The 71,076-nt window shown below is 50.5% G+C and overlaps 1 protein-coding gene and 1 pseudogene across 1 annotated transcript; one reads left to right on the plus strand and one right to left on the minus strand.

The window, feature by feature from the left end:
- The first annotated feature begins 1,442 nt into the window (after positions 1-1,442).
- On the plus strand, positions 1,443-36,311 carry LOC123346685 (annotated as a pseudogene).
- A 12,852-nt stretch (positions 36,312-49,163) lies between these two features.
- On the minus strand, positions 49,164-57,771 carry LOC123346498 (E3 ubiquitin-protein ligase TRIM39-like). Its single transcript, XM_044983934.1, has 6 exons — positions 57,363-57,771; positions 55,323-55,418; positions 54,018-54,248; positions 53,472-53,494; positions 53,270-53,373; positions 49,164-49,784 (listed from the first exon to the last, which is right to left on the minus strand). Exons 1-6 carry the CDS (start codon positions 57,765-57,767, stop codon positions 49,225-49,227), a joined length of 1,419 nt encoding a protein of 472 aa, XP_044839869.1. The 5' UTR covers positions 57,768-57,771; the 3' UTR covers positions 49,164-49,224.
- Positions 57,772-71,076: the final 13,305 nt, after the last annotated feature.

Below are 71,076 nucleotides of genomic sequence, written 5' to 3' on the forward strand. Positions count from 1 at the left end.
TAAAACTTAACAGGTTACACACCTTTTCTAAGGCAGTTTTCTCACCTAAATCCTCTTCTCAGTGTCACAGGCCCATCTGTCCCCACCACCTCCAGACCAGGATCCAGCTTTCATGGATTTCAAAGAAGCACCAATCTCATTGTTCCCTCAGTGAAGGATAACCCCACAGTTTCCCCCCTTCTTACAGTCCAGTAAGACTTTGAACTGTATCCTTAGAAGGGTTTCCCCGGACAAAGGTCTCCTCTCCTGCTGGTGAGTAAATGACAGACTATCTCATTCTTCTGCTCTTCCTGTTCAGTGAGTGTGCAAATATAACTCTCATTGTCTTTGGCTCACCCTGCTCCATTTACATTTGAGACCCAGGCAGACAGGCCACTCACCATGCCTTAGTCTGGGACCAACTTGTTTACCAACCCTGCCTGTCTTCATGATTAGAGTATATTTTCAGTATACAGAAGTAACCATTTAATTGTGATCCATGCATACATAATAAGAACATAAGAATGGCCATACTGAGTCAGACCAAAGGTCCACCTAGCCCAGTATCCTGTCTTCCGACAGTGGCCAATGCCAGGTGTCCCAGAGGGAATGAACAGAACAGGGAATCATCAAGTGATCCATCCCCTGTCGTCCAGTCCCAGCTTCTTGCAAACAGATGCTAGGGACACCATCCCTGTCTATCTTGGCTAATAGCCATCTATGGACCTATCCTCCATGAATTTATCTAGTTCTTTTTGAACCCTGTTATAATCTTGGTCTTCACAAGACTTTAAAACAAGACATTCATCACACAATGAATCTGATAACCATTTCAATATGTTTTCATTTGATACCTTACTCAACATATAATGACAGTGATGTCTTAGGTGTAATGAATTTGACAGGCCTGGGTGGCTCTTGATCTGCAAGGAGGCTACACCCCTTTGGGATTTGTCACATTGATGATGAGATGAATGGGGCAGCTCAGTCCTCTCGCAGCTCTTGTTTCAAGTTTTTTACAAATACAGGCAGGAATTGCTGCATCATTCTACACTTGTCTCGTGTTTTGAAGGTTTTATTTACAACTATAAGGGCTAGAGAGTGACTTTAAAAGGAAGCTGATATTCTAGAGAAGATGGGAGCCTAAAAAGAGTGTGAGGTCTCTGACTTAGCATGAACTGGTCCAATTCAAGCCCTGCACATTGCAACAGATTAACGCTTCACACTACAAGTTCCCATTCAATATGTCTTGTTTGGTTTTTAAATCACAAATGTTCATTAAAGTTTTACTAATGAATAAGTTTAAATAAGTGGGTTCACTGGTAACATCTATCTACACTGGGGTTTATATAATATGTTCTGTTTTAGAATATTCTAGTCTTTAAAGTCCAGGATGATATTTGACTTGTCTCTGCAATATGTTAATTTTTCTCTTTTAATTCTGTCATTCAGAACAAGTTACAATGAAGATGAGGTTTTTCACATGCCTCCAGGTCTCCATTGTGAGCTCTTCTCTGGCTGGTTACATCATCTTCTTCATTTTGCTACCTGCTCACACACTGGAATCAGGTAGTAATTTTCCCACTCTTTCAATGTATTTTGTGTTCCTTGTGCAAATTATTGGCTCAGCTAAGTGTGTCGATTCCACCATTCAAGTGTAAAACCAAATGATTTTACATGAAAACTGACACTCTCCCTGTACCTGGAAAAATCCATATATCCCAGGGTTGCCGGGTAGAGAGAGGTACTGAAGGCCAGCGCCCGAGCAGAGGGATCGTGAAGAGCATTTGAGGAGTGGGGCTGGTGGCAGGACTCACCACCCAGCTTCTTTCTCAGCCAACTGGTGTCCCGCCCCTAGGATGCTGCCCCCATCCTTCCCCAGTCACCCTCCACCCCTTGAGCATGACTCTCCCTCCGCCATCCTGCCCCAGTCACTCCACCATCCCTGGAGCTCGGTTCTCCCCCCACATCCTGCCCCAGTCACCTCCACCTCTGGAGCTTGGTTCATCTTCCCCCATCCTGCCCCAGTCACCCTTCCACCCCTGGAGCTCAGCTCTCTCTTCCCCTACTGCCCCAGTCACCCCCATCCCTGGAAACTGGAAAGTCCAGTTGAAAAGGGGACCTGACAGTGTCCAGTCAGCACTACTCACCAGACACCAGACACCGCTGGGAAGGCAGGAAGAGCAGCTCCTGCTAGAGCTGGAGGAGCTCCCAGCAACTGCCTGGCTCTAGCAGAGAGAGGTACTGAAGGCCAGCGCCCGAGCAGAGGGATCGTGAAGAGCATTTGAGGAGTGGGGCTGGTGGCAGGACTCACCACCCAGCTTCTTTCTCAGCCAACTGGTGTCCCGCCCCTAGGATGCTGCCCCCATCCTTCCCCAGTCACCCTCCACCCCTTGAGCATGACTCTCCCTCCGCCATCCTGCCCCAGTCACTCCACCATCCCTGGAGCTCGGTTCTCCCCCCACATCCTGCCCCAGTCACCTCCACCTCTGGAGCTTGGTTCATCTTCCCCCATCCTGCCCCAGTCACCCTTCCACCCCTGGAGCTCAGCTCTCTCTTCCCCTACTGCCCCAGTCACCCCCATCCCTGGAGCTCAACTCTCCCCGCAATCCTGCCTCAGTCATCCCCACCCCTGGAGCTCGGCTCTCCCTCACCCATCCTTCCCATGTGTGACAGGACAGGGAGTTGTGAGTATTGACCTGGAAATGTTGCATGGGAGTTTTACTGGTATTGTCTGCATTGGTGCTGGCTGGTAGTGGGATATCAGAGTGTGACTTCACCTGAGGGGTGATATGTGAGCAGGTAACCTGAGCCCAGGAGCGGGTTGGTGCCAGATGACACCTTCTGCCCGGGAAACTGGACAAAGGCTGGAGGAGCGGCCAGGGGGTGTGACTGGGTGAGACTGCTGGATGGGGCTTTTCAGTTTGGAGCTAGCTGGGGAAACAGAGGGAGGCCCAGAACTGGGGTCTGGGCTCCCTACCCCCGAAGATGGACCTGACTGAGGGGCTCTGTTTTCTGTACCTACAAGCTCTGTTTTGGACCGTGTTCCTGTCATCTAATAAACCTTCTGTTTTACTGGCTGGCTGAGAGTCAGGTGAATCGCAGGAAGTCGGGGGTGCAGGGCCCTGACTTTTGTATGTTCCGTGACATCACGTCACCCGTACCCCTCGAGCACAGGTCTCTCTCACCCATCCTCCCCTAATCACTCCTCCACCCCTCGTGCTCGGCTCTCCCTCCCACCTCCTGCCCCAGTCACCCCTATATCCCTGGAGCTCGGCTCTGCCTCCTCCATCCTACACTAGTCACTGCTTCACCCCTGGAACATGGCTTTTCCTTCCCCATCCTGCCCCAGTCATTACCATGCCTGGATTGTGACTCTCCCTCCCCCGTCCTGCCCCAGTCACTCTTCCACCCCTGGAGACTGACTCTTCCTTCCCCATCCTGCCCCAGCCACCCCCACACCCATAGAGCTCGCCTCTCCCTTCCCCATCCTGCCCCAGTCACTCCCCCCCACCCCTGGAGCTCGGCTCTCCCTCCCCTGTCCTGCCCTAGTCGCCCCCACCCCTGGAGCTCGGCTCTCCCTCCCCTGTCCTGCCCCAGTCACTCCCACCCCTGGAGTTCAGCTCTTCCTCCCCCACCCTGCTCCAGTCACTTCTCCCCCGTAGAGCCCTGCTTTGCCCTCGGGGAAAGGAGGTGGAGACAGGGCTGGCTCTAACATTTCTGCCGCCCCAAGCAAAAAAAAAAGAGTGCAGCCCAACCCCTCCCTGAGCACTACGTCGCGCCGCCCAAGTCCCCGCCCCCCCAGCGCTACATTGCGCCGCGCCGCCCAAGTCCCCGCCCCCCCCCAGCGCTACATCGCGCCGCGCCGCTCAAGTCCCCGACTCCCATGCGCTACATCGCGCCGCGTCGCAGCGCCCAAGTCCCCACCCCTCCAAGCGCCGCGTCACAGCGCCCAAGTCCCCGCCCCCGAGCGTCGCATCGCGCCACCCAAGTCCCCGCCCCGCCCCAGCGCCACCTGTCCAAACCAAAAACAACAAAACCAAAACCTGATCGCCACCCCCTCCCAAGGTGCCACCCCAAGCACGTGCTTGGTAGGCTGGTGCCTAGAGCCGGCCCTGGGTGGAGAGAGCAGTAAGTGGCGGGCAGGGAAAGAGGAAAAGGGGTGGCAGCAATTCCAACTCTCAGTTCTTGTTTTTCACAAATTGGAAAGTGGGCTATCCTACCACCTACACCATCCTCACTTCACCCTGTTCTCAAAGCCTAGGAGAAGATATAGGCCTGACTGTGTGTCCTGAAGGTCAACAGACTTAATCTCCATCAGACACAGAGGGAAATGAGTTCCCAAGACTGGACTCTTCACTGAAAATGACCTGTAATTATATCTTCTACCCCGCACTCCCCAATGAGTAACCAGCAGAGCCTGGTCTGAGATGAATTGGAGCTCAGTTCAATCCGCCTGATGTGAAACTAGCTGAGCTGTGTCATTACTAGTGTACTTTGCCTGGGGACCTGTTCACTGCCTCCCACTTGTAAGTGAAGTGGAGGAATTAGGAAGAAGGAATCTGTGACCATCTTGCTTCTGAGCTGGAGACGAACCAGCACTGGGTCCCCAGTTTCATTTCAGAAAACAAAAGGTTTTTTCAGCTGCCACCTCTTTCAGACAGGGCACCATTTTCAGAAGTCTGTTCTCCCACAAAGTCGGAGCTTTATGAAAAGATGTCCAGTTTCCCCAGGGGAGCTGCAGTTGGCGCATTGCCTGGTTTGGAATCTGGGGGAGCAACCTGGTGTTCATGATTCCCCGTTATCAGCCCTGACTCTTCTGATTGCCAGGTTCCTGGACCCCCTTCACAGGGGAAGCTAGGGTTGGAGTATCTGGAGGCTCATCAGTACCTCCCCAAAGTACTCCCATTCTCAGCCCAGAATGACTGGATGAGGGAAGGTTGAGGCCAATCCCACTGGTAGGGACCCAGACATTCCCCTGTAGCCAGATGGATCTGGGCACTTGGGTCAGGCTTCACATTGCCATGGATGCACCGTCAGTAAATGGTCTCCTCAGTGAGCCCAGTAACCTGTACCAAGTCGTCCCAGATTAGGGTTTGACCATGACCTGAATCAACCCATTTTACCACCTCAGCCCTATTTATCTGGATGAAAATGATCAGCTTGGCTAGGTTCAGTGTGTGTGGCCAGCTTTCTACTCTCCAGACCTGCCTGTAGTTTCACTCTTTATGAGGCCAGTCATGGCACAGGTTACTGGGCCACCCATATGAAAAGCCAGTCACCAGTCTCTGGTGGGTGAGGTTAGAATTTGGCCCAACCCTTCAGACAGATCCTTCCCCACAACCTGGATTCTACTGGAACCAGCTAGGGCCTCCCAGATTCCTGGAGCCTGATGAGGGCAGCAACTTTGTACCAGGGATCCTGCCCCTGAGATGCTAGTCTCCCTACCCAATTTTCCCTTCTTCTTGAGCTATCTTCTGGCCTCCACAGGGCTCTTCCTACTTGTCTCTGAAGCAGCCTTGGCAGCCATATGATTTTACATTAGTCTGACAGGTTCAGCTGCCACATGCTTTAGCACTCAATCTCTCCCCCCACACACACACCCTACACACACACTCTGGGAATATTTTTGCAGAGTGATCCATCAGGATGAGTTCCACAACTTCAGCACTGGATAATATCTCTGACTTCAGCCACCACCAGTACAGGTGCCAAAGCTTCTGGGCCACCACACAGGCTGGGCTCCTCAGGGATACTCTTGTTCCCAAAAGTGTTGGTGCTTGGTGCTGTCAGTGACGTCCAGGCATCCAAAATGGCCATTTTGACCTGGGCATAGTCCATGACCACAACCATATCAAGGCCTCATTATGTGTCCTGTGCTGCCCTGGTTAAATATTGAGCCAACCATGGCCCATTGCTCGGGCAGCCACTGTGCCACCATGGCAACCCACTCAAAAGTCACGAGAGAGGCCTCAGTGTCATCCTCTGGGCCTATCTGAGTAAGTTTTGCTGGCACAACTGGAGTCAGTGGGATGGGGCCTGCAGCCCAGTCACTCTGGAGGTGGTAAGAAAGTCAGAACTTGCTGAACCAGGCACTGCCACTGTTACTGTTTCTGGGCCACCAGCTCCCAGATCCGTTGCTATTGTTGTTGCTCAGCAATGGCTGTTGTGGCTGGGACACCAGCTGTTACAGCAGCAGCTGCTGCTGTTGTTGCTCCTGGTTGGCCTGCTGCTGGTGGTTCTCCACCATCTACTTTAACTCCAAGTCCAGATCCATGTGGCACCAAACCACCCCATCAGGCCTTGAGGGGGTCACTGATATGGGCCAGCTGGGCTTCTTGCCTCCACAAGCCTTAGATCAATGCCCACATTTTTCACCACGTGTGACCAGGTCACTACTGAATTGGTGACAAACCACCACTGGCTCCTTATTCAGGTGAAAGGACATGAAAGGGCTTTATTTAGCTGCTGCCCCCTTCAGGCACAGCACCACCAGCCGCAGGTTTACTCAGTGCCAGCAGGTCAGTCACCAGTGACAAATCAAACCATTGTCTAGTGACAGACCCAGCTTCCCTTAGGGAAGCTCTGGCCAGCGGCAGTGTCTAGTGAGTTCCTGGCCCAGCCAGGCCTCTCTGAGTGAAAGCTGGAGATCTGCTCTCTCTCCGGGGCAGCCATAAACTGAGCTGGGCTCTGCCCTTTTAACCCCTTCCCTGGCACCAACTGCAGGTGCAGTGGGGAGAGGTGGGGCTGATTGGGCCCACAATAAGCCATACCTGGCGAGTGTGGGGTTTGTGTGCCCCACCACAGAGTCCCACAAACGTGGGTGTCAGGAGAGCAGCTGTTTCTGTCCCTACAATGGGCTGCTCCTCCTCCCCCAGAAATTATTGTTGACTTTTCATTGACTTACTAGATACAATTCTCAATCTCGCTCTCAATCTCTCTGTTTGTTTGTTTATTGGTACATTCCACAGCTCACTTTCAAGTGATTGGACCTGACCACCCCATAATAGCCACTGCAGGTGAGGAGATTGTGTTACCCTGTCACCTGTCCCCTAAGATGAGTGCAGAGAACATGGAGGTGAGATGGTTCAGATACCAGTTCTCCTCAGTCGTGCACCTGTATCGGCATGGGAAGGAACTGAATGTTTTGCAGATGTCAGAATATCAGGGAAGGACAGAATTTCTGAGAGACAGCATCAAAGATGGAAATGTTTCCTTGAGGATACACAATATCAGACCCTCTGACGAAGGACAATATACATGTTTTTTTCAATCAAGTTCTTTTTATGGAGAAGCTGTATTGGAACTGAAGGTAGCAGGTCAGTAAACTGTATTGATATTTTATCCTGAGACTGCACTCCCCCCCCCCGCCATTTGAATATCACTTCCCAGAATTCCTTATTTGCTGTCAGTTATTTCCTAGTAGCAGACGCAGCCTTAGTGTATAACTTTAGCAAATAAGCTGGAAGCTTCCAACCTATATGTTTCTGTATTAGAGGTATTTTTTTATACTCTTCATTGTCCAAGTTGGACAATAAGGACTGCAGGATAGGCATGTCACCATATTAGAGAGAAGTTATACAACCATATGGTTGTATGAAAACCCTGAACTAGCAAAGGATCCAGTAAGAGTTTGAGGCTCTCATCCATCATGGAAATGATAGATTGACACTGACTACTCCTCTAAAGGTTTCTCCTGACCACCAACATTTCAATCTTTCTCTTTTTTATTCTAACCCAGCTTACTGCTAAAGTCCCAACCATTGTTAGACAGTGAGAAAACAGAGACAGACAAACTATTATTAAATGAAGAGGAGATACATAGGCTCATAGAAATGTCAGCCTGGAAGGGACCTCAACAAGTCATCTAGTCCATCTTCCCATGCTGAGGCAGGGTTAAGTATACCTAGGACATTCCTGACAGGTATTTGCCCAACCTGTTCCTAAAAACCTCCTGTGATGAGAATTCCACAGCATCCCTTGATGTGTATCAAAGTAAAATGAGTAGTGCAGCAATCCATGATGACTTTCAGTCACTCTCAGTTATAACAGAAGCAGTGACAAACTAAGACTGAACCATACAGAACATTGCAGGAAGGGAAAAAAATCACTTAGAACTACACTGTGGGGTCTCAGAGAGGAAAGAGCAAAATCATGTACAGACAATTTGTTCGCCCCTATGAGACACTAGAAATTAAACATGGTGTGTGACATAAACAGGCTGCTGATAGATATAATAATGAAATCAGCACTGGCCACCTTTCCTGAATCCATCACTAGAAGATATTAACTACTGATATCAGCACTTACCAGTCGTAATTCCATTCCAAAACCTGACAGAAAAGGATTTAGGGGAAAAAAGTGAAGTAAAAAGTTGTGGCTGAAACTGCATTATTATGACCATTTTACCAGCCATCTTCCCCAAAGAAGTGAGGTTGAAACTGAGTGCTAATTGGTGATATTATTAATATCCAAGGCTTCTCTATACACAGGTGATGCAACAAAATAAGTTATGTAGGTTTAGTTAAAACAGTACAGTTATTTTAGTTGAATGCTCTTGCATTATTGGACTAAATCAGGGGTAGGCAAACTATGGCATGCATGCCGAAGGTGGCACATGAGCTGATTTTCAGTAGCACTCACGCTGCCCGGGTCCTGGCCACCAGTCTGGGGGACTCTGCATTTTAATTTCATTTTAAATGAAGCTTCTTAAACATTTTTAAAACCTTATTTACTTTACATATAACAATAGTTTAGTTATATATTAAAGACTTATAGAAAGAGACCTTCTAAAAACGTTGAAATGTATTATTGGCACATTAAGCCTTAAAATAGAGTGAATAAATGAAGACTCGGCACACCACTTCTGAACGGTTGCCGACCCCTGGACTAAATCAAGGTGTGCTAGGTAAGATGAATGTCTGGATGTGTGGTGATTGTTAGAATTAAATACTTAACTAGTTATTTCCTTTTAAGTTCTGTATTGTTTGAATATGATCTTTAGCACTTAACATCTCTTCAAAGAATTTTTTCTCCGGGAACTGTTTTGGATTTTAAGACACTTAAAAGTGATTATGTAGAGTCGGAATCGATTATATAACAGAGATGGGGATCAGTTTTAAAAATTATGCCCCCCCCTTCTTTGACCAGCTCTATCTTTAGCCATGTTTTGATTGGTTGGTTGGGTGTGGTTTTGGTGGCGGGGGTTGTTTCTTTTTAAAGTATTAATATAGTTTCCTGCATTCAAGGCTATTTTGAATTTGGAAATAAATTATTGTATTTCCTTCTAATGAAGGTATAAAAACTAGGACTGTCAAGCGATTAAAAAAATTAATCTCAATTAATCATGTGGTTAATCACACTGTTAAACAATAAGAGAATACCATTTATTTAAATATTTTGGATGTTTTCTACATTTTCAAATATACTGATTTCAATTACAACACAGACTACAAAGTGTACAGTGCTCACTTTATTTTTATTACAAATATTTGCACTGTAAAAAACAAAAAATAATATTTTTCAGTTCACCTAATACAAGTATTGTAATGCTCTTTTTCATGAAAGGTGAACTTACAAATGTAGAATTATGTACAAAAAATAACTGCATTAAAAAATAAAACAGTAGAAAACTTTGGAGCCTATGAGTCTACTCAGTCCTACTTCTTGTTCAGACCAATCACTCAGACAAACAAGTTTGTTTACATTTGCAAGAGATAACGCTGCCCGCTTCTTGTTTACAATATCACCTGAGAGTGAGAACAGGTGTTCGCATGGCATCACTGAAGCCGGCATCACAGATGCTAGATGCACTAAAGATTCACATGTCCCTTCATGCTTCAACCACCATTCCAGAGAATATGCGTCCATGCTGATGATGGACTTTTTCGATAACAATCCAAAGCAGTGTGGACCGATGCATGTTCATTTTCATCATCTGAGTCAGATGTCACCAGGAGAAGGCTGATTTCCCTTTTTGATGGTTTGGGTTCAGTTGTTTCCGCATCAGAGTGTTGCTCTTTTAAAACTTCTGAAAGCATGTTCCACACCTCATCCCCCTCAGATTTTGGAAGGCACTTCAGATTCTTAAACCTTGGGTCAAGTGCTGTAGCTATCTTTAGAAATCTCACATTGGTATCTTCTTTGTGTTCTGTCAGATCTGCAGTGAAAGTGTTCTTAAAGCAAACAACATGTGCTGGGTCATCCTCTGAGACTGCTATGACATGAAATACATGGCAGAATGCAGGTAAAACAAGGAGCAGGAGACATACAATTCTCCCCCAAGGAGTTCAGTCACAAATTTAATTAACACAAATTTTTTACCGAGTGTCATCAGCATGGAAGCATGTGCCTCTGGCACATAAATACCTTGTGTTGGGATTTTGTGGTTCCCAAATGAGTCCGATGCCAGGCAGAATCAAGGGTCTTTGATTCAATTCAATTCGATCCAATTCAATTCAACAAGACTTTATTCAACGTGCACAAAGGGAGAGACCCTGGTACAAAAATCAGCCAAAGTTCTTCCAGCAAGGAGCACCCCCCCACACACCCCATTGCTATTTTATAGCACATGGCAGTTACATAACAAGTTACATATCTCAAACCTCTAACCAATCATATTTAACCTTTCCATATATGGATTTGTTCATCACATGCTTATACTTCTCCATTCCACATGTTGGGCTCACCCTCCTCCCCTTGGCCTTTTCTAGAATGTTCCTAGGGTGGTGAGCTGCAGCATGCTTCCTTATGCATAAGTACCTTCTAAATTACATTTTGTTTAAAATGAACACAAGCATACCCTTCACTTGCAATGCTGTATACAAAAGTGCCATGCAAACACCTGTTCTCACTTTCTGGTGACTTTGTAAATAAGAAGAGGGCAGCATTATCTCCTGTAAATGTAAATAAACTTGTTTGTCTTAGCAATTGGCTGAATAAGAAGTAGGACTGAGTGGACTTGTAGGCTCTAAAGTTTTTGTTGTGTATTTGGTTGTCATGGTTTTGTTGCTATGGCAACTGAGTTAGATTATTATGGGTTAGCTCAACCGGTTTCAACCGGCTGAGGAGCTCTCTGTATATATGTAAATAAAATGGAGGTTTTGTTAGCTGCCTGCTCTCTGGCCTCAAGTGATTGTTTCCTACACCGGCTGCCCCAAGGATATAACAGTTTTACATTGTTTTGGATTGCAATTATGTAACAAAGAAAATCTATATTTGTAAATTGCACTTTCACAATAAAGATATTGCACTTGTATGAGGTAAATTGAAAAATACCATTTATTTTGTTTATCACTTTTACAGTGCAAATATTTGTAATACAAAATAATATAAAATGAGCACTGTACACTCTGTATTCTGTGTTGTAACTGAAATCAATATATTTGAAAATGTAGAAAAACATTCAAAATATTTAATAAATTTCAATTGGCATTCTATTTTTAAAAGTGTGATTAAAATTGCGATTAATCATGATTACTCTTTTTTAATCACGATTAATTTTTTGAGTTAATCACATGAGTTAACTGCCCTAATAAAAACTTAGCCTTTGTGCTGAATGTTTATATTTTAAATACCAAGTAAAAAGAATGTTATTTAGGGTGCACTGTGAAGCACTCGAATGTTAGGAAAGGGTTGATTTACAGTTGCACCTCCCCCTGCTCTTTAGTCTTCCTAAATGAGGCAGGGGTCCTGTGGAAATAATAGTGTATGCTGATGTAATTAAAGACTGTATCAGAATGCCTACACGCAAAGCATGAGAATTAAGGTTGTACAGGCCACCTTCACTCTGGAATGTCCTAACTATTGAGGGCCTGACTTTCCAATCTAAATACAATTTTGTTAATAGAGTTTTTGGTACATAATCTCCTAGTGGTTTATGAAAAATGTGAAACTGTATTTTATAATGTGCATCTGTAAGAACACCATCATCACACATAATCAGTACGTTGTGAGCTCTCAACCTTCACCATTGCAACATAGTCAACTACCATTTGAGCTCCAGGTCTCACAGCAGTAGCAGCCATAGACTGACCTACTGAAGTGTGGAGCAGAGTATAGGCCACTGAGTCGAGGTATTGGATGCGGGGATGGTCAGGTGAAAACCAGTATGCCTCGGTCTGTCCCCACCACTGAAAGTCTGGGGAGCTCATATGGGGCCCTCAGCACGGGGAGATGAGCATCCCAGAGTGTTGGGTCCAGAGGTGGTTGGAGGAAACCCACTGCTCCCCACATCCTGCTACAACTGCTCTGTCAGCTCCAAGTATCAGAGGGGTAGCTGTGTTAGTCTGGATCTGTAAAAGCAGCAAAGAATCGTGTGGCACCTTATAGACTAACAGATGTTTTGGAGCATGAGCTTTCGTGGGTGAATACCCACTTTGTCAGCTCCAAGGCATTCTCACAGCACAGGGTACTGTGTTGGTAGCTGTGCGAGCATGGTCTTTACAAAAGTATTTAGTTATCACTCTGTCAGGAGCAACACAAGTGAAAGAAAGGAAATGGCAATTTTTAAGTTTATTCTCAGCAAAACCTGACTGAAATTACATGGGAGTAAGGAGAGGTACTTCCCTAGGCTGAGGGCTGGCACCTGGCTGAATATCAAAGGCCTGTTTCAAACAGTGGGGGTATGACAGCTTGCCAATTAACGGGTCACCAGAATCCTGTATAATGTGAAAATGTGAGACAACCTAAAAATAGGGGTCACTACCAGCTCCCCTGATAAAACATATAGAATTATCATAGATTTGTCCCATTCTTTTCCAGGCCTAGGCTCCAACCCTCTCATGTCTGTTGATGGATACCAAGAAGGAGGGATTCGAGTCATGTGTCAGTCATCAGGATGGTATCCAGAGCCCTAGGTCCTTTGGCGAAGTCTCAGCGGGCAGCATTTACATTCTTTTTCTGAGTCAAAATCCAGAGGAGAGAGTGGCCTCTTTGAAACACAGACTTCTATTATTATAACAGAGAATTCAAACCAGAACATATCCTGCTTCATCAGGAACACTCACTTCAACCATGAAAAAGAATCAACAATTTTTATATCAGGTTAGTTAACATCAAAACCACCCAGTGTAATCAGCAAAACCTTTAACTAAATTAAGTTTACTGAATAACATTAAAGCTAAAATATGTCTATGCCATTTAAAGTTACAGTGAAACAAATAAGAATTTAATAGGCTCATAGGTGCTTCTACATTTTAGATTTTTTTTCCAGCCATTGAATGCAAGTGAAGTATATTAAGTTCTAAAGATATTTCAATGCTCTTCTCTTGTTCCTGGTAAGATAGTAATGAATTAATATTGTTTGATGAACAAGGAAAGTAGAGTTCTGGGGCATAGCCAGTTATTGGACAATGGGTTATTTATAAATGAGCATTTTGTCTGGGTTTGGAAGGTGGGTATAACTTACTTAAATTGGTGAGGTGACTATGAAAGTGAAGTTTCCAACCCAAACTGAGAGGGTGGATGGGATAGACTAGTCGTCCTGCCTCATAATGGATTGGCAGATGAGGAATAGTGTTAAATATGATTAAGGATAAGATTTTTGTCACTGAGGTCATGGATTCCATGACTTTCAGAGACCTCTGTGGCATTTTCCACTTCAGCTTCAGCCCCATGCTCCAGACGGTGGGGTTAGAGCTGTCAGCTGCTGGGGGCTGCAGAGTCCCGCAGTTGTCAGACGCTGTGAGTGGCAGGGGCCCCGAAGCTTTGAGTTGCCAGCCCTTCCCCCTGCCCGGATAGTCACTTCTCATTTATTTAAAAAAAAAAAAGTCAGACATGTCATGAGCTTCCCTGAATTTTTGTTTATTGCCTGTGATCTTTCTGTGACTTTTATTAAAAATAATTGTGACAAAATATTAACCTTACATATGATGAACAGAGCATTATGGGCCTGAGATTCTGCCTTCTCTTCCCCTCTATGTACTGATATGGTGGCAAAAAGAAGAATTCTCAGGTAGCATTAAGATGGTATAATCAGCTCTGTGCCATCTGCACTTCCTGTGCTAGGGGTCCCAGTGTTCTTGGGGTAGAAGAGTGCATGACTGGAGTTTGCTGCACTTTGGTGATCCCCAGCTGGTTCCATGGCCCCTTGAGGTTCTGGGGTTTTGTTTTGATGTTTCTGTGAGGATTTGGGGTTTCTGTCTGTACCACTTCTGAACTGTGGATAATTTTATGAAATCGTATGATGAAACTACTGTGTCATGGAAAGTCTCTAGCTGCGTGGATCCACCATGACTTAGCAGGATTGTGTCACATCTCTGCCAGGCCAGAGATAATGGCAAATGAGCACTCAATTATCATCTATTCAATGTAAACCCCCTTGGAACAATGGCTTTGCTGTAGCTGGGAGAAGACATTTCCTCTTGTCTATAGGGTGAGGACGAGGCTGGGAGATGTGGAAAGTTACCAAAAGACAGAACAAATGAAGCATGTGACCCCCCCCAACAGGAGTCTATAAAGAGACTGCATTAGTAGGAGCATTGCCAGCAGATCAAGGGAAGTGATTATTCCCCTCTATTCGGCACTGGTAGGCCACATCTGGAGTATTGTGTTCAGTTTTGGGCCTCCCAGTACAGAAAGGATGTGGACAAATTGGAGAGAGTCCAGCGGAGGGCAACAAAAATTAGGGGGCTGATTCATATGACTTACGAGGAGAGGCTAAGGGGACTGGGCTTGTTTAGTCTGCAGAAGAGAAGAGTGAGGGGGGATATGATAGTAGGCTTCAACTACCTGAAGGGGGGTTCCAAAGAGGATGGAGCTCGGCTGTTCTCAGTGGTGGCAGATGACAGAACAAGGAGCAATGTCTCAAGTTGCAGAGGGGGAGGTTTAGGTTGGATATTAGGAAACACTATTTCACTAGGAGGGTGGTGAAGCACTGGAATGGGTTACCTAGGGAGGTGGTGGAATCTCCTTCCTTAGAGGTTTTTAAGGCCTGGCTTGACAAAGCCCTGGCTGGAATGATTTAGTTGGTGTTGGTCCTGCTTTGAGCAGGGGGTTGGACTAGATGGCCTCCTGAGGTCTCTTCCAATCCTAATCTTCTATAATTCTATGACTCACAAGGGGAAACTGGGGAGAGAGCCATTTTGCACTGGATTAAGATAAGGGAGGTTGCTGTTAGGGCAGGGTAGGCAAAGGGGGCAGAGGACCCTGCCTGCATGACAGAACATTGATGGTCCCCCAAGGACTCCCACAGGAAGGGTGAGCTAGTGAGGGATAATGGCTTTAGGATGGTTTATTGTTTTCTATATGATCTGTATTCCCTGCACTGCACATGACTGAGTGTTAAAATCAGTAGAAAGTCTGACTACCAGTATGTGTTACATGTTCACAACCACCATGGGGCCATGGGAGAGTTAAACAGTAAACCAGGAGCTTCACAGCTGTTGGATAGAGTTCTGGGAGAGGGTGTGTTTAAATACTGGACAGTCTGAAGGGTGAGCACTGCTCCCAGAAGGGCTAGACAGCTGGGAGCAGGTTCCATCACGTGGGGGAGGAGGGGGCCAGATTGCAGGTCTGGGCCTGAGACTGTGCCTAAGGATCCCAAGATTGGGGCAGTGGCTGGAGTCCATTGATGCTCCAGAAGCTTAGCACACTCTGGGGACCATAGCACAGGGGTATGGATTCCCCTCACAGCTGTCCCAGTGGGAGGCCAGAAGAAGGCTCTTGCTAGCACCTGTGACAGTTTTCCTTTACTGAGTAGGTTAAAAACAAAAACTCCCAAATGTTTTTACTCTTTAAAGTTTTCAAACTCACCCTCCCATTTTCGTCTGGTTTATCACATTAAAAATATCAGATCCTGACTTATCTGTTTGTTGGATGAGCCTGACAAGACCTGCAGAATCTGACTAATGATGCACCTGAGGCTGTCACCTCAGCATCTACCCATCTTTTTCCCAACTCAGTGAAGGATGTTGCAACCTCCTGTGACATTACTGTTCAGTCTTGCCACTCTTGTTCATGTCCTCTAATAATTTGATAATAAATATACAAAGAAAGCTGCTTTCATCCTTCCATAAAAACATAAGAATGGCCCTACTGGGTCAGACCAAATGTCCATCCAGCCCAGTATCCTGTCTGCTGACAGCGGCCAATGCCAGGTGCCCCAGAGGGAGTGAACCTAACAGGTAATGATCAAGTGATCTCTCACCTGCTATCCATCTCCATCCTCTGACGAACAGAGGCTAGGGACACCATTCCTTACCCATCCTGGCTAATAGCCATTAATGGACTTAATCTCCAGGAATTTATCTAGTACTCTTTTAAACCCTGTTATAGTCCTAGCCTTCACAACCTCCTCAGGCAAGGAGTTCCACAGGTTGACTGTGCGCTGTGTGAAGAAGAACTTCCTTTTATTTGTTTTAAACCTGCTGCCAGTTAATTTCTTTTGATGGCCCCTAGTTCTTATATTATGGGAACAAGTAAATAACTTTTCCTTATTCACTTTCTCCACACCACTCATGAATTTATATACCTCTATCATATCCCCCCTTAGTCTTCTCTTTTCTAAACTGAAAAGTCCTAGTCTCTTTAATCTCTCCTCATATGGGACCGTTCCAAACCCCTAATCATTTTAGCTGCCCTTTTCTGAACCTTTTCTAATGCCAATATATCTTTTTTGAGATGAGGAGACCACATCTGTACGCAGTATTCAAGATGTGAACGTACCATGGATTTATATAAGGGCAAGAAGATATTCTCCATCCCTTTTTTAATGTTCCTAACATCCTGTTCGCTTTTTTGACTGTCGCTGCACACTGCATGGGAGTCTTCAGAGAACTATTCACAATGACTCCAAGATCTCTTTCCTGATTAGCTGTAGCTAAACTAGCCCCCATCATATTGTATGTATAGTTGGGGTTATTTTTTCCAATGTGCATTACTTTACATTTATCCACTTTAAATTTCATTTGCTATTTTGTTGCCCGATCACTTGGTTTTGTGAGATCTTTTTAAAGTTCTTCACAGTCTGCTTTGGTCTTAACTATCTTGAGCAGTTTAGTATCATCTGCAAACTTTGCCACCCTGGACTGCCCAAAGGATTCAGGGGTCTGGGGTCTTCGGCGGCAGGGGGCCCTTGCTTCGGCAGTAATTCGGCAGTGGGGGGTCCTCCCGCTCCAGGATCCACTGCCAAAGTGCCCCGAAGAACCGCGGCAGGGGCCCCCCGCCGCCAAATTACTGCCGAAGACCTGGCACTTCGGTGGCTGGTCCCGCTTCGGTGGTAATTCGGCGGCGGAAGGACCCCCAGCTGCCGAATACCCGGAGCAGAAGAAGATCCGGGCGCCTGGGCCCCGCAAGAGTTTTCTGGGGCCCCCGGAGCGAGTGAAGGACCCTGCTCCAGGGGCCCCAAAAACTCTCATGGGGGCCTGGGGCAAATTGCCCCACTTGCCTCCCCCCCCCCCGGCGGCCCTGTTGCCACCTCACTGTTTACCCCTTTCTCCAGATCATTTATGAATAAGTTAAATAGGATTTGTCCTAGGACTGACCCTTGGGGAACACCACTAGTTACCCCTCTCCATTCTGAAAATTTACCATTTATTCCAACCCTTTGTTCCCTGTGTGGTATATGTATAATATAATTTTCTTTGTCTGTATATATCATTAAAATCTGTCCAAATTCTGTTAGCTGAAATCATATGTACAAATCATTTTCTGCTGTGTTTTGCAGTGCATATTTTCTCCTTATATCAAACAAATCCTCCTGATATATATACAGTAGAAACTCAAAGATATGAACACCAGAGTTATGGACTTACCAGTCAACCAGACACACTCTGGAACCAGTAGTAATCAATAAGGCAGCAGCACAGACAAAAAAACTGCAGCAAATACTGTTCAGCCCCATGGCTCCACTCCCAGCTTCAGCCCCACTGGGGCTCAGTGCTTCAGCCCCGCAGATCTGTTGTCGACTTCAGCCCTGTGGGGGACACTGGGATTCGGGGCTTTAGCTATGAGGGGAGTGCTGATTTTAGCCCCAGCACTCCCACTGTAGCTAAAGCCCCAAGCCCCATCTCCCCTCCACCCCTGCTGAAGCTGGGAACTAAGCTGTGGCGAGCCCCGAGCCCCGGCACCCCCCGTGAGGATGAAATCAGAAGCCGAGCCACGGGGCTGAAGCCCTGAGCCCCAGCATTCCCCCAAGTCTAAATCCCTGAGCCTCGGTGCTCCCGCTGGGCAGAAGACATCAGCCCCCCACCTGGAGCCCTGGCAGCCCAAGGGTCAGAGAAGCCCCAACTGTCCCCCTCCACCCTGCAGCTGTAACCCCAACTCCCCATGGCTGAAGTCCATAACCTCTTGTTCAGAGTTACAGAATATTTCAGAGTTATGGACAACCTCCATTCCTGAGGTGTTCAAAACTCTGAGGTTCTACTGTATCTGGAATAAAAGTACTTGATTTTCATCAGTGATTCCCAGCTAACATGAATCGGGGGGAGGAGAGTGTTGTTTGTTTGTTTTGTTTTTTCCAGATCACTTTTTCCCAAGGGTCTCTCCCTGGATGGTGGCGCTGTGTGTGATTCTGGTGGTTTTAGTTGGTTTCATTGGTCTCACAGCTTATCTCTTCAGATTAAAAGGTAAAATACTAAAGTAAAAAAATATAATTAAATGAGAAAAGTTTTCTCCTAAGATAAAGTGCTTGGGTGGATACAAAGGACGGCAGGGGCAGGGACAGAATAGACAGAAGGAAAGAGAGTGGGGAGATAATGACGTGGATGGATAAACTTTAATGGTCATTTTCATAAAAGTAAGTTTCTCCATTGTGTGTCTATTGTGAAACTGAAATTAACCTGAACATAGCCATAAACTGTAATTATGAATGTCCAATCACAGTAGTTTGGCATGAAAATTAATTATTCAGTTTGTATCTAATTTATTTGAAGGTTGGGTCCTGATAATGACCTGATACAGTCCTCAACTGGTATCTGAATAAATGAAAATCCTCCCTCTGCCCTTACAGTGAGATCTCTCAGCCTAAAGCAACCTTCTGTTGTTGTACCAATCTAATAAAAACCAGCAGGATCTTATTAAGAGGGATAAGGCAAAGATGCCACATTTATTGTAAATACCATAACAAAACAAAAGACAATGTTTTCCTACTTGTTTCTATTACTACTTATTCCTTATATACACACACACACATATATTCATCCACACAATCATTCATTCAGGTTCTGTATAGATGTTATAGTTACCAGCCTAGATGTTGCTCATGCCAAGTTACTGGCCAGGTACCTTGGTCATGAGGATGGAGCCGAGTCTGTGTCAGATGCATCTGATGCTCCTGGAGGTTGGTATCAGAACCATAGACTCAAAGTCCTCAGTCTTTAGAGTCCAGTTTTATAGGGATTTTTCCCTATGTTAGTTCATAGGAGTTGCCTCATTCTGCTGTTGCTAAATCAATCAGCAGATGGCTGGCTCCATTCTGTCAGATGCTTGTTTTTCCTTCCTTTGAGGTGTGGTGGGTCATCTGGTTGATCCCACTTGACACCTTCTTCAGCCAACACTGAATTCTTCAGACTGGTAACTCCCTAACCATTCAGTCACATACATTCTCTATCTTAATCACATCTATTTCACTGTTTCTTTACTTTTTGGGGTGTTACCAATTTATGTGAGACTCCCTGTCTTTTAACAATCAAAGATAAAGTGAGATGAAAACTTACAGAGGGTGGGGGTCTCTATTTATACACTATAACAGCTACTGTTTTGGCTTACTTAGAGTTAATTAATGTTTAACAAGTTTTATACAAAGTATTTCTTTGAGCAGGCTTCACACAGACACAGCTGGTGGCTTGCAGGTTAGAATCACAAATTTACTTTTAACATAAACCTTTAGTTATGAGGCATCAATTAACAATAAGTCATTTTTCATATAAACCATGTCTAATATAAACCTTCTTTAATATCCCTACACTGTATCCTCATCCCAATATCCCTTCCTCGTGAGCTACCATCCTTTGTCCGCTATGTCTGACTCCAGATAGGGCCCTGCAAAATCAGTGGCTGGCCCTGATTGATTGATCTCAATTCCCTTTGAGAGAAATAAATAAATATGTAAATACTCATTCCTCACTGTGGATGATATTCATAAGAACTCTGTTTATTGATTTTTATTTTTCTGTTAGCAGGGTGCTAATAATCCCCTCAAACGTCTCATCAGTGAAGACATCAATTTTAAAAAACTTGAAGGGTTTTGTATTACAATATATAAAAAAAATGTGAGTGGCTTGAAACTACTCATGAGACGTGTTGCACCAAAAGGCAAATTGAGATGATTGTAAATAGGACTTTAAACACAGCTCTTCTACTTACACCTCAGTCACAGCACTTATGACTAGAGTATGATCCTGTAAAGTACTGAGCAATCTGGCCTCAATCCAGCAATGTGCTGAAATGTGATTAACTTTTAAGGACATGTGTAGTTCCATTGATTTCAATGGAGTAACTCGTAGAAAAGATACTGAAGTTTTGAAAAGATCTAGATTATCAGTTAGAATTTATTTTTCTCTTTTGCCACCCTGTAACTTTTCCATACTTTGCAAAGTTTGAAACGTTCTAGAACTGGTTAAGGGAAAGAGAAGGAAAATAAGAAAAAGGAAAATGTGATTTAAAAGAACTGTATGTAATTTATGTTACTGAAGGCAGTGTTGAAAAGGGGGCGAGGGGAAGAGGGTGGAGGAAGAGTTGGGGAATGCATTTGTGGATTTTCAAAATTTGAAATAAATTATATATTTAATGAAAAAAATGTAAAAATAATGAAAGATTTGGTCCATTTCAAACCCTGTGAATGGAAAAAACTTCAAAAATTTAGATTTTTAAAATAATGTTTCCATTGTTCAACTAGCTTCAATTTTGGCATCCACTTTTGAAAATGTTGACCAAGTGCTTACTGTATGCTTTAAGGTGGCACAGAAATGTTATTAACTAGATAAACATTAAATACCAGGAGTCATATAATCAGAATATTAGTATTAATAATTATATGGCCTGATCTGTTATTGCTCATACACCCTATGTTCTCAGTGAAGTCAATGGAAGTTTAGAGTGCGCAGGAAAGCAGGATTAGGTCCCAATTCTGTAAGGCCCTCAACACCTGCATCCATCCTTACCCACCAACACACTTAGGTACATACTCATGCATGTGCTTAACACTATTACCCTAAGAAGCCTCATTAACTGTAATGGGACTAATCAGGGTAGTAAAGGTAAGCACATGCAGAAGTGTTCGCAGAATCAGAGCATTAAGCATATGATTAACTTAAACTTCAAGGGAACATAGGCACAAAATTGAAGTGAAACACTAATCTAAGGGCTTTGCTCAATTAAATTTTCATAATTAGTATTAAATATTTCTTATTCTTATTTTTATTAGAATTCTTATTATAAACCTCTAAATCTCAATGCACACACAAAAAATCTATTAATGTATGTTTAATTGTTTGCTTCTTTTTTAGGGAAACATCTTGAAAACAACAGTAAGTTCAGTTTTGCCATTCCTGTGAAGTTATATTATGTTAAGAATGTTTTTAGTTAAAAGGGCAATGTCAACTTGAAAATCATATGCAACATCAATAAGCATAATATGCAATTCAGTATGTAGCCAATTGGAATTCATAAGGAAAACAATATTTAAAATGTATATTCATGAAGGTTGAAATTTACATTGGCTGGAGGTGCCATATGATGATGACTTGGGGATTTTTTAATCTTTTCCATGTAGCACAGATGGGCTCTATAGTAGTCTCATAAAACAGCCACTGGGAGAGGGGCAGTAAGGCTGTGTCCACTGGGATCAGGATTATGTAGATTCAGTAAGGGGTGCATATGAGTTGCAACCTTTAGCCCAGGCCATGCTGAAATATTGGCCACTGAGGAACTTCAGAGCTGTCCTATATGCTGCCCATGGGTTAGTGGGGACAATTTTCTTGCAAAATCTCTGATCAGAGCCTGAATGAATGACCTTTGTAACAGATGATTTGGGGGGCCTGGACTGGAATTATTTTCACCTTGAGAGAGAAGTTCTTACTTGATGTCCATTTCTTTCTGTTCATTGTGTAGCTAAACTTCAAACAGAACTTGGTAAGATTTTCTCTTTCTCTAACAGTCTTTTCAGTGATAATGAATCTTACTGATACTGCACCCATCTGGATGAATTTTCATTTTCACCTATGTGTTTGCTTTCAGACTGGAGAAGATCCTTAAATGATGCAGGTAATTAAAGCTCAGATTTAATTAATGTCCAGATCTCAGCACCCCACAAAGATCCCGGTTCCTTTTTATTAATTCATCAAGAACTATTTAAAATAAGGGATTTTTATTATTTTCCCTGGTGGGAATTTGAATGTGAAGGCAATTGCCCAAAATGAGCTCCAGAACTAAATACTCCCTTTGGAAATATGGAAAATAATGAAATAATATTGTCCTTAGCAAGTACATGCTCGAGGTGGTACATGGGCTATGACTGAGTGTGGCACTATATTGGGAGGATGGCCAGAGCTGAGATGCAGGCAGGGGGTTTGCCATCCTCAAAGATGTAAATGGCTGTCACCAATTATTGACCTGGTTGAAGATGCTGGGTGTATTGAGCTTCTTTCATTCAGGCTAAATAGAGGAGCAATTAAATGCTACTTTATGTGGTGCTGTCTGAGACAATGTTGACCACCGCCCCAGGAATATGGTCACATGAAGCCTGGGGAGAGGCCAACCCATGTGAGCTGAAGGGTTTCCATGGGGACAGATTGAAAATGCAGGGGTTGGGGTGTACATTGGTTGGAGCTGTGTGTGTCTCTTTGTGGGTTAGAAACAAAGGAACCAGAGCCGAGACACAAGTCAGGTGAAAGCCCAAAAAGCAGTCATCAGTATGGCCCTGAGAGAGAATAGCCACAACTCCTTGGGACTCAGGACAGGCTGGAAGGCAGGCATGGATACCTGAAAAAGGGAACTGCCTCCTGTTGGGTCCTACTATGTTCAGGGACAGAGACTTTTTGTACATTCTTTGTAAATAAACAGGATTGCACCAAAGAAAGTTCTGACTCATATCATCAATTTCTCTTCCTACTGGAAACAACCCAGCAAGGTCCCAAATACTGCTCATGCTAAAAGGAGCAACAATACTCTCTAAATGCCATTTACGTTAAATTACTGAATATTCTATGCCTATATAGTGATATTTCTGCATATGTTTAAAGGAAGAACCTCAATCTCCTCTCAAGAAATCTGGACAAACCCATAGCCAGGGTTTTTTTTAAAATACAGTGAGATACAGTTCCAGAGCTCAAAAGTGGAGAATATGGCCATCCCTCCATTTGCTGTCATGTTCAGTAATGGTGAATACAGTGGGACTAGATGGTTCAGGGGAGGAAGGCTGGCCTTGTTCAAGGATAGAACATTAAGAAGTCATGGGATAAGAGGGAAAGTTATCTCATGGATCAATAACTGGTTAAAAGATAGGAAACAAAGGGTAGGAATAAATGGTCAATTTTCAAAATGGAGAGACGTAAATAGTGGTGTCCCCCAGGGGTCTGTACTGGGACCAGTCCTATTCAACATATTCATAAATGATCTGGAAAAAGGGATAAACAGTGAGGTGGCAAAATATTCAGATGATACAAAACTACTCAAGATAGTTAAGACCAGGCAGACTGAGAAGAGATACAAAGGATCTCTCAAAACTGGGTGATGGCAACAAAATGGCAGTTGATATTCAATGTTGATAAATGCAAATAATGCACATTGGAAAACATAATCCCAACTATACATATAAAATGATGGGGTCTAAATTAGCTGTTACCACTCAAAAAAGAGATATTGGAATCATTGTGGATAGTTCTCTGAAAATATCCACTCAATGTGCAGAGGCAGTCAAAAAAGTGAGGGATAGATACTAAGACAGAAAATATCATATTTGCCTCTATATAAATCCATGGTACGCCCACATCTTGAATATTGTGTGCAGATGTGGTCGCCCCATCTCAAAAAAGTTATATTGGAAGTGGAAAAAGTTCAGAAAAGGGCAACAAAAACGATTAAATGTATTGAACAGCTGCCATAGGAGGAGAGAGGAATAGGACTGGGACTTTTCAGTTTGGATAAGAGACAACTAGGGGGTGATATGATAGTGTTCTATAAAATCATGACTGGTGTGGAGACAGTAAATAAGGGAGTGTTATTTACTCCTTCTCATAACACAAGAACTAGGGGTCACCAAATAAAATAGGCAGCAGGTTTAAAACAAACAAAAGGATGTTTTTTTTCACACAACACACAGTCAACCCGTGGAACTTTACCTAGTACAAAAAAGAACTAGATCAGTTCATGGAAGACAGGTCTACCAATGGCTATTAGCCAGGATGGGCAGGGATGGTGTCCCTAGCCTCTGTTTACCAGAAGCTGGGAGTGAACGACAGGGGATGGATTACTTGATGATCACCTGTTCTCTTCATTACCTCTGGGGCACCTGGCACTGGCCACCGTCGGAAGACTGGATACTGAGCTAGATGGACCTTCGGTCTGACTCAGTATGGCTGTTCTTATGTTCTTATGAATCACTCTAGAGACCCTAGGTGTAATTCCCACTGTAGTACTGACCCCCTGTGTGACCTTAGAAAAGTCACTTAGGTCTAGATTCTTAAAGGTGTTTTGGCACGTAAGGATAGATTCACAAAGGGACACTGATCGTCACCACATCTAACTTTCAGGCACTTAAAAAATCACTGGGATTCAAAAAGCTGTAGTAAGGTGCTCAAGCCCCCTATAGAATAAAGGGGAAGAGAGAGCGAGAGGGAGAGAGGCACCTATGATTAGAATGCACGTTCAAGTCAGCATGTTAGGCAGGGACCCACCTAAGTTACCCAGTGGGGTATGCTGAGGAGAGGGGTGTGTACTAAGCCTCACACATCTCAAGGAGTTTGACACCTAAGTCCAAGATACAGGGAAGCACGTCCCTCTGCTTGCAATTCTCAGCTGCAAACACTCAGTTGGAGTTGTGTCTATGCAATTTTTTGGAAGAATCAAGGCAAATCCCATCCCTCATAACTTTTAGCTCAGGGATTAGGTTACTCACATGGGAAACCAATGGTTCAAGTCCACCATCTGCTGGAGATGGTGAAAGGATTTGAACACAGATCTGCCACATTTCAGTGGTGACCCCAACCACCAAGGCTATGGAGTTTCAAATGGGGGGCTCCCTCCACATCTCCCGTTGAACCTGTTCCACTTTGGAGTAAACAATTAGAGTAATTGGAGCAGGGTGTGTGGCTCCGAGGTCTTCCATATGCAGAATGAGTGCCCCAAATACCAGTCTATAGAGTCTTTCTCAAGCTTGCTCTCTTTCTCACTGTGACCCAATGACTCTTTAATTATTTACACACCATGGAACAGCCTCAACAGAAGAGATTGAGGGAGATGCATATAAGAATAGAATGGCCGTTTCTGACCTTGAACTGAAAGAAAGGATGAATATGTGGCAAGATGAAGACATCCAAGCTCCAAGACTTTAAATATAAGGATGGAGGGAGGGAGGGACACAGCAGGGCAATATGAGTTATTACTATGGATAGTTAGTTTCCACACAATCTACTAGGCCTGCCTATGATAACAGGATCTCTAGTCTCCTCCCTTAGGCCTTGTCTACACTACAAGACAATTTCGAATCAACTTAGTTCGAATTTGTGGATTCGACCTTATAAAGTCGAATTTGTGTATCCACACTAAATACACTAATTCGAATTTCTGAGTCCACATTCACGGGGCCAGCGTCGACTTTGGAAGCGGTGCACTGTGGGAAGCTATCCCACAGTTCCCGCACTCCCCGCTGCCCATTGGAATGCTGGGTAGAGCCCCCAATGCCTGCTGGGGGAAAAAATGTGCCGCGGGTGGTTTTGGGTAACTGTCATTATTGAACCGTCACTCCCGCCCTCTCTCCCTGAAAGCGCCGACGGGAAATCTGTTCTCTTGTCAGTTACAGCGCGTACGCCACAGCACTGCGAGCATGGAGCCCGCTGCGATCATCGCTGCACTTATGGCCGTTGTCAACTCCTCGCACCTTATCGTCCACCTCTTCCACAGTCAGCTGCTGAGAAATCGGGCGAGGAGGCTCCGGCAGCGCGGTGAGGACAGAAAGTCACAGAGTGGCGCAGACCTCTCACAAAGCAGGGTACGCCGCGCCGTGGAGATCATGGTGGCAATGGGTCAAGTTCATGGTGTGGAACGGCGATTCTGGGCCCGGGAAACCAGCACGGACTGGTGGACCGCATAGTGCTGCAGGTCTGGGATGAATCACAGTGGCTGCGAAACTTCAGGATGCGTAAGGGCACTTTCCTTGAACTCTGTGACTAGCTGTCCCCTGCCCTGAAGCGCCAGGACACACGGATGCAAGCAGCCCTGAGTGTGCAGAAGCGAGTGGCCATAGCCCTCTGGAAACTTGCCACGCCAGACAGCTACCGGTCAGTAGCGAACCACTTTGGCGTGGGCAAATCTACCGTGGGGGTTGCTGTGATGCAAGTAGCCCACGCAATCGTTGAGCAACTGCTCTCAAAGGTAGTGACTCTCGGAAACGTCCAGGACATCATAGATGGCTTCGCCGCGATGGGATTCCCAAACTGCGGTGGGGCTATAGATGGGACTCACATCCCTATCCTGGCACCAGCCCACCAGGCCAGCGAGTACATTAACCGAAAGGGCTACTTTTCAATGGTGCTGCAAGCACTGGTGGACCATAGGGGACGTTTTACCAACATCTTCGTTGGGTGGGCGGGCAAGGTTCATGACGCGCGTGTGTTCAGGAACTCTGGTCTGTTTAGACGCCTCCAGGCAGGAACTTTCTTCACGGACCACAAAATAACGGTTGGGGATGTGCAGATGCCTACAGTGATCCTCGGGGACCCAGCCTACCCGCTAATGCCCTGGCTCATGAAGCCCTATACAGGCGCCTTGGACAGTGAGAAGGAACTCTTCAACTACCGCTGAGCAAGTGCAGAATGGTGGTGGAGTGTGCTTTCGGACGTCTTAAGGGGAGGTGGCGGAGCTTACTGACTCGCTCGGACATCAGCGAAAAGAATATCCCCGTAGTTATTGCTGCTTGCTGTGTGCTCCACAATGTCTGTGAGAGCAAGGGCGAGACCTTTTTGGCCGGATGGGAGGTTGAGGCAAATCGCCAGGCTACGGTTTACGCTCAGCCAGACACCCGTGCCGAAAAACTATCCCAGCGGGAAGCGCTGTGTATCCGGGAGGCTTTGAAAGCAAGTTTCCTCAGAGAGCAGGGTAACCGATGACTCTACACTTGATTTTAAGAGAAGCTGATCCTGGGCCTGTGTCTCTATGTGTTGAGTGAGATCTGCGGTTACATATCCCGTTCTCCAAGTTTCCCCCACTTCCAAAACACGTTTTTAAATAAATTAAATGGAACAGTTTTTTTTAATAAATCTTTCCTTTACTTTGCATTTCTGTTCAGGGTTTGAAACATGGACGCATACTGTGCTGGGTACGGTGTGCAATGATGTACAGACCGCTTGTACAATACAGGACGGACAGCCTCCTGCTCCTACATAGGTCTCTGGGGTGGGGGACGGTTTCAAGTGGTTGTGCATGTAGGGGTGGGTTTGCAGGAAGGGGCGAGTGGTGCCGTCTTTGCATAGGGATTTGGATGCAGGCTCTGGGCTGTGGGTTTGGGCGTAGGAAGGGGTGAGGGGTGTGGGGGAAGGGTGAGTATCTGTCCGTGGATGAGGGCTGTTGTTGGGGCTCAGGGCAGCGGAGAGGATCGCGCCTACAGTGGAAGTGCATGGTAAGGGCAGCATGCCTTAACATTAGGGGGTGGCAGGCGCTAGGACCGTGGACAAGTGTACACATCACAGAATGACCCGGGGCAGCATACACCACACAGAGAGACCCTGGTGACTACTGAATGCAGTCTGTGTGTGACCTGCAATTGATCCTGCCCCCGATAGTCTGTACCCTGCTAATGTAGGCTATCCCGTGCAATTATAAATCCCCTGCCCCCCCCCACATACACAGTCTTCTGACACGAAAGACGTGATGGAAAGAGTGAACAACAGCAAACAGCTTTTATTAATCTACTACATAGTGGGGTGATGAAACTTGGATTTGGGACTGGGTGATCCTGTAAGGGAAGCGCTTCTAAACAGTTATAGCGTCAGAGGTGTGTGGAACATTAGCGCTCAGCTGTGGTGCAGTGACAGTTCTCACGGCCCCTACCGCCCCTCCGTCTTGTAATTTTCGGTGAGGGGGGGACAGGACTTCTTGGCGTTGGAGGGTGGTTGCAGATACAGTGCAGGGGGGCTTTCTCCTCCTGCCTGCGTTCCTGCAGCACATCGACAAGGCGCCGGAGCGTGTCCGTTTGCTCCCTCATTAGCCCAAGCAGCGTTTGAGTTGCCTGATGGTCTTCCTGCCACCACCTATCCTCCCGTTCGATGTGTGTGCGATTTTGTTGACATAGGCTCTCCCTCCACTGTCTCTGCTCTGCCGCCTCGGCTCTGGAGCAGGCCATCAGTTCTGCGAACATCTCTTCCCGAGTCTTTTTCTTTCACCGCCTAATCTGAGCCAGCCTCTGCGAGGGGGATGCCGGGGCAATCCGGGAAAGAGCAGAAGCTGTGTGATGGGAAACAGTAAATGATTTCCTTGAACAGATACATGTTTGCGAACAGTGAACACAGTCTAGTCAGTTTCTCTGAACAAGACCATACAGGGCACCAAGTCTCACGAGATCTCAGGAAAAGTTCGAGATTTCGGAATACGCTCTCATTGGCGGCGCCATTGCACAGGAGAGCAGACAAGCGGGGAGAGACAGCATAATCCGTCTTGCAGACAGTCCTGGTAAGCCTTACAGTACATCATGCTTATCTGTTAGTGGATAGCTGTGCTCTCCTGCTAAAGGCAATCTGGAAAGCAGAAAGGCTGAGCCTTTTCCAGCCCCTCCCGCCAGTGCACGGGAAAGATCAGTGTCTGCTTGTTCTCTGTGGCCTCCAGCACGTGGCTGTTAAGCGAGGGTCGTTGTTATGCAACCTAATTGTAAACCGTTAACAATAGTAACAATACACTAATTGCCCGACTTAGATGCAGCCTGTCCAGACCGACATCACCCTGAGGCGGGTCACTCGCAGTCAGAGAGAGCGGATGCTACTGGAAGCCCTGCACAGACCAGGACCATATGCAGCAATGCTGGTGGAGGCGATGATTCCTCTCTACGTTAGGATCTCCTGGCGCGGAAGAGTGTGCTTCCATGGAGCACCGAATAAGGCACCTCTCCCCAGGAACCTCCTGCGGAGGCTTTTCGAGCTGCTCTCTGAGAGCTTTGTTGAACTGTCCCAAGAGGATTATTACTCAATCCCTATATGTGTGGACCTACTATTTATATAGTTTGACATGTAAAATTTTGTATATAGTATTTCTATTTTTTCTATACCCGTTTTTTTAAAAGTTTCCATGTTTATAGCACTTACCGCCTGATCCTTCCCCTGATTCTGAGTCCGGGTTAACGGGCGGGGAGGGTTGGTAGGGGATCTCTGTGAGGGTGATGAAGAGATCCTGGCTGTCAGGGCAAGCGGTATTGTGTTCGCTTTCGCCTGCGCCGTCCTCCACAAACCCTTCCTCATCTTCCCCATCGGCGAACATCGCCGAGGAACTGTCCAGGTACACTATGCCATCCTCAGAGTCCACGGTCACTGGTGGGGCAGTGGTGGCAGACCCACCGAGAATGGCATGCAGTGCCTCGTAGAAGCGGCATGTCTGGGGCTGTGCTCCGGAGCGTCCGTTTGCCGCTCTGACTTTTTGGTAACCTTGTCTCAGGTCCTTGACTTTCACGCGGCACTGCATCGCATCCCGGCTGTATCCTTTCTCTATCATTGCTTTAGAGACCTTCTCGAAGGTCTTTGCATTCCGCTTGTTGGAGCGCAGCTCCTAGAGCACAGACTCCTCGCCCCACACAGCGATCAGATCCAGGACTTCCCGGTCTGTCCATGCTGGGGACCTCTTTCTATTCTTGGATTGGCCGGACTCCTCTGCTGGAGAGCTCTGCATCGTTGCAGGTGCTGCGGAGCTCGCCCCGATGTCCAGCCAGGACGTCAGATTCAAAGTGCCCAGACAGGAAAAGGAATTCAAATTTTCCCGGGTCATTTCCTGTGTGGCTGGTCAGAGAATCCAAGCTCGGACTGCTGTCCAGAGCGTCAACAGAGTGGTGCACTGTGGGATAGCTCCCGGAGCTACTAAGTTCGATTAGCGTCCACACCTAGCCTAATTCGAGCTAGCCATGTCGAATTTAGCGCTACTCCACCTGTCGAGGTGGAGTACCAAATTCGAACTAAAGAGCCCTCTAGTTCGAATTAAATGGCTTCCTGGTGTGGACGGTTGAGCGGTTAGTTCGAATTAACGCTGCTAAATTCGAATTAAAGTCCTAGTGTAGACCAGGCCTTAGAGGAGGTGAGAGAAGGTGGGAAATATTATAAGTCTCAGGCCTGCCCTAGCCATTCCTTTGACTTTGTCAGTGACCTGTCTGTATGAGGGGAGTGAATTTCCACTGCACATTACTCAAATCTCAGAGCTGGGTATGTCCTACAGGAAGGAGATTCCTTGAGTCACTCTCCAGCAGGGGCAGATTCTGTCACTAATACCATCAAGCCCTCCCCCAGGGCTGAGCTCTGTCTCTAACACTTGGATTCTCTCTCCCAACAGCGAATGTGACTCTGGATCCAGACACAGCTCATCCCCTACTTATCGTGTCTGCGGATCAGAAAAGTGTGAGATGGGCAGAAACAGGGCAGGATCTGCCTAACATCTCTGAGAGATTTGATTCTTGGGCCTGTGTGTTGGGCTGTGAGGGATTCAACTCGGGGAGACATTACTGGGAGGTGGAGATGGAGGTGGAGGTCGGGGATGGGGGATACTGGGCTGTGGGGGTGGCTAAAGAGGCTGTGGAGAGGAAGGGATGGATCAGCCATAGCCCTGAGGGGGGGATCTGGGCTGTTGGGCGGCCTGGGGGTCAGTACCAGGCTCTCACCTCCCCTACGACTCCTCTGTCCCTGAGCCGGACCCCTGGTGATGAGCAGGATCCGGGTTTGTCTGGACTGTGAACAGGGGCAGGTGACATTTATTGATGCTGGTGATGAGGCCCCGATCTTCACTTTCCCACCAGGATCTATCCCTGGGGAGAAAATCCAACCCTGGCTCTTGGTGGGGATAGGATCCCGGATCAGCCTGTCTCATTGCGATATGGTGTATGGGGGAGAACATCCCACTGGTGGCCCTGAGCAGGGCCGGCTTTGGCCAATTCCACCAATTCCCCCGAATCAGGCACCGCGCCTAAGAGGGCCCCGTGCCCAGTGAGAATCCCTTCCCTGGCTAGAGGCGCCTTTTTAATTTTTACTCACCTGCCGGCGCTCCAGGTCTTCGGCGGCACTTCAGCGGCAGGTCCTTCAGTGCCGCCAAAGACCTGGAGTGAGTGAAGGACCTGCCGCCGAAGTGCCGCCAAAGACTTGGAGGCGGAGCACTGCCCTGTGAGTACAAGCCCCACATGTTTTTTTATATGTGGTGTTTTGTTTTGTTTTTCAAGTCATCCCTGCCGGGGCCCCGTCAAAACTGTTCTAATTGGGCCCTGCACTTCCTAAAGCCGGCCCTGGTCTGAGATCAGCTTCTCTAGCCTCAGACACCCTAGTCTTTGCTGTCTTAATGCAGACTTTCTACCATGCAGTTTCAGTGGCTCAGTGGAGGTCTTTGGACTGTCAAACCATAAAGGGCAGGGAGTGATCAAGACAGAGAAGCCAATATAATTTCTTTAAGGATTTTGCAGCCTGTTTGTCACTGTCCTCTATGGCCAGGAGGACTCTGGGAATCTGGGCTAAGTTGGTGTCGCCGATACAAAGGGGAAGTCCAGTGAGAATTTTTTTAAAAGGGTTCTCTAGCTGCAGTAACAGTGCCGTAGCCAGGTTCTAAGAGCAGGGGGAGCAAACACATTAAAAAAAAGGTGCCACCTGCTGCGAAACAGTGAAGATTTTTTTTTTATTAAATGCACTTCCATCCTTTAAAAAAATGGGGGGGGGGATTAATATATGGAGATATACCTATCTCATAGAGCTGGAAGGGACCCTGATAGGTCATTGAGTCCAGCCCCCTACCTTCACTAGCAGGACCAAGTGCTGATTTTGTCCTAGATCCCTAAGTGGCCCCCGCAGGAGCTGAACTCACACTGCTGGGTTTAGCAGGCCAATGCTCAAACCAGTGAGCTAACCTTCCCCTTGGAATGTCTGTCCAATTCCACCACTAAGTGATACTGGCAGTACCCAAATGCCATTCCAGCCCCTCAAAAATGTATAGAATGGTGTTTCAGAATATTCTGGCACAATTCAAGCCCTGGTGCTGAGTGACCTCTCTTGCTGGAGCCCCGTTACCTTGCTTCTGTAACCTTGCTCTTTCCTACCCAGTGCTTTCTCTTCCTGTATGACTCCTATTTGTTCTCCTCCTGGGACAGTTTTCCAATGCTCCTACCTTCCCTCCCCCTTCCTCCTAGAGTCAGTTAAACTGGTTTTCTAAGGATGCAGCTCACTCATTATCCCAGATGTTTACACGTGAATAGGGTCGTTAAGTTCTAATCACTTTCTTAATGCACTGTTGGGTGCATAAGTGCTCCAGGGCCTGTCAGCAGTACTGGCTCCACTTGTAGAGAGACCTTCATAATAGAGCAGGTTTGCATAATCAGCTTCAGAATATCAAGCAGAATTCATAAGGTGTACATATCTAGCCCTAATCCATCAGAGGAGGATACTATGGGACATAGTTGATGCACAAAGGACAGCTCTTCTATGGCCAAAGAGGAATAAGAAGCAAGCATAGCCCTATAAAAAGGTACACTAAGTACTAAAGAGCACCCAGGGAGTCAGCACCTAAGGAGCCACTTTTGAGAATGTGCTCAGTGGAGGAGCGGCCACTCCCCTGCTCCCCCCCGTGCATGCTATGCTACTGTGCAGTAATCCCAGTATCTATCATCCTGGAGGACTTCCACCTACCCAGACCTCTTGTTCATCATCTCTATAACCCCTGGAAGCTGCTCCCCTCCATCCCTGCAGCACCAGGGATGCGGGGAGGGGTGAAGTACTCCTGGAGCTGCAGGAGGCGCAGAATGTGTCTGAGGGACAGATGTCGGGGCTGGACAGGGGGTAGAATTAACAGCCAGGTCGGGGACAGGCATATGTGGGGGTGGCAGGGACACAAAACTATGTAATTAGTGTTTGGGGAGAGGCTGGAATTTACACAGCAGAGGCCACGGGGAGCATTTGTACAAATCTGTGTAATTAGAGCTCATTGGGGTCTCCCAGCCAGAGCTCCTGCCGCAGGGGACTAACTCACCTTCCACTGTCACTACGGGAGAGCTGGCAACACTAATTGTCACACAAATGGGGGATGAGCAGGGGGAGTTCAAAAATCAAAATATAAATCAGAATACATTATTTTTAATCTCATATTTTTGGGGTCAATTTGAGTTCTGACTCCTGATTTTTAACTTCTGGGGTTGGAAACACTGTGAGAGGTGGGGAGCCAGAGTGGGTTGAACCAGAGGGAATAGAAGAAACACAAGGAAAAGATAAAGTAAAACAAAATAAACAGAGAGTCCTGGAGAAAGAGTGAAAAATTGATATGAAAACAATGAAAGGAAAACAATCTGAAGAGGGGAACAGCCAGAGGCAGTGAGAGGGGAAGGGATAAACTCAGGGGGAAGAATGGAGAACACGAGGGGGACTGATCTGTGACAAGGATCAGAGGAGAGTGGAAGAGACACAGAAATAAACAGGGATAAGCTAAATGTCAGAGTAAGTGCTCTCTGAAGAACACTGATGTCTAGGTTAAGTTAACACATAGCCCAAATCCTGAAATCACTAAAGTGTTTACCAAAGTATTGACTGAATTATCAACTTGGGCCAGAGAACACATCAATAATTAGGCCTTACAAAGAATTCAATGTAAACAGAGTTCATATCGAGATTAGGAGTTCCTTAAGTGTATTCAGGAGCTCTTATTACTCCCTTCTATACCAATCCCATGTTGGGATTGTGACATGGGGCCAGAAAGCATTAAGCAACCTGCAGGCTAATTGACCCAGATTCAACCTTTAGAGACACATTAGTAGTTCATGTTTTTACATATGTGTTTACATATATATTGTTAGAGGTTGGCAATGTAATCAATTCGTTCCTGTCTATGCTGTGTTCTGTTAATTCAGAGATTAAAAGAAGAGTTTAACACTTAAATGAATTGTAAATATAGTGACATCACTGTATTGATTTCTCTTTGAAGTATATCGTAAATCACGTGCATATGGTGGGAGATAAGCGATTGCCTTATGTAAATGCAAGTAGCTAATTACTGGTGATTATGGCTGCGATTCTGTTACGGAGGTTATGGAAGTCACGGATTCCATGACTTTCTGCGCAGGCCCGGCTCTAACATTTTTGCCGCCCCAAGCAAAAAAAAAAAGAGCGCCACCCTGCCCCTCCCTGAGCGTCGTGTCGCACCGCCCAAGTCCCCGCCCCCCCAGCGCCGCATCGCCCAAGTCCCCGCCCCCCCGTGCGTCGTCGCACCGCCCAAGTCCCCACACCCCCGAGCGCTGTGTGTGGCCGCTCAAGTCCCCGCCCCCCCAGCGCCGCGTCGCGCCGCCCAAGTCCCCGCCCCCCCAGTGCTGTGTAGTGCCGCCCAAGTTCCCGCTCCTCCAAGCGTTGCATCGCACTGCCCACGTCCCTGCTCCCCTGAGCGTTGCACCACCCAAGTCCCCGCCCCCCCAGCCCCGCGTTGCATCGCACCGGCCAAGTCCCCGCCCCCCCAGCGCCCCGCCAGCACCGCCCAAGTCCCCGCCCCCCCCGAGTATCGTGCCGCGCTGCCCAAGTCCCCACCCCCCCCAGTGCCGCACCACGCTGCCCAAGTCCCCGCCCCCCAGGGCCGCGTCACGCCACCCAAGTCCCCTCCCCCCCCGCGCCACCTGGCCAAACCAGAAACAACAAAAACAAACCCGATCGCCGCCGCCCCCAAGGTGCCGCCCCAAGCACATGCTTGGTAGGCTGGTGCCTGGAGCCGGCCCTGTTTCTGCGAACTCCGTGACTTTCGCAGCTGCAGTGGCTGGTGCGACTGACCCCAGAGCTGCCAGAGCAGTTGGCCCTGGGGCCACCTTCTCAGGTGCCCTGTGACCAGCTGCATTGGCTGTTGCGGGAGCAGCCCCAGGGCCTGCCATTCAGGCTGTCTCTGGGGCCAGCCACACCAGCTGCTGCTCTAGCAACCCCAGGCAGCTGGTCCCTGGGAGCGCCTGAGCAACAGGCCCTGGGGAGCACCAGAGCAGTGGGAGTGCCTGAGCAGTGGGCCTGGGGCCTCAGAGCAGCAGGTATTGGATCACCCTGTTATTGGATATTGGACTGAACCTATGGACTAATTCTGAAAGAACTCTTTGCAACACTGAAGCTTACCATCTCTACTATGAAACTGATCTCAGAACTGTACTCATGTCTGTATGCATACTGATCTTTTAACCAATACTCTCTCTCTTCTCTTTTGTTTTAATAAATTTTAAAAGAATTGGCTGTAAGTGTGTATTTGGGTAAAGAATTGAAATATTCATTCATTGACTTGGTGGGTGATGTATCCGATCCTTTGGGACTGATAGAACTTTAAATATGATGAACAAGATTTTCAGTAATCTTCATCATATTTGACTTGATTGTCTGGGAGGGAGCCCAAGGGTGGGTTGCTTTAAGGGAATTGTGCTTTGGCCTCTGCATAGCCAGTAAGGTATTGTAGAATCTGTTTTGTGCTTGCTTGATAAATCTAAGTATTGGAATATCCACCAGTTTGGGGGATTGTCTGCCCCATTCTTTGCAATTTGCCCTAATTCAGCAACCTCACCATGCCCCTCCCTCCGTGATCCCAGTCACACCACAGCTGTATTTCCATTTCTGATCCCAGGTGGCTGATCTCCAGACTCTCCCAGGCCCCCTCAGTCTGTCATCAAATCCCCTCCTGCAGCCAGACTGGACAAGTGGCCTGAGAGGTTTGGAAACAAGTTATCTGGTTAGCCCATCCCCTGTACAACACAGGAGCCCCAGCGCCAGCTCCCCCACACCCGCAGCCCTCTGCAGAGACCCAGGAGCCCACTACAGCTGGGGAGACTTCAGGGAAAAAGAAGGAGTAGGCTAAGAATAGGTGTGACAGCTGCCTTCTTGGCTGACATACCCAGGATTGAACCAGGGACCCCTTGAGCTTAAAGCACAGGCTACCACAGTTTATGTTAAATATTCAACCCTTCAGAGCTGTAACAGCTCATATCACCTACAGATCAGCACTCGGGGAAGCTGTAACACACACACACCAGTGGGTTACACAAGCACCAGAAAAACATGAGTCTTATAAAGAGCCTAAAGACCAGGTAGGGAAGACACAGTAGGAGTCAGCAGCTGTGATTCTCACCCTCCTTCCCAGGCGTCTCCTTAATATCCTTCGGCAAAGTTTCCAGCTCAGCAAGTGCCCCAACCCCCATTATTTCTTTCTTCTGTATTTTGGTCTCATGAAGCTCTTTTTTGCAACACTGCTTCTGCTCTGAGCATCCGGGGAGTGGGACTTGGGGGGTGGGAGGGAACCACTCCCAAGCACTCACCGGCAGCACAGCTGGGAGCTGGCAGAGCGGAGCAGGCTGGGGCCGGGTCACTCCACTTCCTGCCATCTGCTCAGGGCCAGCTCAAGACCCCAGCGCGCCAAGTGCGAGCTTGGGGCGGCATTTTGCCGGGAGGGCGGCAGGCGGCTCCGGCGGACCTTCCGCAGTCATGCCTGCGGGAGGTCCACCGGAGCCGCGGGACCAACGGACCTCCCGCAGGCATGACTGCGGAGGGTGTGTTGGTCCTGCGGCTCTGGGGGACCTCCCACAGGCACGACAGTGGAGGGTGCGCTGGTCCCGCGGCTCGGGTGGACCTCCCGCAGGCATGCCTGCGGATGCTCCACTGGAGCCGCGGGACCAGCGCACCCTCCGCAGGCAAGTCTGCAAGAGGTCCCCCGGAGCCGCGGGACCGGCGACCGGCAGAGCGCCCCCTGCCGCATGCCGCCGTGCTTGGGGCAGCCAAATTCCTAGAGCTGCCCCTGCACCTGCTGAGTGCAGGACGGGCCTGACCCCTGCTGCTGTGCCCGGGATGTAGCTCAGGGGAAGGGGTGGAGTGAAGGCGGGGCTGGGGCGAAGCAGGGGCAGGAAGAGGCAGGGTGGGGGCAGGGGCTTTGGGGAAGAGTCAGGGCGGGGGTGGAGTGGGGGTAGGGGCAGCTTTCCTGGTTGGCTCAGCCGGCCAGGGGATCAGGCTGGCTTCTGGAGCAGCACGCAGCTGCGTAGGTGTGACAAAATGGGGGATTTTCTTATATTTTCATGGTTTTCCAATGGTTTGCATGCAGAGGGAGTGGGACTCAGTGCCCCTGGGTGTTACTGGTTTAACGAGGTGAGGGGAGAGGGAGTTTGTTGTGGCAGAGGACCAGAGAGGGAACTTGGGACCCCAGCCAATGGCCTGGAGGAGGGACACCCCAGAGATTGGTGACCTGACGACACAGCCGGTTCTGGCCAGTGGGAGGACAATGGGCTGCGAAGAAAGGACTCCATGACCTAACCCGCTGGTTCCAGCCAGAGGAGGGTGGAGAGGAGAGGAGGCCAGATGACTCTATTTACCTGGAAAGAAGACAATGGACAGAAGCGGGGCCTGGGGCCGGTGATATCAGATGCCCAGCTGGGAAGCAGAGGGGCTCTGGGCTGGAGAGGGGAAGCAAGCAGAGTCCACCTGAATGCAGGGGAGACTGGGATGTGCTGAGGGAGGCCAGGCCTGAGGGTCAAAGAGTTTCCTGTGCTGTGTTCAATGCTCAATAAACCTTCCTCTTTTACACTGGCTGAGAGTCACTCCGGTCTAGAGAACAGGGTTGCATCATCCCCTTTGGAGGGTGGAGACCCTGGGGGATCCGGAGCGAGTGGACTCCCCGAGTGGGCCCACGACAGAGACAGACGTGCGAAGGCTCAGAGAGGTGCAGCTCCAGGAGGTGGAGGGGCCAACCCTGAGAGAGAGCGGACCCCTGGGAAAAGGGCTGTCTCATTGGAAGGAGCATTCCTCCCCTCCCCCCCACCCCAAACCGCACAGGACCACGAGTAGGCACGATTTGTAAGTCCATGACAGTGGGGCACCAGGAAATTTGTGGCAATTTGGTGCCCCAAATTTCCAGGTGCCCTACGCAGCTGAATAGTTTGCATATGGTGTACAAGAGTTCGCCAGGGCTCAACCCTCTCCGGGGCAGCGAGGAGCCACACCAGCTCACTACACCCTGTTGGTTCCAGGGAATTGGCCCGGCCAGGGGGTCCCTTCCTCGGCAGTCCTTGCTGTAGCCGGCCGAACTGCGGTTAGCCCGGCCCTGGCTCAGGGCAGGGTGACACCGCGAAGTCTGGGTTCAGGCCCTCGGGCAGGGCTGAGCAGTAACAACAGGCTCCGGCCTCCTCAGGCCAGGGAGAGGGGTGAATCTGCCACCCAGGAGTTGGGTGGCAGGGGGAACGCAGCCCCTCCCACTCTACTGCATCCCAGCCCGGGGCCCTAGCAGTGGCTGAAGATCCGCTGCTTAGTCAGTGGGGATCCTGGCCACAGCACACCGACATAGGCTCTGCTAGTGCTGCAGCCAGACCAGGGTCAGCTGCCCCCAGGCTACTTCCATACTCCCCCTCGGGCCTTACCTGGGTCCTGGTGTTGGCCTCTGGAGGATCCAGGAGCATAGGTTCATCGAGCAGGGTTGGTCTGTAGCTCCGGCAACTCCTCTGGATAATGGGCGTGGGGCAGGCCTGGCCAGTCTGGGCAGCCGCCTCAGGCCACAGGAGCTTCCCAGTCGCAGGCTCCACTAGGGACGTCTGCTCTTTCCGGCGGCTGGGCTCCTACTGAGCTCTGAGGGCCGGCCTTTGTAGTTCCGGGTCACCGCCTGAGCCTCTGTGAGGCAGGCTCAGAGCTCCCTAGCTCCGCCCACTCTGGCTTCTGGATGGGCTCTTTCTCCTCCGGGGCGGCGGGGAGCCACACCGCCTCACTACACACACACACCCCTCTCAAGTCTGGCTCCTGCTCGGCGGGGCCAGGCTCTTCCATCCCTCCGAGGCGGGACAGGAAGTCTGCATTCGCATGTTCCTTACCAGCCCTGTGCTGGATGGTGAACGCATAGGGTTGTAAGGCCAGATACCATTGCAGTAATCGGTCGTTATTATTTTTCATTTTCATCAACCATCGGAGGGGGGTGTGGTCTGTGAGTAGTGTGAATGGAGCCCCAAGGAGGTAGTAGCGTAGGGCGTCACAGGCCCACTTCACGGCCAGTGCCTCTTTCTCAACCACGGCGTAGTTCTTCTCCCAGGGAAATAATTTCTGGCTGAGATAAAGAACCGGGTGGTCCTCTCCATCAACTTCTTGGGACAGGATGGTCCCCAGCCCCACCTCTGAGGCTTCCGTCTGGAGGATGAACCGCTGGCGGAAGTCCGGGCTGTATAGGACCAGCTCTTGGCAGAGACATGTCTGGAGTGTCCGGAAGGTATTTTCACATTCCGGGGCCCACCGTACCTGCCGGGGGCTCTTCTTTGTTAAGGGCGCTGCGATGGAAGCAAACTGGGGGATGAACTGCCGATAGTACCCGACGAGCCCCAGGAACTGTCAGACATGCTGGAGAAATATCTTTATTTCTGTTTGCTGTTACTTTGATTATTCTGAGAAAGGAGCGGGGGGGGGGGGGGGAAGTATCACCAGGTTTATAAGCTAGACCCTGTATATTTTTCATCCTGGTGTTACAGATATAGTGTACTTGCTTTTTTTTCCTTTTAATAAAATCTTTTCTTTTTAGAACCTGATTGATTTCTTCCCTTGTTTGGAATCTCAGGGGAAGGGAAGGGGGATAGGGGATCCCTCTTTGTTTTGATTCAAGGAGTTTGAATCAAGGTAATCTCTCCCAACGACTAGGGGAGGGCGAGGGGGGTGGGGGGAATGGTTTATTTCCCTTTGTGTTAAGATCCAAGGAAGCTGAGATCTGTGTTCCTCAGGGAAAGTTTTGGGGGGAACAGGGAGTGTGTTAGACACTGGAATTTCTAGCTGGTGGCAGCTTTACCAGATCTAAACTAGGATTTAAGTTTAGAGGAGTCCATGCAGGTCCCCATCTTGTGGACGCTAAAGTTCAAAGTGGGGAATAAACCTATGACATACCCGATCCAGGTGGTCTTCCCAGTGGCGGCTATAGACCACGACATCGTCCAGATAAGCTGCCGCATAGTCTCGATGGGGCCGTATTAGGCGATCCATTAGCCGCTGGAATGTCGCTGGGGCCCCATGGAGGCCGAAAGGCATCTGCGTAAACTGGTAGAGTCCCGTCGGAGTGGCGAACGCCGTCTTTTCCTTAGAGGGGTTGTCATAAACAGATAGTTAAGGGTTAATGTCTCTTTTACCTGTAAAGGGTTAACAAGCTCAGTAGACCTGGCTGACACCTGACCAGAGGACCAATAAGGGGACAAGATACTTTCAAATCTCGGTGGAGGGAAGTCTTTGTTTTGTGTTCTTTGTTTTGGGGGCTGTTCTCTCTTGAGATTAAGAGAGGCCAGACGTACATCCAGGCTCTCCAAGCTTCCTGAAATAGTCTCTTCTGTTCAATATAGTGAGTATTAGAAAAGGCGGATTAGTCTTTTGATTGATTTCTGTATTTGCAAATGTGTGTTTGCTGGAGAATTTTTTTTTTTTTTTTGCTGTTACTTGTGCTTATGCTAGAAGGGGCGGGGGAGTCCCTTTAGTTTTTATAAGCTGTATGCCCTGTAAGCATTTCCATCCTGATTTTACAGAGATAGTTTTTACTTTTTCTTTCTTTAATTAAAAGCTTTTCTTTTTAAGAACCTAATTGATTTTTTCCCTTGTTTGAGACCTCAGGGGATTAGTCTGACTCACTAGGAATAGGTGGGAGGGGGGAAAGAGGAGGGGGAAAGTGAATCCCTCTTTGTTTTAGATTCAAGGAGTTTGAATCCGTGTGGAGCCTCTCAAGGCAACCCAGGGAGGGGAAAGTCGGGGGGGGGGGGAAGGAGGGGGGAATGGTTAATTTCTCCTTGTGTTAAGAGCCAAGGAGTTTGGATCTGTGTTCCCCAGGGAAAGTTTTGGGGGGAACAGAAAGTGTACCAAAACACTATATTTTTGGTTGGTGGCAGTACTATCAGATCTAAGCTAGGATCTAAGCTTAGAAGAGTACAGGCAGGTCCCCACCTTTTGGACGCTAAAGTTCAAAGTGGGGAATAAACCTATGATAGGGGTCATCGAGCGGGATCTGCCAGTACCCTTTACTGAGGTCGAGGGTGGTGATGAACCGGGCCTCCCGTAGGCGGCCAAGCAGCTCATCCATGCGGGGCATAGAATAGGTGTCAAACCGTGAGATGGCATTCACCCGCCGGAAGTCTATACAAAACCGGCGGGTGCTGTCGGGCTTGGGTACAAGACCACTGGGCTATGCCACTCACTCTGAGACGGCTCAATGACTCCTAAGGCCAGCATGGCCTGTACCTCTTCCTCCACCTCTTGTCGCATCCAGTACGGCAGTGGCCTGGTCATTTCCCAGATTACCTTCCCTGGCTCAGTCTGAATAGAGTGATAGACTAGGGTTGTGTATCCAGGTAGGGCCGTGAAGGTTCCCTGGATAGCCTGCAGGAGACATTTGGCCTGCTTGCGATGCTCTTCCGTAAGGGTGTTGCCGAGCAGGAGAGCAGCAGGGCCCTCCGTCTGGGGCGCACGGGGACCCAGTTCAGGCTCTGGCAGGTAAGGGTTAATCAGCAGGCCCTCCCGCTTCCACCACGGTTTCAGCAGATTCACGTGGTATCGCTGGGTCTTCTTCCGCCGGTCGGGTTGGTGGATCTCGTAAGTGACGGGCCCAACCTTCCGAGCTACCTCATAGGGTCCTGCCAACGGGCCAGTAGCTTCGACTCGCTTGAGGGCAGGAGGAGCAGGACCTGATCCCCAGGTTCAAAATCACACACCTGCGCCTCCTGGTTATAAGTTTGTTCCTGCCTGTCCTGTGCAGCCTTTAAGTTTTCACGAGCCAGAGCCCCTGCCTGAGCAAAGTACTCCTGCAGATGGAGGACATACTTCAGGAGTCCCTGGGCTGGAGAGGGGGATTGCTCCCGTCTCCTGCATTAAGTCCAACAGGCCCCGCGGATGGTGCCCATACAACAGCTCAAATGGGGAAAACTTGATTGATGACTGGGGTACCTCACTGATGGCTAGCAGCAGGGGAGGGAGAAACTGGTCCCACTAGCGTAACTCTCCTGGGGGGAACTTCCGCAGCATCTCCTTGAGGGTCCGGTTGAATCGTTCCACCAGCCCGTCCATCTGCGGGTGGTAGACGGAGGTGCATAATTGTTTAACCCCCAGGAACTCGCAGACCTGCTGTAACAACCTGGAGGTGAAATTGGTGCCTTGATCTGTTAAGATTTCTCGGGGCAGGCCCACCCAAGCAAAGACCTTCACCAGTTCCCCGGCAATGGTCCGGGCGGTGGTGCTCTGCAATGGAATGGCCTCGGGGAAATGGGTGGTGTAGTCGACAATGACCAGTACATACTGGAACCCTGAAGCCCTTTTTGGGAGCGGGCCCATCAGGTCCATGGCCACTCGTTCAAAAGGCGTCTCTATTATAGGAATGGGGACAAGCCGTGCCCTGGGCACTCGCGGGGGGAGTGGCTAACTGGTACTCCAGGCAGGAGCTACAATAGTTCCTCACCTCCTGGTGAACGCTGGGCCAGAAGAACCACGTCAAAATCCGGGTGAGGGTCTTCTCATGGCCCAGATGCCCGGCAGCTGGGATGTCATGCGCCAGCTTCATTACAGCTTGCCGGTGACACTGCGGTACCAGCAGCTGTGTTTGGGGTTCCTTTACGCGGGGGTCACGGTCGATCCGGTAAAGGCGGTCCTGGCGTAGTTCAAAGTGGGGCCACTGGGTTGCGCGCTGGGGGTCGATGATGGTCCCATCGACTGCCGCTAGCTGTTCATAGGCCCGGCTAAGGGTAGGGTGAGCCCTCTGGTCATGGCAAAAATCCGTATGGAGGAGGGGTTTGACCACAGGCCCCAGCTGGGGATTGTCAGTTTCTTCGGTCCCTGCTTTGTTTCCTGGGGTCACGCACTCCTCTTCCGGTAGGGCCTCCTGGCACTCTCCCTCCAGCACTGGGGTCGACCGGAGGACCTCCTCAAAGGCAGGCCAGTCCCGCCCCAGGATCACCGGCTATGCAAGTCGAGGGGCTAGGCCAACAACGATTCGTCGGGTGATGCCAGCCACTGTTAACGGGACCCAAGCACTAGGGGAAGGCCAGACATCCCCATGGATGCATTGCAGGTGAATTGTTCCCAGGTGGGGGTCCGCCTGGGGTCCCAAAGCCTGGTGAATCAGTATCTGGCCACAGCTGGAGTCAATCAGAGCCTGGGTGGCATGGTCCCCAACCACTACCGGGACCGTGATCTTGGGAGCCTGTGGTAGCCGAGCCCTGGTGTCCCCTGCACAGATCTTCCCGAAGCTGCAGTCCATTTCCATGCAGTCCCGCTGCAAGTGTCCTGAATTCCCACAATGGAAACAGGGTCCAAGTTCAGGGCAACCGCCCCTGGAGGGTGCTCCCCTCGGACTCCTAGGGGGACTCTGGTGGACCCTCGTGGCACTCGGCACGGGGGGCGCCGGTCCAGGCTGAGGAGAAGGTTCCGGATGCCTGAACCGAGGTTCCGGGCAGGCCTCCTGCCCACAGCCAAGGCTCCGCGGCCCGGTCGGAGCGTCCCCTTTTCTTTCAGCATGAGGGCGTTCGGGCCCTGGGTTTTGAGTTCGGAAGGCAGGCCCCACGGGCGTTTTAGCCGCGAGAAAGTCCTCCATCAGCGAGACAGCCGCGGCTAACGTCACCGGCCGATGGCGGGGCACCCAGGCCCATCCTCGGGCCAGTAGGGTGTGCACAAACTGTTCCAGGATGACTTGTTCTGTAACCTCCTCTGCTGTCCTTGTCTCCAGCTGTAGCCACCGCCTACATGCAGTGGTGAGCTGGAGCCGTTTCCCACAGGTTCCCAAGAACCGGTTGCTAAAATTAGACATCCATGGAGAACCGGTTGTTAAAGGGCCAGGGGGTGGGCAAAGAACTCTGGTCCGCAGGCTGGACCATCCTGTTGCTCCCAGGATTCCCAGCTGGGGAGGCTGAGGCTCCCCCGGCCCTTCCCCCGCTTCCCCCCAGCTGCAGCGTGGCCAGCCGCCGGCACCAGCTGGGCAGCTCAGCTGAGCTCCAGAGACGTCCTGCTGCCACTTTTTGAATGGCCCAGGAAGGTGTGTGTGTGGGGGGAAGGGGGCTGCTGCAAGCTCCAGGGCTGGCCAGAGGGAGGGGAGGGGGCAAGTGGGGCAATTGGCCCAGGCCCTGCAGGGGCCCCCAGCCCCACGAGGATCTCTCCCCTGGCCCCTCCCCCGCTCTCCCCCCCTTAAATCAGAACTTTTTATAGGGAACCGGTTGTTAAGATTTTGGCAGCTCATCACTGCCTACATACCTCCTTCAGGGCTTGGGCCACCAGCTGGGGTCTGGTGCCCGTGGGGTAGGTCTGGTTCCGGAACTGCTGCCGAAAAGTCTGTGGGCTGACATCTAAAGCATTCAAGATTGTGGCCTTTACCCGGCTCTAATCCCTTGCCTCTTCTGTCGCCAGCCCCCGGTATGCTGTCTGGGCAGTCCCTGTTAGGTATGGGGTCAAAAGAGTGGCCCATTGGTCCTGGGCCCACCCAAGAATGCCTCGGGGTCATCGTCGGGACCCATCTTGGTTAGTCGCACTGGGGTGGCAGGGCATGGTGACCCATACCCATCCCCGGGCTGGGTCTATGGGTTGCGGTAACGCTGTCACCAGCTGTTGCAGCTGGACTCTGAACTGCTGAATGAGCTGTTGCTGCTGCTGGAGTTGGGCAGTGTCCCGCTGTTGTTGATGTTGGAGCTGGGCAGCTGCCTGCTGCTGCTGCTCTTGATTCTCCGTCAGCAGCTTAAACAGTCGCTCCATCCATGGGCGGCAGGTTATATATGTGTGCGGTGTCCGGGCTCCAGCAATATTCAGGGCCGGGGGCCCTGCTCCAGCAATATTTGGAGCTGGGTCCCCCCCCCCCCCGCCCCACCGCGTCCCTGCCTGGAGCAGATCCTAGCCCCTGCCTGCCACCCCTCCCCCTGCGTGTTCCCCGCCCCCCCGCCACGCCGCATCCCTGCCTGACAAAAAGCAGCACGCGCCTCTCCCCTGCCTGCTCTGTGCTGCCAGAGATCAGCTCCTGGCAGAACTGCTGTCTGCTGCCGCAGGGTCCTAGCGCCTGCCTTTCACTAATGGCAAGGCAGGCTGCCCTTACCCTGCCCTTCCGCCCTCACCCTGAGCCTCCCCAACGCCCCAAACCCCTCATCCCCAGCCAGAGCCCTCATCCTCCCACACCCTAATCCTCATCCCCAGCCCTGAGACCCCCCACATCATGAGCCCCACACCCCAAACCTCTGCCTTAGCCCTGAGCCCCCTCCTGCATCATGAACCCCTCATCCCCAGCCAGAGCCCTCATCCCCCTGCACCCTAATCCTCTGCCCCAGCCCTGAGCCCCCCCACATCATGAACCCCTCATCCTCAGCCCCACAGCCCTCACCCTGCACTCCCTCCTATCCCCAAACTCCCTCCCAGAGTGTGCACCACCTCCCCCTTCCTACACCCCCACCCCCAGCCCAGAGCCTGCACCCCTCACCCCCTCCTGCACACCCACGCCCTGCCCCAGCCCGGAGCCTGCACCCAGCACCCAAACTCCCTCCCAGAGCCTGCACCCCTCACCCCTTCCTACACCCCCACCCCCAGCCCAGAGCCTGCACCCAAACTCCATCCCAAAGCCTGCACCCCAATCCCCAGCCCAGGACCTGCACCCCATACCTCCCCCCGAAACCCCACCCAGAGCCTTAGGCAGGTGGGAGCAGAGTTTGAGGGGGCGGAGTTAGGGGGGCGGGTTCTGGGCACCACCAAAATTTCTACAAACTTGCCACCCATGGCTCCATCTCCATGGTTCTCTGGGGGTGGCTCTCCCTTCTCACAGGGTTCAAAGGATGAGATCCCCAATTCTGGTACCACGTGTACAAGAGTTCGCCAGGGCTCGACCCTCTCCGGGGTGGCGGGGAGCCACACCAGCTTACTACACACCAATGGTTCCGGGGAATTGGCCCGGCCAGGAGGTCCCTTCCTCGGCAGCCCTTGCTGTAGCTGGCCGAACTACGGTTAGCCTGGCCCTGGCTCGGGGGGGCAACCCCGCTAAGTCTGGGTTCGGGCCCTCGGGCAGGGCTGAGCAGTAACAACAGGCTCCGGCCTCCTCAGGCCAGGGAGAGGGGGAGTCTGCCACCCAGGAGTTGGGTGGCAGGGGGAACGCAGGCCCTCCCACTCCACTGCGTCCCAGCCCGGGGACTAACAGCAGCTGAAGATCCGCTGCTTAGTCAGTGGGGATCCTGGCCACAACACACCGACATAGGCTCTGGTAGTGCTGCAGCCAGACTGGGGTCGGCTGCCCCGGGCTACTTCTACACTCCCCCTCGGGCCCTACCTGGGTCCTGGTGTTGGCCTCTGGGGGATCCAGGAGCATGGGTTCATCGGGGCAGGGGTTGGTCAGCAGACCTGGCAACTCCTCTGGATAATGGGCGTGGGACAGGTCCGGCAATACCTCTGGGTAGCGGGCGCGGGGCAGGCCCGGCCAGTCTGGGCGACCGCCTTGGGCCGCAGGAGCTTCCCAGTCGCGGGATCCACTAGGGACATCTGCTCTCTCCAGCGGCTGGGCTCCTACTGAGCCCTGAGGGCCGGCCTTTGTAGTTCTGGGTCGCTGCCTGAGCCTCTGAGGGGCGGGCTCAGAGCTCCCTTGCTCCAGCCACTCCGGCCACCAGATGGGCTCTTCCTCCTCCGGGGAGATGGGGAGCCACACCGCCTCACTACATATGGGTAAGGATGGCCCTGGCCACCAGGTGCAGTTAGAGTAGCAGGGACTGAGCAGTTTGGGTTTGGAAGGGCAGAGGGGATCACTTGCACCTGTACGGAGCCTGATGAGGTCAATAGCTCAGCACTGAGAAGAAAGCAGCAGTATAAAAGTCTGATTCAGGGAGTAGGAAGGGGGCTCCTCGTAACCGCTGCTATGTTGCGATGTACCAAAAAAGTCATAAAGACACTTGGTGGAGATTCCCTGGCAGACTGCAGGCTGCTTCATTCACACAGAGATCTGCCAGCTAGGGGTTGCAGGAACTGATGGGGGAGCCCATTAATAGTTAATAATTTAAAAATGAACATTGCCTGCAATCTCTTCATGACACTTCATGCTGTAAATCACGAGTGACAACACATTTTTATGTCGTCAGATAGTAAAAACCATGTTGTATATTAATATATTTTACCATGTAATAACACAATAAATTAGATAAGAAACCACAGTAATTACACATAATAAAGTGAGAAACAAGGAAAGGAAGACAGATATTTCTGAAGGAAATTTTAGGGGGAAATTTTTTATTTTTAGATTAATATTTCCCTGTGTTAAAAATTAGGAAAAACACATAGCTTCAGGATCCCATGCCACCTAGACACCAGTAGCCTGGATAAAAAGCACAAATTAATCCATTAAAAGATAATTTCAGGGTATTTATTTTCAAATAATCAAGGTAAGTTTAGGGCACTCTGCCATGGATGGCATATTGTGAATAAATCTTTAAAACTGAATTATTATATTGAAAATGTTCATAACACATCACATTTAAAACAAAACGGAGTCCTAGCAATGCCATGTGATGTGCCTTCCCTCAGACTCTCCTCAGCTAGCTCTTCAAGAAACTAGGTTCAATTGCTAATTTCAAGGAATTAGACCAACCTGTCACTATTTTTACAGAGCATTCCAGAAGGTGGTGGACAGAACCCAGAAGAATTATGATCAATTTCCTGGAGTAACTTTATTTTTATTTTTTTTTGAACTCTAAACATCATGTGAAAACAAAAATATCACCCTTCCAACTGATTTATGGCCGAGAAGAAAGGTTTGCCAAAAAGCTTCACCAAATTTTATGTTATGTGTCACTAAGTGCCAGCATCTTTAATACAATTAAGTTAATTTGTGAAGATTCAGTAAAGGAACACAACCCCTTCTCTATTTCTTTATCAAACTACATTTGTTGTGTCCTTATAACCAAGAACATGAAGAGCCCAGCAGTACAGTGAAATCAATAGGGCACAGTGACAGTACATTGCCTGTAAATAATATTTCTAAAGAAAAATAAACTAAAAAAATTGAGATTGTAGAAGAGATTTCTATCAACAGGAAGAGAGCATTTGATGTCAGGGTCTGTGTTTTGTTAATTGATGTGAGAAAAAGAAAGGGTCACATCTTGATTACTGATTATATGTAACTAGAAAGTTAAAAATCACATGAATTAATGCTGACAGAAGTTCAAAGACTATTATATAATCTTGTGTGAGTTAAGTTAAATATATTGCTTAATTAATTCTATCATTTTTTCAACTATTAATTTTCAAAGATGAAGTGCAGGAGGTGGGTGTATGTGCCCTGCCTGCCAGAGAGAACCAGTCAAGACAATAAAGGGGGAGAGGTGGGGGTGGGAAGAGAGAGAGCAGCTGCACATGTGTGTAGTTGTGATGTTAATAACACATATACACAGTAACTGAACAACCCAGTCTGATAATTTAATACTTTATTTTGTTAAGATAAATATTTTGCATTTCTTGCATTCCACAGCTGAAATACAAATGATGTTATTTAGAGAAGTTAAATTTCACTATAGATTTGAGGGAAGAATAAAAAAATAAATGTAAATAATTCAATTTCTAAAAATATGTTTAGATGCTTGATTTTGAAATACTGTTGAAATGTAAATTAAAATATTCTTGTATTTACACCTTGTTACAATAATATTTTCTAAATTAGAATAATCTTTATCCTTTCATATTTTACACTGAGATTTCACAGGGATAGAAAATTCTGACAGAAGTGAATGACCCCATCCCCCACCACCTGCTACCCCTGGGGCAGGGGACGGGGAAGGTGGGGGCTGGGGGTTGCCAGGTGTCTGGTTTTCAACTGGAATCTCCAGCTGAAAATGGAAACTGGCAGCGTCCGGTCAGCACAGAAAGTCCAGTTGCTGCAGTAACTGGCCCTCACCATTGGGGGTGGGAAGAGCAGCAGGGCTGGGAAGGGCCAGTCTGTGCCACAGGGTCACTGTCAGGGACAGAGATTCCCTCCGGCCTCAGCTGGGACCGGGCAGATTATCAGGGGAGCCGCGTTTGTACCCCCAGCATTGTTCCAGGGACAGAAATAAGGGCGGAGCTTCCCGGAGAAGGTGCCAGTGAAAGTGAACAGATGGGACCTGTCAGTCACATTGTAAAACGAGACCTCGCCCGCCTCATAGTCCAGGAAAATCCCCACCCGGCTGGGCCTGACGCTCACGGGGAGGGGGGTTAGGGGGGAGGTGCCTGCCTCGTATCCCTCATCACAGAGCCCCACGACCCAGAATCCATTCCGAGGTGTGAGTGTGCTCTCCCCTTTCCTTTCCACAGATTTCCTACAAACCCCCAGGTCCCAGCCTGTCTTGTCTCCCACCTCCACCTCCCAGTAACGCCTCCCGCCCGTGAACCCCTCAGCGCCCAGGACAACGAAATATCTATCAAATCTCTCAGGGTTGTTGGGCAGATCCTGGCGTTTGTCTCCGTGTCTCACACGTTTGCGATCCTCAGACAGGACGAGTTCGGGATGAGCCGTGTCTGGATCCAGAGTCACGTCCACTGGGGAGAGAGTCACAGAGTCAGGGCCAGGGCCAGAGGCTGGTCACTGGGATCAAAGGGAAATTAACCTGCGTCCCGGTTAATCACTGGGGCGGGGACGGGGGTTGTTAGCTGAGGGAAGTCAGGGCCCCTCTGCCTGTGAGGAGACAATGAGGGGGAAGGGCAAGAGGAGCGGGGAAGGGGTGGAAAGGTGTCAGGGGAGGCAGGGGAGGGGAGGGGACAGGCTGATGCTGGGAGAGGAAACGGGAGGGGGAGGAAACAGGAGCAGAGGGGGTGGAGGGAGGGGAAGAGGGGCAGGCACCATGAGGACAGAGGGGGATGAAGGGCAGGTTCCCTAGGCGTGGGGGGAGGGGTGGGCTCCATGGGAGCAGAAGGGGGTCAAGGGAAGGGCAGGTTCCAGGGGGCTGCAGGGGGAGAGGGGAGGGGTGGGCACTAGGGCAGAAGAAGGGGATGGACCCCAGGGGGCACAGGGAAGGAAGGGAATGAGCAGGCACCAGGGGGCAGAGGGGTGTGAGGGAATGGGGAGCGCCAATGGGGCAGGGGAAATCAAGGGCAGGGTGAGCTGCCAGGGGGTGAGATGATGAGGAGTGGGGAGGTGGAGCCATGGGGGAGGAGCGAATGAACAGGCATTGGTGCCAAAGGGACAGAATGGGGGGTGAAGGAGCAGGTGAGCAGAAGGGGGGCAGAGAGGGGTGTGGAGAAGGGCAGGCCCTAGGGGGCAGAGGCGTGTGCAGGGAGATGTGGGCACCAGCGGGGCAGAGAGAGGATGAAGGGAGGGTGGGGCCCAGAGGTTAGGAGAGGGTGAGGGGAGGGGTGGGGCAGTGCTGAGGTGAGAGGAAGGGCTGAGACCAGGCGTTACAAAGGGGCGTGAGGGAAGGGACTTGCACCAGGGAGGCAGATGGGGCCAGGGGCAGAGGAGGAGCTGGCATCAGGGGACTGGAGGGGTGGTGTGGGGGGCAGGTGTCACGGAGTCAGAGGGGGAGGGGAGGGGGAGGGGTGAGAAATACAGAGAAGGTGGCATGGGTGATGGTGGCAGAGGGGCAAGAGGGAGGGTCAGGTGTTGGGGGGCAGGAGGAGGGAAGGGGCAGGCAGAGGGGAGTGCGGGGGGAAGGGAAAGGGCAGGTGCCAGGGGCTGAGGGGGTTGAGCAGAAGGGCAGGCACAGGGAGGGCAGAGGAGGGGAGGGACAAGCACTGGGGAGCAGAGAGGGGTGAGAGGCAGGGCAGGTGGGCAGAGGGAGGTGTTAGGAGAGGGGATTGAGGAGAGGCAGGTGCCAGGGGTCAGAGTGGGGCTAGAGGAGGGATGGGCACAGGGGAGTGAGGGAAGGGGCGGGTGCCAGGGGTCAGAGAGGGTGGGGAGAGGGGCAGGCGTCAGGAGGGCTGAGGGGAGTAAGAAGGGCGAAAGTCAGGACAGCAGAGGAGGGTGAGGGGTGGGGTGGGAGACATGGCACAGAGGAGGGAAAGGGGAGAGGTGGATGCCAGGACATAGCAGGGGTGTGAAGTGATGGGTGAGCTCCAGGGTGCAGAGGATGTTTGGGGGAGAGGGGCAGATGCCAGGAGGACAGGGGGAGAGAAGGGATGGGCTGTTCCAATGGGGCAGAGATGGGTGGAGGGCAGAGGCATGTGCCAGGGAGGCAAAGTGGCAGTAGAGGGGCAGGGGCCCAGGGGAGCAGAAAGGGAGTGAGAAGAGAGGGAGGGATGTTGGTGAGGGGTCAGAATAGACGCAGGGTCCAGGGTCCCTCACAGGGGTGGGGGAAGGGTAAGGGAGGGGTGGGAGCCAGAGAGTGGGGAGGGAGAGGCAGGCCCCAGGGAATCTCTGCTGCTTTTGGGCCATGTGTGGTTGGTTTCTCGCTCAGAGCAGGTTGGTGCTGTGCCCACACACACTGGGGGTGCAGCCCTGCCCCAGGGGGAGCAGCTGGGACTCTCCATGCTGGAAGGCCCCACGGGCCCCACCTTCCAGCCGGGAAAACCCCACAGCCAGCCCCTCCCATTGCCCGGTCCAGCCCTACCCCCACGGGGGCAGTTGTCTGGATTGGGCTCACTTGGGGGGCATTACAGTGGAAGATTCGGGGGGTATAAATGCGCACTAATGGGCTGTTGCTAATGAGGCCAGGGCAGTGGGGAGAGGAGGGGGCATTTCCCCACTTACTTCTCCCTCCATCTGGGAGAAACTGCACCGGGGACCAGTCCCAGTTCACACCTGCACAGCGTGTCTGCACTAGGGGTTTGCACCGGTGCAGCTACATCAGTGCAAGGAAACCCCGGCAGACATGGCTGAGACACTGCTGTGCCAGGGGCCGTAACCCCTCCCCTCACTGGGGTTATGGATCCATAATTACAGGGTCACTGGAGCGGAGGAGCTGGACTCTGGGCTCCCAAGTGGGGGCCCGACCCACTGGGCTGCAGAGTCATTCTCACTCCCACGCTCTGGCCCAGTGCCCATGGCAGTGTTTAGACACAGGGGGACGTCATCAGACACCTGGAGCCCAGCGGTTCGAGCTCTCATGGCATCACACGGGGGGATTGAACCTGGCTCTCCCAGCTGAGGGCCCAACACTGGGCTAAAGGCTACAAGGGAAGAGGCGGCACCTTTTTCTCTTAATTGAAACTAGTCAGCAAACCCGACATGGAGTCACGAATAATTTCTGTTGACCAGAAATATAATTTTGCAGCAAATAAACTATTTGTCCAAAACATTTCACCCAGCTCCACTGCAAACGTGTCTGAGCAACTTAGGAGCCCCAATCCCAGTGACTTGCAAGGAGAGACTGTCAACATCCCCAGAAACGCAGTTACAGGCAGGTCAGGCTCAGGACATCAGCTATGAAACACTCCAGAGCTGCTGTTTAATTTGCCCTTTGCAGACAAATGCCCCGCTGGGCCCCTGATCTCACCCCCACAAATCAGGCTGAAAATGGAGACTTGGCTCCAGCCTGAACTCTCTGCCCAGAGCCATTTGTCTCATGGACGCTGCTAGTGGCACAGACCCTCTGCAGCTGCACCTTCAGCTTATTACCCAGTAACACACGGCCCAGGTCAGACCACAGCAGCCAGACCAGCCCCTCCTCCAGCTCAGAAAGCTGGGCCAGCCTTGGCTAATGGGGGCTGAGGCAGTGCTGAGCGGTGGCCACACAATGCAGCCCTCATGTGTCCCAGGAGAGAGGGACAGACACGTCATCCGTTACTCGTCTCTGCAGCTCCCAGTACAATGGGCCCAGTCCAGGCCTCACAGCACCTGTCTCAGGGACACCCAGTAACTCAGCCATGGAGGGGTCAGGATGTCAGAGTGATGGGGCCTGGTCAGACACCTGGGCAAGTACCAGCAGGTGGCTGTAGGTAGCAGGCAAACTGACCAGCACTCAGCGCATCAGCCTCCAGCTATCACAGTTCCAAGCCTGTCAGCTGGGTGCAAGCGTGTCCTGGGGTCCCAGGCTCTGTCCAGAGCCCCAGGCACAACACAGCTGAATGTCCCAGTAGAATCCACTCACCTCCGAATCTCTGCAGCGCTTCCCTCATGTCAAGGGAAATTTTATACACGTTCTTCAGGTCAGTAGAAACAGCTTCTGGTTCCTGGAGTTTCACATTCTCACTCCTATGAAGAAACGTCCCATCACCACTCAGCTGCTCTGTACACACATCATCCCAGAATCACCACCAAGCATATAAGTGCAATGAACATAGGAAACACACCTGCTCAATGTGCTTTTCACATCCTGAAAGGAAAAAAGAGAATAAATGTTCTGTATTAATACAATGTGCATAAAACTGTGTGAGTTTCACTCTGGGCATCAAACTTTCATCTAGAAAATAGATCAACCCTCCCAGGCTTCACTGTTTTGTGGTAAAATCTCGTACACTATTGTGCATTAACACTTGTTTCATTTATGTAGGTGAGACAGGAATTTAGCTAAAGGATTCTCCCTTCTAGGGATTCAACCCATCAGTATCTGTGTTTATCGCCTGTGTTGGGTCCAATGTTCTGGAGTCAGAGCAGGGATGGGTTCAGCTCAGTATCATTCTTGTATCATCCATTTAATCTCCCATGGCCTCACTGTGTCTCCATGAGGAGAATTCCCCTCTAACATGAACTGGGATATTTTATAACTGATGGAGCCCTTAGCCGGATGTTCTGTTTGTCAGTAAACTGCAGAACACATTTACTCTAACTGCTGGAATCCAGACCCTGGGATCTGAGTTCTAATTCTGGATGGGTGGAGAATTTTGATGCCGTCTCACCTTTAGCAGCTCCACAACTGGTTGCTGACACTTCTCTTCAATCTCTGTGATCAGCTGCTGCAGAGAGGAGCTTTGCTGGGAGAGTTTGGTTACATTTTCCTGTAGTCTCTGCAGAGTCTCCCTCTCCTCCTCCTCCAGGCTCTGCAGAAGCAGCTGCTCCTCCTCTCTCAGCAGTGTGTGCAGTTTGTTAAATTCACCTGCAATCATCTCTCTCCTATTCTTCACTTTCCCCTTGAAATAGAAGAATAGGAAAGGCAGAGAGAAAACGTGAGCCAGATGCTGAGTTACATAGACTGGGCCTCTGTCCATGAAGCAGGGGATTAGATCAGTATCAGGTTTGTAAGGAGATTTACTTCTTTGGGAAACGTACCATAATGGGTTTGTTTTAGTTCAGAGTTCATATGGCCAGTTCCATAGTGGGGTTGTCTAGGGTGCTTTGTAAAGACGCCGTATGTTATTGCAGTTTTTGGCAGGGGATGGACACAGGGGAGTGGGGAGAAATTGAGGGTGCAGGAGAGATTTACAGGGGGCCGCACAGGGCATCCATGGGGGGATTTGGGTGCCCAGTGCTGGGCACTCAGACACTCAGGGGAGCCATCACAGCGGGATGTGAATGATGCTCCTTTTTTGACAACCTGCTCCCAGGGCTGCAATGTTCAGGACTAGGGCAGGTGCTAAAAGTCCTTTCGGTGCCATCCGGCGGCTCACATGCGTGTTGGGTGCCCAGGGCATTGTCAAGGCTGGCTATGGCCTCACCCAGCCTGGCCGAGTGCCCCATGCTCATGTGCCCAGTGCCCCATGGATCGCAGCCTTTAGGGAGCCCGTCGTGTGTGGGGTCCCCGCGAAGTGCTCCTTTCCGTCCCTCCCCCCCATCACTCCCCCTTAAGGCAGGAGGGGGCAGAAAGGAGCAAGCGGCAGGCGAGGGGGACTTGGAGGAGGGGATGGGGGAGAGGAGCAAGCTGCAACAGTGAACGGTGAGCGGGGAGCCTCTGGGGAGGGGGCTGACTGGGAGCCGGGCATGGGGCAGAGCAGGAGAGGCGCATGGATGGGGCCTCGGGGAGAGGAGGACAAATGGGGTGGAGCAGTGGGCAGGGTGCTGATCTGGGCACCGGGGAGATTCCCGCACTCATGCCCGGCATCCCCAAGTGCCGGAGGCTTGTGCTGTCCATGGCCGGCACCAAGACTGTGCAATGGAGCAAACAACCAGAGCACGTTCGTAACCACATCCAGGAGCTTTACGGCCCCGTCATTCCTGGGAATGCTGCAGGGGGAAGGGCTCAGGGAGGAATAAACCTGGACACCCACCTGCCACTCTGTGATCTCCTCCTCCTCTTCAGACATCAGAGCCAGGGCCTCTTCCAGCTCCTTCCTCAGAGGGGCCAGGGCTCCCTGGAGTTTCACCTGCAGGGGCATCATGTGCGATAAACAGCCATTAGTCTGCCTGTCCAATGGGTGGACAGTACTGTACCAGAGCAGTAAATACCCTGGAAGGAGGCAGCAGACTCGGCTCTGCCGGCCCCAAAGCCCTCATGGGAGCAGAGACGCCAGTCTCAGAGCAGGGGCTCTGCTCCCTGCAGACACTCAGGACTTCTCAGAGCCTGTGTCTGAGCTACAGGGGAAAATTGATATAAGATACGCAACTTCAGCTACGTGAATAACGTAGCTGAAGTCGAAGTATCTTATATTGAATTACCTACCATCCTCACGGCGCGGGATCGATGTCTGCGGCTCCCCATGTCGACTCCGCTACCGCAGTTCAGGTTGGTGGAGTTATGGAGTCGACAGGAGCGCGTTCGGGGATTGATATATCGGGTCTAGATGATCCCCGAGAAATCGATCGCTACCCGCCGATACGGCGGGTAGTGAAGACGTATCCTCAGGACTTCTCAGAGCCGGTGTTTGAGCTAAAGCTTCACATCACTGAGCACAGGCCAGAGGGGAAACAGCTGGGAAGGTTCTGAACGATCCCTCCTGCCAGTGCCGGTGAAGAGGTTGGGGCAGCACCTCGCTGCACTGTACCCAGACCCAGGCCAGGAACAAGACCCCACGTGCTCTCGTCTGTCCAGGCTCCCATGTGGCCTCCCCCAGGCAGCAGCTGAGCACCTGAGCCAGCGCAGTCCCATTAACTGTACGGGGTGAAGCTGTGATGTGGCTGGAGGTCAGTGAGGAACAGGGAACACTCGGTCTGGGGGAATGTGCCACCCATAATTATAACTGCTCCAGAGCTGTAACAATAACCAAGGGCTCTCTTCCCCTTTGACAGCGTGTGATTCATTCACACAACACAGCACCGTGCTCCTGCCCTGTTAGCCCCGCTCTGTGCAACACCCCTGGCAGCCCCCCAGAGCCCCCCCCAGAAATTTCCCCATTTCACTCTCCTTTCTCTGAGCCCTCGAGTTGTCTCCTCCCCTCTGCCCAAGGGCCCAGGCTGCTGCTGCAGCTGCTGCTGAGAGCTCCTGGGGAGCTGTTCGGTGACACCCCTGCGGTGCTGCTGCAGGGAAGCAGTGAGGGAGGGAGGGAGCCAGCAGGGGCTAGTGAGAGACAGGAGGTGGAAAAGCAGCCTTTGCATCCAGCAAAACAGCTTCATAAATGAGCAGGGATCAGAACAGGGGAGGGGCAAAGGTGGCTGGATTCTTTGAAGCTCCACCCACAAAATAAGCTCCTCCCACACGAGTCACCAAAAAGAGACACCATGATCTGTTCACAGTAGATGGTGCAATGTTCAGAACAGGATGGAGTTGCTGATTGGCTCTAAGGGGCTCCTGGGGCTGGACTCCCCTCATGGGGCTAGAATTTACCCTTGGGCTCTGCTGGGCTCTCTGGGCCTGGTCCTCCTTTACTGGGGGGGAAATAAGAGGTGGCATCTCCCAAACATCACCCGCTGGTGGCACTGGCAATAAATGGTGCCGAGCTGTAATTCTCCCTCTCCGCTCTCACACGGGGAACAAAATAATTAACAGTGTTGATATTTAAATGAGCAGTTCTCCAGTCTGAAGGTAACACACTCACCTAGACTGGCCTGCAGCTCCTGTGATTTAAACCTCACTGATTGTTAACACCAACCGTGGTGTAAAAAGTCCCCTTATTTCAGCAGTGGAAGCTGAGTGTGAAAAACATTCAGAAACTCAGAGAAAAGTTTCCCACATCAGGTATCTTTCAAGACTTGATATTCTGATTCTGTCGCCGCACTGCCAGATCATTCATTTCGTGATAGCATCTCCCGTACAAGTAAGGCTTTACAGAGCTGAATGATGCATCACACCCATGACAGGTAACATTCAGTGAAATCAGCCTGTAATTATAATCCAAAGTTATTACCCATTAAACCTGACAGCAATTCCCTACCTTGTACTCCTGGGCAGCCTCCTCTATGGGAACCACCTTGTGCTCTCTGTGAGCCCGGGACAGATGGCAAACCACACAGACAGACGTTTGATCCTCTTCACAGAACAATTTCAGAGTCTCCTGGTGTTCCCCACACACCCTCTCCTCTCCTGCCTGTAAACTCAACCGTTTGACCATTTCTACAACATTTGCCAGCTGCCTGTTGGGCCTGAGGTTTCCCTGTTGCACAGTTTCTCTGCACTGAGGGCAGAAGACGTCTGTATTCGATCCCTCCCAGCACTGGGCGATGCAGGCTCGGCAGAAATTGTGCCCACAGTCTATAATCACCAGGTCCTTAAAATACTCCAGACAGATGGGGCATGTAGCTTCCTCCTGGAGACTTTCCACGGGGTTGTCTGTGGCCATGGCTCCCTCTGGACAGTGACACGGGGTTAGTCTCACTTTCCTGAGCTCAGAAATATGCCCCGCCTGCAGCAGCAGCAATTGGGTGTTTCTCTTCCTGGAACTGACTCAGGCTGTTTGCTGAGCTGGAGCCAGATCACCGGTAATGTTCCAGCCCTGGAGGGTTTGGTGAGAAACGTCCCAACAAGGCTCTGATCCTGCAATCAGCCCCCTCTGCTGGTGTGTGTGGGGGGAGTCACTGGGGCTTCACACGGACATCAGCTTCCCCTTGTCCTGCTGAGCTGACAGAACTGCGTGTCCAAGGAGTGATATTTAGGCTTGGCAGAATTCATTTGATTTAATATGTAATTTTGACAGATAAAGAATAATATTTATTTGTAAGACTTTTTTTGTATTTTTCTATTTAAACTGTCACAGTTTCAGTTTTTATCAATATTATTGTTCACAGTGTGGGAAACGGGTAGGGGCATTCAGACAATATTTTAGTCAGACAATAAATTAGTTTATGACAGTCGACACAGAGATTCAAAAAGTTAAAAAGTGTAACTGTTAAAACACAAATTGTCAACATCACACGTCAAAATATACTAAGTAAATCTCCTTAAATCAAACTCTAGTAAGTTCTCAAGCAGCATTTTTCTTACTGTGCCTATTTGAAAAATTTCACTTATCAATGGAAATATTTTTCCATGGTTTGTGTGTATACAGTGAAATCAATATTTACTGACATCTACCAGTAAAATCTAATCCTTCTGAGTCTAGGGATATTCAATTCACAGGCCAAAAACTTAGTTAAACTGGAATCAATGTTTCAAAGGCCTGATTGTGACATACGCTAAGGCAGCTCTGCCTCAGTGTAAAGGAGGTGCAGTGTCAAAAGCGTTGCCACTATTCAGGATTTTAGAATGAGTCTCATGAACATAAGAACGGCCATACTGGGTAAGATCAATAGTCCATCTAGCCAGTATCCTGTCTTCTGACAGTGGCCAATGCCAGGTGTTTCAGAGGGAATGAACGGAACAGGGAATCATCAAGTGATCCATGCCCTGCTGCCCATTCCCAGCTTCTGGCAAACAGAGGCTAGGGACACTTCAGAGCATGGTTTTACCTGATATTTGGTGTGTTTGTTAAAGCCCCAGGTCCTGGAAGCATGTGACGAGGTGAGACTTTTGGCTTTTGTTTCCTAAACAATGGAAGTTGCTTGGTTACAGAGAAAAACTATAAAAAGGTGATCTCAGTGCAGCCTAAAGGGCTGAGAAGCCAGAAGGCAAATCGAAAGAACTCAACATTTATCATTTTTATGTCTCATAAAAGGCAGTGGTGTCATTTTGGGGGTCTCGACTCATGATTTTCAAAAGTTTGGGGTTGGCAATCCTGTGCCACTGAGAACTCAGGCCGTAAATCTCTATCTGCTATCCCTGGAGACCCCCCTAATTTAGTGCCATCATTTATCTAAAACAGAAGAGTTAATAGAAAGGGAAGTAGACAGAGAGGGCAAAGTGTGGGAATGCGCATGGAGCCGGGCTGTGGGCCCAAGCAGCAAATGAGCACAGGCCCCCTGTATTGGGGGTGAAGTGAAGAGAGAAATTAGAAAGTTCATTTTTATGTTTAGGTCCTTAGAGGCTTTGCTGGAGACAAGAGGCCTGAAAACAAACTGATCACTGCCAAGGCAGTACAGTCAGCACCACGTCATCCAAAATCTTGAGTTTGGCTGAAGGAAACACGAGGGTTTTCTTCTAAAAAATTACATTCTGGAGTGTGTGTTTGTTTCAGAGCTGCCATGTTCTCAGCTTTTTCTTCTCAGCCATGAGAGCAAGAAACTGACCTTTGTTAAAGTGAGAGCTGAGATTGTCAGTTAATCACAGGATTCCAGGAGCTGAGGTGTTAAGAGAAACACCAACTAGTGAAGGAGTCAGTGTGAAATCAGGAAAGTTTGTGACAACCCCAATGTGAAGTTTTTGGGAGTTGATGTGACAGGAAACAGCTGCACTTCTAGCGATTGCAGGTCCTTATCTGGCCCCCATCCCTGCACTGTCTGAGCATGTCACAAACGCCAATGGGCTTAGCCTCGTCATACTGCTGTGCAGAGACGACCCAGACCTGCCGATGGTGTGTGGAGGGGGGGGCACAGAGTGAGGGCTGCACCTTCAGCTGATGTTACTAAACATGTTCAGTCTGTGTGAACATGGTCACTACAAGCCAAACATTAAATCTGGGGGACACATGACCCCATGTGCCTCCCCCGCCCCCCACAGTGCTTCTTCTGCTGTGAGATGGGGAAAGGCTGTTTCCCACATTTTAGAAGAGGGGAAATTCAAGCCCAGACATGTGGATAAATTGGAGAGAGTCCAGCGGAGGGCAACAAAAATGATTAGGGGGCTGGAGCACATGACTTATGAGGAGAGGCTGAGGGAACTGGGCTTGTTTAGTCTGCAGAAGAGAAGAATGAGGGGGGATTTGATAGCTGCTTTCAACTACCTGAAAGGGGGTTCCAAAGAGGATGGATCTAGACTGTTCTCAGTGGTAGAAGATGACAGAACAAGGAGTAATGGTCTCAAGTTGCAGAGGGGGAGGTTTAGGTTGGATATTAGGAAAAACTTTTTCACTAGTAGAGTGGTGAAGAACTGGAATGGGTTACCTAGGGCGGTGGTGGAATCTCCTTCCTTAGAGGTTTTTAAGGTCAGGCTTGACAAAGCCCTGGCTGGGATGATTTAGTTGGGTTTGGTCCTGTTTTGAGCATGGGGTTGGACTAGATGACCTCCTGAGGTCCCTTCCAACCCTGAGATTCAAAAAAAAAAAAAAAAAAAAAAAGACAGACTAAGTGACTTACCCGACTTCACACGGAGCAAAACCTGGATCTGTGCAGGCTAACTTAGCACCTTAACTATGGGGCAAACCTTTCCCTCTGCAGCCAGAACCTGGGAGAAGAGGATAAGGAGACGGATGGACACGCACAGACAGTTTGTCTGATAATCATCTCACTGACCCTCCCCATAGGCACAAGGCCAGTCTGTGCAGTGTTGGGTGATAATGGTGATGTCACCAGTCTTTGATGTGGTCTATCTCCTTGGCCCAATACTGACCCTGTAATCACTGTGTGGACCGGTTCTGCTGGGGGAAATACGAGCCAGTCTGGGCTTTGTCTGACTCTGGGCAGAGGAGTGTCAGGCCTGAGAGAAGGGACAATGGGGACTGCTCGGCACACAAAGCTGGACATGCTCAAGACCACAGTTAGCAGCAATTGCTCCTCTGCACAGGCTCTTTGCTGCTGGAGCTTCCCGCAAATGTTTCCCACCAACGCATTTGCCTCCACAGGTCTAGATTCTGACTCGGGTTGTACCATTGCTCCTTTGACCTCAGCAGTTAGTCAGTGTTTGGGGCCTTGCTAGGTTCTTCCATTGGCAGGAGAAATTGATTATAGGAGTCAGGTATTTCTTTGGTGCAATCTGTATTAGTTACAAACAATGTCCAGACATTCCTGTGCCCTGAACACAGTACAAACAAACAGCAGCCGGCAGTTCCCTTACTCAGAACTCCACGTCTGCCTTTCCGGGGAACCCTGTGCCTGAACTGAGGGCAGAAGAGGTCTGGGTGGGGAGGCAGAAGGTCAGGCTGAGGTGCTGACCCCTCCTCCAAACACCTTCTTTATCCTCACCACAGGTCCTTCCTCCTGGTGTCTGATAACACTTGTACTCCTTAGTCCTCCAGCAGCACACCCTCACCCTCTCCCTCTTCCTCGTGCCTCTTGCTCCCAGCTCCTCACACGTACTTCCTCTCCTCTGGCTCCCCACTGCCTGACTGGTGCCCTGATTAGCCTGCCTTGATTGGCTGCAGGTGTTCTAATCAGCCTGTCTGCCTTAATTGGGTCTAGCAGGTTCCTGATTACTCTAGTGCAGCCCCTGCTCTGGTCACTCAGGGAACAGAGAACTACTCATCCAGTGACCAATATATTTGCCCTCTACCAGACTCCTGTACGCCACTGGCCTGGGTCTGTCACACCAGCTATTTTAAAGTTTAAGGTTATAGTAAATAGACCCATTTTAAACCCTTCACCACACAAGACAATGCCCCTAGGATTCCTCATTAACTATTTATTTTTCTTCCCCGGGCTCCCTACAGCCACCAGCCACCTTCGAGCTTTCCCTCTTCCCTCCCAGGCTCTGCTCACTCGATTGCAGCAGCTCAGCGGATGGTCCAGCTTTGCTCTTTCACTTCCATTCTTCACTTCTTTGGGTGGCTGCATTTGCAACTGAGCAGCCTGATGGAAATACCTGAGTCCTCTGTCTCGGCAGGCAGGCCAAGCAGCTAAAGCCAAAGACTCCCTGAGAACGGGGGAGGTTAGCCTGAGCTGTCAGGAGTGGACGCTTGGCCCATAGGGCAGGGTTACCATATTTGAACTTTCAAAAAAGAGGACACTCCATGGGGGGGGAGTGGTAGCTCTGCCCCCTATCCACACGCTCCCACTTCCTGCTCCCTGACTGCCCCCCACAGAACCCCCAACCCATCCAACCCCCAGCTCCTTGTCCCCTGATCGCCCTCTTCCGGGACCCCTGCTCCTAACCGCCCCCTGGGACCCCACCCCCTGTCTAAGCCTCCCTTCTCCTTGTCCCTGACTACCCCCTCCTTAGACCCCCCCACCCTAACTGACCCCTAGAACTCCACCCCCTACCTATCCCCTGACTGCAATGACCCCTATCCACACCCCCACCCCTGACAGACCCCGGGACTCCCACACCTATCCAACTGCTCCCTTTCCCCTGACTGCCCCCCCCTAACCTCCGACCCATCTAACCCCACATGCTCCCTGTCCCTTGACTGCCCTGACCCCTCTCCACAGCCCCGCCCCTGACAGGCTCCCCCCAGAACCGCTGACCCATACAACCCCCCCTGCTCCCTGTCCCCCGACTGTCCCTTGGGACCTCATGCCCCTTCTCCAACCCCCAGCACCCTCACCATGCTGCTCAGAGCAGCGTGACTGGTGTGCGGAGCCAGACACAGTCTGCGCTGCCCTGTGGAGCGTGCAGTCCAGCCCCCCCCACAAGTGCTGCTGGCGCCGTGCGCTGATCCTGCAGGGGAGAGGGGAGCAGGGGAGGGGCTCTGACTGCTGGAGGCCTGTATGCGAGCAGCTCCATCCAGCCCAGCTGCCAGGTTAGCTGCATCACGCTCTGCACTGGGAGGGAAATCCCGGACCTTTTTAGATTTTTACAAATTCCTCCCGGACGGCTATTTAAAAACCAAAAATCCCGACATGTCCAGGAAAATCCGGACGCATGGTAACGCTACCATAGGGACTCCAGGATCTGCAGCTGCTGCCACCTATATGGTGAATTCTCCAACTCATCACCAAACAGCTCTTCCACTTTCTGCATACTGGCCTCACTGGCTGACTGTGTAGAAGAACAGAAACCCTTTGTTACAGCAGGAGAGTCTCTTCAATGCTGCACTCTTTGCATGGCTTTCAGAGGTCACCATGAAACACGACTACCCTGCCCCTAGGAGTCTCTCAAGGAGCTGCCTGCACAGTCACTTGGCACCCACCAGTAATGGTCTGTGACAGTGGCATTGCAGAGGGGGCTTAGCAGACTGTCCCTTCTCTGACTTCCCGAATTGCTGCCAGGACTGATTCTAAGAGAAGAGCACATTTCTCCTCTGCGCTGGGGAGATTCCCATAGGAAAAGCAGCTGTGGTGGGGGAGGGGGCAATACAAGCACTACCCCTGAGCCCTTGAATAGCAGCAACCAGGACTCTGGGAGCCAGGGGATTGGTGTGTCTTGCTGGGAGAGCAGAGCTGGAGAGCAGAAAAGGGCATTGGAGGAATTGTAGAAAAGTCAGTGTCATGGCTGGGTCATGGGCAGCCAGACCTAGTGGTCAGAGGCAGAGTCCACACTCAGAAGACAGGAGTTGAGAGTCAGCTGGGTCAGGATACTGGAAGAGCAGAAGCAAAAGACCAAATTGTGTCCAGACCCTCAAATCAGATGAGTCACAGCGAGTCAGGATGCCAGGAAATCAAGCCTGGGCAGTGGGAGCAGGAACAGCTAACACATGGTCCAGAAGACAGGGGAGCTCGGGTGTTCAGACAGCTTCTTGTTCCTGCTGTTGGTTTAAGGAGGTCCCCGGGGGCCGATTAGCTGCTCTGGGACTCTGCCAATAAGGCCTTAGGGATAGAGCCTCCAACTGGTTCTGGACTTCGTAAGTCCTAGGTAAGCAGTTTTTAGGAGGCTTCCAGGTGGCCTGCTGGAGTGTGTCTGTTCCCATGAACCCTGCAGACCTGGGTTAATGACCAAGGGGTCATGAAAGTGAGTGATCTCTCCCCGCTCAAACCTCCTGCAGAAAACAGTCTCCAGGATCCCGGAGAATAAAAAAACAAAGTCGCAATTGCAACTAGGCTATGGAACAGGAGCCCCCTCTTTGTTCCAACAGCCCCAAGTGCACAGAAGAGTGAACGGTTCTTACCTCCAGGAGATGCATGGGATCTTCCGTCTAAGCCTCAATGGGACCCATGTTGATTGGTTTGACAGGATGAGATCATCTCTCCCCACTGCTCTCTGAGCTGGGCTGGCTGCAGCATTCATCTGTGTGAGAGGCTGGGACAGAGACTGGAAGAAAAATGTTACAATCAGGGTCAAGGCACCCCAGAAGGAGAACAGAGGGTCTGAAACCGAAAGGCAAAGCAATCAATTCACTGGATTCGACAGAGAATTTTTGTACAGTACAGGGACATCAAATAAGGTCTGTTAGGAAAGCTGAGATGTTCGTCTGCAAACTGCTAAGGCCAAGATTGTGACTCTTAAGATTCAGTTTTAGTCACTACAAAGTGTGTTTTGCTTTGTTTGTCTGTTTTGACATTTGTCTCTTTCTCTTGCCTAGTATCACTTAAATTTCTTCTTTGTTACTATGCTTCCCTAAGCACCTCAGTGTTGTGTGTGTGAGTGAAGTGTGAGTCTCCAGCCTACCTAACAGGCTGAGCTGTGCCCTGTTTCTTCAAAGGTAGCAAATAATTTCGGAGTGGTGCTGGGCACAGAGTCCACGGGCAGTTCACCAGACATCTCCTGTGAAGCCCAAAGAGAACAAAGGAGCAGGAGAGATTCAGGCCCCACTGACCCATGGGAACTTCCCATAGAAGAGGCTACACAGTGCTCCAGACACAACCAGCAGGATCCCTCCCACAAGCTGGGCCATGTCCTTCCCCTTCCAGCCCCACAGCTTCTTCCCTACCCCAGCCTCAGTAACCCCTCCCATCTCCCTGGTTTCCCCACCCACGCTCCAATACCAGGCTGTTTCCATAATGGAAGCAGCTTTGTACCACAGTTCACTCACCGCTAGATCCTGGCCAGGCCTCGTCTCACAGCTTTCTAGCTGGGCGAGCAACCCCATTGATAGTCACTCTTGCAGTTTGTTGGCTGGGAACTCAGCCCTCCAACCAGGTGACTGTCCTTTAGTCCACTCCTTCCTGGGTCACGCTCCTTCCAAACAAACTCCAAAAATGTCTTGAACAGAAACAAGGCCTTCCACCCTCGTGGGGAGCTCTTCCTCAGCCTGATTTTGGCTTGATCTGCCCTTCTTGGGTTTCTATGGTCTTCTTCTATGTCCCCTTCCTTAGGGACGGCGGGAGAACCCAGTCCGACCCTGGACTCCAGGTTTTTTTGGCCCAAGGCCGTATACTGAACAGCTAGGGCTGCTTCTGTACTTTTGCTGCTGTTTTCCCTTGTTTCCTCTCAGGTGGGGCTCACTTAGTCATCTCCAGGCTTTGCAGCCGCAGGCCAAGCCACCCTGTGAAATACCCTCCTCCTCCTTAAAATCCAGACCAACCCGGGGCAAGTTCTACTCTTGTCCAGTATTCATCCCTCACCATCTCATCGCTGTCACCGGCTGTGCACTCGTACAGCCTCGTACTCACCAGAACTCAGAGGCCATCCTTCTCTTCCTGCAGCCACGCATTCTCATTAACAACTGCTTGCAGAGCCTTGTTCAACAGCCACTAGCTTCTTCTGTAGCCTTTTTTTTACTGCTGCTGCATCCCCCAAAACCTTTTCCATCAGGGTCTGAGCACACACCACTGCTCAACTCTTGTGCCTGATTCCTCTCTGTGCCAACCATTTCATCCTTCACCTCCCTGCAGCACCCGACAGGTGTGTTGGAGGAGGGTCTGCAAGGTCCACAGCCACCCCTGCCATCTCCACCTAGCCTGCCTCATGTGTGTTTGTCCAAGAGGACACCTTCTCCTTTCTTTCTACCTTTTTGGGGCCCTGGCCCCTCCTTTTGCCACTCAGGAATTTCCTATGCAGGCCGGGTCTTTCGATATGGCCTGCTTCTCTGCACCCAAACCGAAGAACTTTTGTTCCCAACTTGCCATTAGGCTATGCTTGTACACTTTCTCATGCCCTGCTCTCCTGGGCTAACCTTCTCAGCACAGCCCCAGCATGCTCTCCGAGTCTGCTCTTTTTGTCCGTGGGCGTAGCAGGTTGATTTCCCTTTGCAGGATCTCTCACAGGTATTGCTGCTGCTCCCTCAAGATTACCAGCTGCATCTGTAGCTCTGCCTGCACTTCCTTCTGCTTCTGTTGGGTTTCTAGGAGCTGCTGGAGAAACCCGAGCCCTGCTTTGGCTGCTTAACCAGTCCCTGGAACTCAGATGGGAAATCCCACTTCGGGGGACGGACCTTCCCTCAGTAACCAAGACTTCCGTGAGCCCTCATGGATGACAGGGGGAATTCAATCCTGCTGACTATGCCAATAATCAATGAATCTACTCATTGTTAGGTGCCCTCTGGTCCTCCATCGATGGTCACTCCAGCACCATGGCAGTCTCTCTGCCTGGTAATTCGGCCCTATGGCCAGCTCACGACCTTTAGTCCATGCTTCTGGGGCTCAGCTTGTCACACACTGAAAGTCCAAAGAGGTCTTCCCAGAGAAAAAAGTTCTTCTGCTTTCGCTGGGGCTCTGGCTCAGCCTGCAGCTCCCTTGCTGGGCTTGGTAACCCTCTCTGGGTGTGTGTATGTCCCCTTCTTTGGGGCCAGTAGAAGAACCCGGTCCCACCCTGACACTGGTAGCAGCCCAGGGCTATGTACTCAACAGCTAGGGCTGCTCTTTTCTCTTTGCTGCAGGTTTCCCTGGGCACATCCTACCTCTCTTCTCAAGTTCCCTTCTAGGCTTTCCTTGCTGCTTTCAACTTCCTACCTAGTTCTCGTTCCAGTTCATAGCCCAGCTGGGCTTTATCACTGCTGAAGTCTGGTTCTTTCAGGGCCAATACATGGTCCCTCTGAGGTAGGACTCATTCTGTAATCAGTTTGGTTAAGCCCCAGGCTCTGCAGCCCAGGGGAAAGCACTCTCCTTTCCCTGTTACAGACCTGCACTGCCCAGTCTTGCTTTTATTGGGTTGAAGTGAGTCTTGCCCCCATGGTCAGGGTTTAGCTGATCGCCATATTTGGGCTCAGGAAGAATTTTTCCTCCAGGGCAGATTGGCAGAGTCCCAGGGGGGGTTTCACCTTCCTCTGCAGTATAGGGCACACGTGGTTCACTTGCTGGAGGTTTCTCTGCCCCTTAAAGTCTTTAAAGCATTATTTGAGAACTTCAATAGTTCAGACATAGGTTAGGGGTTTATTACAAGAGTGGGTAGGTGAGATTCTGTGGCCTGTATTGTGCAGGAGGTCAGACTAGAGGATAATGGTTCCTTCTGATCTTAAAGCCTAGGAGTCCATGAGTTCAGACCTGGTTTCCAGAGGGGCTAAGTTCACAAAGGCTCAACTGGCTGCAGTTGGAGTTTTGCTGGTTCTGGTGACCCTCACATTCATTGTTCAGAGGCTGTCAGGTTTGTTGAGAGGATGGTGAAACCCCATTGCTGATCAGAAGGAGGTCAGAGTCAGGTCTCCAGGAGCTGAAGGTTCGTTTGTCCTGCTGTGGGAAGTGGAGCTGGAGAGCGGAGTTGTTATGTGAATGAGACTGCATGATGGATTTGGAGACTGAGGGACGGGAGCCTCCTCCCAGAAACACTCCCAGGAGAACAGGTTTGAGAACATCTCTGGGGAGCCTCTTGCTAGGAAAAAACAAGTGTCACATTGATGGAGATGTTTCTGTCCCAGGGATGGGGGAAGCTCCCAGCCAGGCTATGCAGCAGGGATCCCATTTCTCCCCCAGGAGACCCCTATGCCCAAAGAAGTAAATGGCTCTTACCTCCATGGGTGAGCGGGATTTTCCCTCTCAGCCTCTTTGGGAACTAGCCCTGCTTGGTTTCATAGGACAAGGTAACCTGTCCCCACTGCTCCCTGAGGTGGCTCAGCTTCTGACTGCCCCCATCTGGGAGGCTGTCACACCCCCCAGGGCCTAGAAGACAGGTGGGAAGGAGGTTCCTATTCATGTCACCCTCAGAGAGCCCATAGAAGGGTCAAAGGAAGAATAAAGGGCAGGAGGTGAAGCAGGCCCTGAGCCTCTGGCCCATCCTCACCTCCTCAAATGTGGAGCTTCCTGAGCTTCAGTTGGGCAGACAGTCTGCAGCCCTGACACAAAGGTCCTTCTGCGCCATATGGGGCAGGGAGATCCCTGCCTGCGAGCACGGGGAATGGGATGGGGGTCAGAGCAAGGAAAGAGGGGAGGGGTATGGGAGTGAGGGGAAGAGCTCATGCCCCAGGTGAAGGACGTTTGGGGTCAGAGGGAAGGACCCTGGTCCACAGAGAGGAGAGAGAGTTTCTGTCAGTGACAGGGGCCTCCATTTCCCCTTCCACTAGCCCCCATTTACAGTGAGACAGAGCAGTACCTGCAGCAGGGAGCAGGAGTTGCTGAACATGGGTGGGGAACCTTTAAGGGCATCAGATGAGGCGCAGCCCTTGCAGTGCCTCGGGCACCTGGTGCAAGTGCCGGATGATATGGAGCTGGCACATCACCTTGGCTGTGACATCCTCCAGCTGCAGGGGAACGAGAACATGTCAGAGACTGAGACACTGCCCAGGAATGAGGGAGGATTAAGGGCACCTGGAACCAGCACCATTTCCACCCAGCAGCTGCTCATGTCTGAGTGGTCCCCAGGATGGAGGCTTGTTGTCCTCTCTAGTGACCTCCAGTGCCAACCCCCCTCCTTGTAGGGTTAGTTCCTGCCACCTCCCCCTCAGTGCCCCTGACAGCTGTTCCACCTCCAACCCACCTGGGGACACCACTCAAGTTTGCAGAACCCTCTCCTTCACCCCGACCTCCATCCCCACCCAGGTAGGGCAGGGAGGGGGCAGGAGGGATTCTGGCAGCAGTGAAGTGGGACAGTGGGAGGTTGAGACCTTTCCCCAAGTCACCCCAGTGACAAATGCTGAAGCCACAGGATGGCAGCCCTGGTAATGGGGCAGGTCAGCAGCCCCTGCTGACTGAATCCTCCCGTTCTCTCGAGAGCGGGTCCAGCCCTGCCAGCAGCAGGACAAGCTTCCCCCACCCATGTGCCTCAGACCTGCCTGGCCAGTCGCCATCACCCATCAGTCCTTGGCCTCCCAGGCTGACCGTGATGGGAGCAACTCCGGGTGGTGGCTCGGGTGACATGGACACTAGGCCATGGGGAAATGGATGCAGCTCTGTGGGGCAGGAAAGGTTTACAGAGGGCACTTAGGGGACTCTCCTGCCCTTCCCAGGAGTGAGAGCAGAGCATCACATCCTAAGAACACAAGTCCATGAAGTCCACAAGTCCCCACTAGGCTCCTTGCTCCCAGGCCAGTGAATGGTGATAGGATGGGAATGAGGCCTGGGCCCTGCCCCAAGCTCCTGAGTCTAATGCAGCTGCTCACCTTGTCCTCCAGCAGCTGCTGGGCTTCCCCCAGGATGGAGGATGTGAGGAGCAGCCCAGCCTGGCTGACACGCAGCAGGGGGTCGTGGATCGCCAGCATTGCTGTCTGGAGGAAGTATTTTCTCTGCCCCTCAGAGAAGAATTTTCCAAAGACCTAAAACCAACAGGACACGAGGCTTTAGCAGATTGCCCAGATCCAGCCTCCCAGTCCTGGAGATAGAATGGCCTCAGCGTCTGGTGCCCCCAAGGGAGGGTAAGAGAGCTGCTGTAGCCAAGGCAGTTCATTCCCCAGGAGGCTCTCAGAGTCCCATGGCTCAGGGAAGCCCCTTTCTTAAAAGGTGGCAGATGCTTAGGGACCAAAGCCTCCAGTGGCTCTTTCTGGAGGGCAATTTATTGCAGGGGCCATGATGGGCTGGAAATGGAGCTCTAATGTGGGTGAGCAGGGCCCACTCTGCTGTGCAGCGCCCAGAGATGATAGGGGGCCCTGTATTGCTTCTAGGGCTTGGCTACACTGGAGAGTTGCAGCGCTGGGAGTTTACAGCGCTGGTCATCCAGCTGTGTAGGATCAGCGCTGGTGTGTGGCCACACTGACAGCTACCAGCGCTGCAGTGTGGCCACACTTGCAGCATTTGCAGCGCTGTATTGAGAGGTGCATTGTGCACCTCGTCCCATTTTGCCGCTGTGGGTTGTGGGAAGGGGACGGAAGGGTGCGGGTCATTCCGCTTCCTGTCCCAACGCCCCGTGGTGCATCGCTTCACATCCCAGCAGTCACAGTTGTTCTGGCCACGTTTGGCACCATTGTGAGTCTCTTGCTGTGTTTTACTCTCTGTGTGAAGCGCGATTTCTGTGGGAAATGGAGCCCGAGCTTCTGAGGACTGTGCTGATGACTGTCGCCAGCACATCACGTTTGGCAGTTGAGCTATTCCTTCAGCTCCAAAGTGACAGTGAGGAGTCTGACGATGATATCGAGTCGCCTAACGCGTGTGACACTAAATTGCTTGTGGCATTCATGGAAATGCTCAGCACCATGGAACGCCAATTTTGGGCTCGTGAAACAAGCACTGAGTGGTGGGATCACATCATCATGGAAGTCTGGGACGACGAGCAGTGGCTGCAGAACTTTTGCATGAGAAAAGCCACTTTCATGGGACTGTGTGCTGAGCTCGCCCCCACCCTGCGGCGCAAGGACACAAGATTCAGAGCTGTCCTGACGGTGGAAAAGCGGGTGGCTATTGCACTCTGGAAGCTGGCAACTCCAGACAGCTACCGGTTGGTTGGGAACCAGTTTGGAGTGGGAAAGTCAACCGTTGGAATTGTTTTGAAGCAAGTTTGCAGAGCCATTAATCACATCCTGCTAAGAAGAACTGTGACTCTGGGGAACATGCAGGACATTGTGGATGGCTTTGCACAAATGGGTTTCCCTAACTGTGGAGGGGCGATAGATGGGACGCATATTCCTATTCTGGCACCCCCCCACCTAGCATCAGAGTACATTAATCGGAAGGGGTATTTCTCTATGGTTCTCCAGGCACTTGTGGATCACAGTGGGCGTTTCATTG

The sequence above is a fragment of the Mauremys mutica genome, chromosome 12 (assembly GCF_020497125.1).
Source record: "Mauremys mutica isolate MM-2020 ecotype Southern chromosome 12, ASM2049712v1, whole genome shotgun sequence".
Classification (NCBI taxonomy): domain Eukaryota; kingdom Metazoa; phylum Chordata; order Testudines; family Geoemydidae; genus Mauremys; species Mauremys mutica.

What these genes read in the sequence shown, in the direction of transcription:
- LOC123346498 (XM_044983934.1), bottom strand. Translation starts at nt 57,767, where the DNA reads ATGGCCACAGACAACCCCGTGGAAAGTCTCCAGGAGGAAGCTACATGC. An exon ending in AGGAGATCACAGAGTGGCAG is followed by an intron (nt 54,249 to 55,322) that starts GTGGGTGTCCAG and finishes TTCTATTTCAAG; the next exon opens with GGGAAAGTGAAGAATAGGAG. An exon ending in AGCGCTGCAGAGATTCGGAG is followed by an intron (nt 49,785 to 53,269) that starts GTGAGTGGATTC and finishes CTCTCTCCCCAG; the next exon opens with TGGACGTGACTCTGGATCCA.